We start from the raw sequence: 72089 nt of genomic DNA, 5'->3' as shown, positions 1-72089 counted from the left end.
AAAACCTCATTCTGAAACGTATAACTGTACGGGAGAAGAACATGGAGATCCCTGAGCTGCATGATGGGTGACATGATGCCGACGGTGTCAACAACTATGGACCTAAAGTTTAATATTACCAAAGTACATGTTCATTGTAGAGCTTGTTTATAAACAACATGTTTAGTTTTTTCCTTTTGGAGCAAAGATATACAACTAGTTCGGGGGAACCCACTCTAGAGGACCTTATCAACATAGACACACAGTGGAGAACTCTGAAGTCTAGAGGACCTTCTCGCCATACGTACACAATGGAGAATTCTGAGGTCTGGAGGAACATCTCACCACATAGACGCAGTGGAGAACTATGATGACTAGAGGACCTTCTCAGCATACACTGGTAGTGAAAAACTCTGAGATCTAGAAACCTTCTAAATATATATGCACAGTAGAGAACTTGGGGGTCTAGAGGACCATTGCACCATATACAGACAGTAGAGAACTCTGAAGTCTAGAGGAACATCTCACCATACGTACACAATGGAGAATTCTGAGGTCTGGAGGAACATCTCACCACATAGACGCAGTGGAGAACTATGATGACTAGAGGACCTTCTCAGCATACACTGGTAGTGAAAAACTCTGAGATCTTGAAACCTTCTAAATATATATGCACAGTAGAGAACTTGGGGGTCTAGAGGACCATTGCACCATATACAGACAGTAGAGAACTCTGAGGTCTAGAGGACCTTCTCACCAAAAACACACAATTGAGAACTCTGATGTCTAGAGGTCTGTATTACTATATGGCAACAGTGAGGAACTTTTAGGTTTGCTGTACCTTATCACCATATGCACACAATGGAGACTTCTGAGGTCTAGATGACCATCTCACCATATGCACACCATGGCAAACTCTGAGGTCTAGTGGAGCATCATACCATATACTCAAATTGAAGAACTCTGAGGTATAGAAGAGCATCTCAATATATACACACAGTGGAGAACTCTGGGGCATAGATGTCCATCTGTTACGCTCATCTGGTATCCACGGGGACGCCACCAGCCCTGGTTGGATGATTTGCACTCTCGAACCCTCTCCTGGTCCCTTAATAAGGCCTCTGGTTAAAGATGGGTCTGCAATATAGGAGAGCTGGATTCAATAACAGATTGTCTTTATGTTTTCCCACCTCCCTTGACTTCAACCCCTTCCTCCCTCTTGGGCCTTCTCCTCACCTTAATATTGTAAAAGGTGGATTCTCCGCCCTGCTGCTCGTGGCAGGGGCGCATATATGTGGGGGGCGAGCAGCGACCAAGTTAATTCACTGGTGCAAGCCCCCCTGTGGGAATCCAGGCCTGCTGCGACTCCGTAGGTTTGCTGCTTTACAGTCTTTATATGCAGTTCTTATGTTCCTCTCAGTTCGAATAATAATGTCTTGCTTCTTTCCTTTTAGGTATGGAAAGGTATTTTGGTGTTGTCATGCAGTTTGAAGAGGAGCATGGGCCGGTAGGCGAAAGCGCAGTGTGCACGCTGCTGTCCGGTGAGTAATGTGTGATGCACAGCGCTGTTTCGCCTTTTATATTGCCAACCTGTGTCTTTTCTCTCCTTGCAGGTTGCGATGTTCCTCGCCGAGCGCCATAATGTTCCAGCAATGATACTGACCAGGAGATGACTACCCAGGTAAGAATTGTGTGGCTTTCTTTATACGGGAGGAAACGTGAGTAAACGCTTACTAATGTGTCTTTCTTTCTCCTCTTTCCAGGTTATGGTATTCCAGGATGCATGCGGTGCCGGATGATGGAGTTCGTACCTTCAGGTGAGTGGAACTGAAGTCAGCGATAGATTGAAGACAGGATACTGTTCCAGGTAAGTTTTGTAGTATTATTTCTCTCTCTGCAGGTCCTTGGTTTCAGGTAAGCTGGCATCAAAGAACTGGACACAGTGAGCATTACGCTGCCCACAGCAGAATAACACAAAGCATGTTCTGCTGTTTGGGTGCAGTTTAAATAGTCTCAGGTAAAGTAGTCCAGGTAAAATAGTCTCAGGTGTGCCAAACCCAAAGTAGTCCAGGTAAAGTAGTCCCAGGCCTGCCACACCCAAAGGACTAGACCGCATAGCTCAGTTCCTTGTAACTGAGCTATGTGTGTGCCTCCATGATGGCTGAACCACCCCAAGTTAAATAGTCCCAAGTTAGTAGTCCCATTCTAATGTTGGTCTTCATGATGGTTATGAGCCTGGCACCAAAGGCACCAGGACTAACTTCAAGAGAGTCTTGGATGAGGTTTTAAGGCCTTTGACCTTGCCCTAACTGGAAGGCTGACTTGCCAGTGAGGGCCAGGGGCAAGGGTCATGACAGCACTCCCCCCCCAAGGCCCCTCTCACGGTGGCACTTCTGCCTGGTCCTAGTTCGGCTGGGTAATTCTGATGGAACTTTTTAATTAAGGTGCATGGATGTATTCTCTAGGTTCCCATGATCTGTCTTGAGGGCCGTATCCCTTCCAATCAACTAAGTAGTATAGTTTGGATCTGGTGTATTTTGAGTCTAAGATATCCTTTACTTCAAACTCTGGTTCTCTGTCAACTAATACTGGTTTTGGTAGAGTTGGAACCCAAGTACCGGGTTGTACCGGTTTCAGGAGTGATACGTGAAACACAGGATGAATCTGCATAGTGGGTGGTAGGACTAATTTAACTGCCACTGAATTTATTATGGATTCAATAGAATAAGGTCCCAGATATCGGGGACAAAAGGTCCGAGTCCCTTTTATGGGTACATATTTTGATGCTAACCAGACCTTGTCTCCACTTTGATAGTCGGGGGCTTTACTATGATGTTAGTCAGCAAATTTCTTTTGTCTGTTCTTGGCTTGGAGTAAATGTTTGGCTGCTTCTTTGAAGGCCTGGAAAATAGTCGTATATAGGGTTTTAACTGCTGGCATTTCCAAAGGGGTTGGAGATCCAATTCTGAAGTACATGGATGTCTAACAGATATAGTGTAGAAAGGGGTTTGTCCAGTGCTGGTGTGCAAATGAATTATTATAGGCATATTCAGCTATCCATAACAAGTCCTTCCAATTTCTTTCCACTTGATGTAACATGCAACGTAAGTATTGCTCGAGGGTTTGGTTTGTTCTTTCTGTTTGGCCATCTGTTTGAGGATGGTGACTTGTGGATAGTTGAATGTCAATTTGGGCCATTGAGCAGCATTTCCTCCAGAAGTTGGATACAAACTGACTACCTCGATCTGAGATCAAGACCGATGGAAAGCCATGTAGCCATACGATTTCCACCAGGAATACTTTTGCTAAATTGGATGCATTTTGAAGACCCTTAAAAGGAATAAAGTGTGCCATTTTAGAGAACAAGTCTAGAACTACTAAGATGGTGTTGAATTCTTGAATGGGAGGAAGATCTGTAATAAAATCAAGGGACAGTGTGTGCCATGGTGCGGGAGGAATTTCCAATAGTTGGAGAAGACCAGCTGGTTTCTGCTTTTGGGACTTGTTTTATGCACACACACACCGCAAGATTGGATAAATTGTATGATGTCTTTAGGCCATGTGGACCACCAATAGTTTTGTTTTACTTTAGCTAGAGTTTTGGCAATTTCAGGATGACCTTCAATCAGGTCGTGATAACCCAAAATAACCTTCTCTTGTAAATCTGTACTTGGCAAGTATAGACGGTTCCTAAAAAATGGAAACTGGTCTTTAATAGTGTAATGTTCTCCTTGAGTACACCACTCTTGTGAGAAAGTGGGATCCATTAAGAGTTGGATCTTGTTTTGGAGTTCACCCTGTGTCAATGTTGTCATAAGACGCAGGAGTTTGTCTTCTGGAATGATGGCTACTGGATCTGGAGTTATGTATACCTTTTCATCAAAACCCATGCGGGACAAGGCGTCAGCCTTTCCGTTTCGGACTCCTGGTCGGTAGTTGATCACATAGTTATATTCAGAGAAGAAAAGAGCCCACCGTAGTTGACGGGATGATTGAGTCTTTGCTGTTTTTAGGTATTGCAGTTTCGATGATCAGTTATGACTGTGACAGTATGTCTAGCACCAAGGAGATAGCGTCGCCATGCCTTGAAAGCTGATTTTATAGCCAAGAGTTCTTTGTCTGTGATAGCATAGTGGAGTTCGGGAGGTGAGAATTTTCCCTCTGTGAGAGAACAGCTCCCATAGCCATGCTAGAGGCATCTGTTTCAACTATATAAGGGAGGTCTGGGTGAGGATGCCGTAGAACTGGAGCAGAAGTGAATTTTTTCTTAGGTTCTTGAAAGGCCTCTCTGCTTCTTCGGTCCAATGGAACTTTTTATTGTTTTTTCTCAATAGTGATGTAATTGGATGCACTATTTGGGAAAAATCTTGGATGAATCGGCGGTAAAAGTTTGCAAAGCCCAACATACTCTAGATTCCTTTTAATGAAGCTGGTGATGGCCAGTTAAGTTAAGAATAGCATCTACCTTGTGCTTATCCATTCTGATACCTTTTGGTGTGAGGATAAAACCGAGGAACTCCACTTCGTTGACATGAAAAGAGAGTTTTTCGAGTTTAGCATACAGTTTATGTTGGAGTTTAGTAAGGACGGAGCATACATGCCTGACATGGTCTTCTTTTGTTGCAGAATACATTAATATTTCATCAATGTAAAACAGGGCGCAAGCGTCGATTAACTCCCGCAAAACATCATTCATAAAGTACTGGAATGCAGCAGGAGCGTTGCAATGTCCAAAAGGCATTACCTGGTAATCATACAAGCCATATTTGGTACGAAAGGATGTTTTACATTCATCTCCTTTCTTCACTCAAACAAGATGGTACGCCCACCTAAGGTCCAGTTTGGTATAGATTTGGCCGTCTCTGACTTGATCCAATAATTCGGGAATAAGGGGCAGTGGATAATGTTTTTTACTGTGATCTGGTTTAATGCGCAATAGTCGATGCAAGTCCTCAAATCTCCTTCCTTCATTGGTACGAAGAATAAGGGACTGGCTGCCAGTGATTTAGATGGGCGGATATATCCATTTGCCAGGTACTGATCAAGATAAGATTTCAAATGGAGGTTTTCTGCTTCAGTAAGTGCATAGATTCGACCACAAGGAATTTGCCCACCAGGTATGAGGTCGATCTGACAATCGTAGGGCCTGTGCGGTGGTAGAGTATTGGCTTGTTCTTTCTGGAACACGTCTTGAAAATCTTGGTATTCATTTGGTAGAGCACTAGTCAAACCTAGTACAATTGCCGCTGTACTGGGAGTAGCAGATGTACATATGTCTGTTTTCCCCTTTTCTTGGTAATAATAGGTGCAAGCACAATCATCGGAAAAGGCCAACTTCCTGGCACGCCAATCTATTAGAGGGTTGTGAGCTACCAACCATGGCATCCCTAAGATTAGTTGAAACTGAGGAGCTTTGATGAGATTGAATGCAATAGATTCTCGGTGTCCACTCTGGCACAGTAGGGTTAGTGCTGCTGTACATTAGGTTACTGGTCCAGAAGCTATTTCTGTCCCATCAACAGTAGTAACTTTTTCAGTAGTCGACTTAGAGCATAAGGGAAGCCCCATCTCTGCTGCCAGATCTTGGTCTACATAATTCCCAACTGCTCCGCTGTCTATGTATGCTTCGACAGCATGCATCCGAGATGGTTGTTGGTGATTGATCAAAATTACTGGTAATGCAAAGTGTGAGGTCTGTGGCTCATCCTTCTCGCTCGACAAACGGACCTCTACGCTTGCCGGGCTTGGTCTTTTTCCGACTCCTTGTTATTATCTTCCTTCTCTGTGGCTCCAACAGTTATCCTTGGTGGTTTCACTGGACATTCTTTGAGGAAGTGGCCGGATTTTCCACAACATAAGCATAATTGGTGTTGCCTTCTCTTGTCTCTTTCAGTTTCAGTTAAAGGGGGCCGTACACCTCCGATTTGCATGGGTTCTACCATGTTTTCCAATGTACATGGAACATTATGCTTTGACCGGACATACACAGCTCGAGTGTCTAACCTTATCCGGTCTGCTTTCCGGTCTTGTAATCTGTGATCTAATTGCACCACAAAGTTGAGGAATTCTCCACAGTCTTTAGGTGGGTTAACCACTTGAGCAAGGACATCCTTTAGTTCCCCTCGTAGACCCCGATGAAATAGTGTGGTCCTTTTTTCCTCAGGCCACCCAGCTTCAACGACTAGTCTGTTAAATGTTGCTATATACGTAAGCAAGTCTTGACTTCCTTGACGGAGTGACAAAAGTTCTTTGTCTAATGCTTGGCCTTGGGTATGACGAGCAAAGAGTTTTTCCATTTCCATCTGGAAATCCCCAAAAGTCATGTAACAACGGGTTATCCTGACTTACCAATGGTACCGACGAATCTGCAGCACTGCCACTCAGATATGACAAGACAAAAGCAACCCGCGCTTGGTCGTTAGGAAAAGCCCCAGGTCTGCAAAGGAAATGAAGATGACACTGGTTCATGAACGTTGCGTACTTCTTGGGGTCCCCTGTAAATCGTTCAGGTGGAGCTAAAGGAACTGCCCCAGGAAGGGTTATTTGTACTGGATAGGTGGAAGAAGTTGGTATAGGTGCTGGCGGAATGTTACCAGGCAATGGGGTCTGTCCTGCCTGTGATTGGAGCAATTGTCTACTTATTTTGTCAGTACGATCCTTAGTAACAATCAAATCCCTCCTACGAGTGTTGATTTCTTGCCTGGCTGAATGTACTTCAGCGCGTAATTGTCCCAAAAACTGAACTAACTGGTCAGTCTCCGAAGTCTCCATGACGCCCAGGTGTATAATATTATTGAGGCTTTGAGTTGTGTTACGCTCGCCTGGTATCCACGGGGACGCCACCCAGCCCTGGTTGGATGATTTGCACTCTCGAACCCTCTCCCGGTCCCTTGGTAAGGCCTCTGGTTAAAGATGGGTCTGCAATATAGGAGAGCTGGATTCAATACCAGATTGTCTTTATGTTTTCCCACCTCCGTTGGCCTCAACCCCTTCCTCTCCCTTGAGCCTTCTCCTCACCTTAATATTGTAAAAGGTGGATTCTCCGCCCTGCTCCTCGTGGCAGGGGCACGTAGATGTGGGGGGCGAGCAGCGACCAAGTTACTTCACTGGTGCAAGCCCCCCTGTGTGAATCCAGGCCTGCTGCGACTCTGTAGGTTTGCTGCTTTACAGTCTTTATATGCAGTTCTTATATTCCTCTTAGTTCGAATAATAATGTCTTGCTTCTTTCCTTTTAGGTATGGAAAGGTATTTTGGTGTTGTCGTGCAGTTTGAAGATGAGCATGGGCCGGTAGGCGAAAGCGCGGTGTGCACGATGCTGTCCGGTGAGTAATTCGCGATGCATGGCGCTGTTTCGCCTTTTATATTTCTAACCTGTATCTTTTCTCTCCTTGCAGGTTGCGATGTTCCTCGCCGAGCGCCGTAATGTTCCAGCAATGATACTGAGCAGGAGATGACTACCCAGGTAAGAATTGTGTGGCTTTCTTCATTCGGGAGGAAACATGAGTAAACCCTTACTAATGCTGTCTTTCTTTCTCCTCTTTCCAGGTTATGGTATTCCAGGATGCATGCGGTGCCGGATGATGGAGTTGGTACCTTCAGGTGAGTGGAACTGAAGTCAGCGATGGATTGAAGACAGGATAGTGTTCCAGGTAAGTTTTGTAGTATTGTTTCTCTCTCTGCAGGTCCTTGGTTTCAGGTAAACTGGCATCAAAGAACTGGACATGGTGAGCGTTACGCTGCCCACAGCAGAATAAGGCAAAGCATGTTCTGCTGTTTGGGTGCGGTTTAAATAGTCTCAGGTAAAATAGTCCCAGGCCTGCCACTCCAAAGTAGTCCAGGTAAAGTAGTCCCAGGCCTGCCACACCCAAAGGACTAGACTGCATAGCTCAGTTCCTTGTAACTGAGCTATGTGTGTGCCTCCATGTTGGCTGAACCCCCCCAAGTTAAATAGTCCTAAGTAAATAGTCCCATTCTAATGTTAGTCTTCATGATGGTTGTGAGCCTGGTGCCAAAGGCGCCAGGACTGACTCCAAGAGAGTCTTGGATGAGGTTTTAAGGCCTATGACCTGGCCCTAACTGGAAGGCTGACTTGCCAGTGAGGGCCAGAGGCAAGGGTCATGACACATCTCACCATATACACACAGTGCAGAACTCTGATGTCTACAGGACATTATCATCATATTTAGACAGTGAGGAACTCTGAGGTGTATAAGACCTTCTCATCATATGTACACAAAGGAGAACTCTGATGTCTACAGGACCATCTTACCATATAAAGATAGTGGGGAACTCTTATGTCTAGAGGAACTTCTTACCATATATGTAGAGTTGAAAACTCTGAGGTTTAGAAGACCGTCTCAACTTATACACACAATGGAGTACCCTGAGGTTTAGAGGAACTTCTCACCATATGAACACAATGGGGGAGTCTGAGGTCAAGAGGAACGTCTGACCATGTACATACCATGGAGAACTCTGAGGCCCAGGGGACCATCTTACCCTTTACACACAGTAGAGAACTGAGGGGTCTAGAGTACAATCTCCACATCCACACATTATGCTCTGGAATGGTCACTTAAGGAATCCTGGGCATCAAGATCTAAGACTGGGACCCACCCATCTGAAGATTAGGAAAGCCTTAAGCTCCCCTCCTCGCTTCTGAAATGATTTCCCTAGAAGTGTTTAGCGGCCTGACACTCTGTGTACTCAGAGGTGTTCTGCAGCTTGATCTTGAGCTGTGTATACTGGTCTGCATTGTGTGTGTAATGCCTGGCACTGTTCCCTTCATTAGCTGCATGCTTCCTAGGGTGAGTTAGCACACCATTCACACTCCTGCTTCCCCTGCACCCTGCTGCTTTCTCTTTGCCTTTACACTGCTGTGCATGCAAGTGGCACTTTAAAAACAATGTTGCATCCAGTCTCAACAGGGAAAAGCTGCAGTGCCTGCTATTCAGCATATTCTGCAATTGTTCTAAGAAGGAAGAGGCCACACTTAGCAAAGTCAGGAAGAAGATACAAGGTCGGTGGATAACAGCCTGTGCTAAATGCAGTCAGGAACTCACTGACAGCAGACAGGGAGAAGCGGCATAAAGACGTGATGACGTCAGAGGGTGCGCAGGAGCTTCCACAGACCTTTCTGGCGGAGAGCAGGTGAGGGGCCTGTTGAAGGAATGAGCAACATAAGGTGGTGCTCAGTTTTAGACACTTGAGAGAATCTTGAGGTTCAAGGATGTGATTGGTCAATCTTTCAGAAGAGGTTGACCCGTTATTGTATGATGAATATTTATAACTGACAGAAGTAGAACTCTTCCTGAGCACTTCTCGTCGGGTTGAGCTGATGTTGTCTGATTGGGTCTACGTCTGTAAGACTTGACCCTTATGGACACCACAGACGTAACGTTGCCGCGGCTTCCAAGACATCATTCACTCCTCCCAGCTTAGCTTTCCATGAAGCAGCAGACATGACTTGAAAGTCCTCATGTCAAGCCCTGGATGAGGGCTATGGCAGCTTGACTGTTCCTGAGATCATCCGAAGACTGGGGGCGTGAAAGTCTGGTCATGAATTTCGCAGCATGAGGGTGACTGTCTTAGTCTCACGTACCTCACTTTCAGGGAGATGAAAAATCTGGGTTACAGACTGGGACGTAGTGGGGCTGAACAAATCCGGTCTCTGGAAGCTGCTATCATTGTACCAAAATAAATCCATTTTGGGGAGCAAATATACAGCGTCATGAAGTTAACTCATTAAAGTGGGTAAAGGGCACCCATGCCCTACCTTGCCCATGTTCCCACTACCAGCGCCCATATGACCTCTGATGCTGCCCACAATACCAGTAATAGCATTACGAATGCAAAAGGCTGCAAGTCCCACACAATTACCTGTCCCCCTTCTACTAATGCCTGCTTGCCCAACACCAGTGCTTTGACCTATGTAACTGCCCACACGCCTACTGCCTGTATGCCTTAGGTCAATGCCTACCTGCCCAATTGTGATGGACCCAATGCCAATGCCATGACCAATGCTAATGCCCAATTGTCTACTGCATGTATGCCCATTGGCAATTCCTGTTTGCCTACTGCGATTACCTGTCCTCTCACAACCTATGCTTCTTCGCCTAACGCCAATGTTATCACCTGTACACATACTGCCTGTCTGCCCAATGCGTTTACCTGTCCTCCCAGTACCAACGCCTATGTGCCCTCCACTATCACGGATAGCTTGCCCTCGGTTTATGGTCATTGCATTGAAAAAGATGCATCGAAAATAAAAGCATCAAACTTCTATGTTTTACATTAAAAGTACGTAAAGATTAAATAAAGGGCGTCTGGCGGAGTCCTGATGTGCCCAGGAGGGTACATGTATGCAAAATGCTAGAAATCAGGATGAGAGATCCATAGACAGCTGTCCAGTTTTGAAGCTATTTTATGTTGCCTTCAAAACGATTTTGCCCAGATAAATAGAATTAAACATTTACAAGACTTTCGATAAGCATGAAAGTATGGACAGACGTTTGTTTTTTCAAGGGAAATACAGGCGAGTATCGTCCTCTTCAATTATCGAGAGACAATTTCCACAGTGGTGCATAAGTATACAATACAGGTAAGTAGTGACATAGAACTTGTGCAGGGTGCGACCCAGGACTGTGGTAGGTCTGGGGGTATACAACAAAATAGTGCACACAACACTATGGATCAACACATATATACAAGGGTTGTGCCACAAAACATCGACACGGAAGTGTTTCGGCCAAACTGGGCTGGGTAAGAGACCGTGGTGGTGGTGGCCTTCATCAGGATGATCACTGGTAGTGGTGCTGTCCGTACAGGTAATCTGTGGGGGAAGGGAAAGCTGTCAGGATCTTGGGGGATTGATGATTGATTTAAATATTAATGAATAATGGCCGATTAGTGCCTCAAATACACTGGTGGTGTATCTAGATAAAACAGCTTACTGTCTGCAGTGGTGCAGCGGGGACGCTGTGCTTGGAGTCCTGTTATGGGTACCGGACTCTGGAAACCATGTCTGCAGTTAGCATGGGAAGACTTGTATGATTCGGGTCTACTAGGCCAATATGTACAGCATTTGGCCTCTCGGAGCTGTAAAAAGAAGCGGATAACATAAAATTATCTATGCGCTCGAGGATGACCGTGTCAGTAACCAGCAAGGTCCAGGCACATACAGCGTGGGATTGTGCGGTACGTGACTGGAGACACCAGTGGTGTGGGTGTCCGCACAGTGGGTTAGTAAGGTATTGGTCGGAACAAATAAAAAGGAGTGCCTATTACAGCCCTGCCGACTGTTGTGTGAGCGGTGGGCTGGGAGGCGCTGGCTGTGGTCTTAAAGTGTGTTTATTTTATTTAAAATGTGTTAAACAAATGCTCACAAAACAAGCGTGTGGGGATTGCAGATGCATATACTGGTATAACTGGGGTTTCAAAAATCGCCTTGGTGTGTCAACTAGTGACAATAACTGTCGGACCTCAGGGCGAGGTTCGTATGGCAGCTGCCCATGAAGTGGTTTACATAAATGGCAGTGACCCTCGAGATAATAAAGAAAACTAGCAGCGACGATGCATGCTCCTAACTGTGGCGGGAGTGCATCATAATGTCTACAGTGCACGGAGAGCAAATGGAGAGTGGGGAGCCATTTGGTGCGTGAAAAACAGCGAAGTTAGTTGGGAGCGCTGGAGGTACCCGGACAAGGTACTGCATCATGCAGAAAGATAAAAATTAAAGTCGAAATCAAACAAAATGGCAGCGTGTCTTACCGAATGCGAACAATGGCGACTGCACTCCTTTCGGCTCTGGATTCTGCAGAGGAGTGTTGCTGTTCCTGTTAAATGCACTATCCCTGCCAGACACAGCCAATGGGGTGTCGGCTGGGTGCAAGAGTTAGCCAATGGCTACAGAGTGAGCTAACAACAGAGGCAATAGTTTGGAATTGTTTGAGCAATGGCATGCAAATGCATCATCAATACCAAAAACATATGAGTGTGGCCCGTGGAAGTGACAGAAGGACCCCTAATGATGGATGGCAAAGTAATGTGTAAGGACACAGATGGTGGTGGACACATGTTGGTGCTAAGAGGGGTAGCCTTCTACCTGATAGCTGGAGGAACGGCTGTTGCTAAGGCCTTACGAGTCTTAGGGTAGTAGCCCAAACAGAATGTTGATGATTTAAACACACCGTTTTCTAAAGAAGTTAAGGGGAAAACATGGAGTCACTGGGTGTATTGTGACTATTATAAGTAAACAAAAGAAAGGCAAATGGGAAACCAACATCATGCAAAGGCTGGGTGGCTCACAAATAAATGTTGCAATTTCTCTTTACAGGGTTCATGTATATCAGCAATCCGAATGAACAAACCACTGTAAATAAACATATGTGGTGCATTTTCATAGTTGGTTTTTTAGAGTACATGATGAACAAAGCAAGAGCACTGCTAAATGTGTCACGTGTTCCTAGTAGAGGGCATCTGATGTCGAAATGGGGAAACTAAAAACAACAGTATAGCTCTTAGTGGGAGTCAATCAGTCCCAGAAATGTTTCCACTCTACGGTGATATTAAGGCCAGTTCTAACTGTGTCCAGTCTGTGGACCCATTTTTGCTCGAGCATAGTGAGGGCTAGATTGATATTGCCTCTTCCTTTTTGTTGTTGAAGTTGTTGCAGAATAGTCCACGTGAGTTGCTCATGGGTGTGGCCTTTTTTGCTGAAATGTTACACCGCTGTTGCTATCATCGCAAAGACTAGTCTAGGTATGAGAATCTCACCTACTACAGTATCCGACTCATGTGAATCGCTTACCATTAAACACCCACTAGCTAGTTCCCAGACATTGGGCCTCATTACACGTTGTGTGGTATAAATTCCAAAATACCGGCATGGCGCTATCAACGTGTCCGCCCTTGCAAGAGTGCGCTAATAACGCACTATTACGAGTACGCGGACACGAGCATAGTGCCATGCCGGTAAACCCCCTACCGCCATGGCGGTAAAGACCCAAAAAAGTCACCTACCGCCCTCGACGAAAGTGCAGATTGCACCTCTGCCCTCCTGCTGCATGCAAATAGCGGTCACCGCAAATAGCGGTGACCGTTAAATTGCGGAACCGGAAATAGCATCATCGCACAGGAACGGGAAAGAGCACGGCGGCCATCTTTAAAAACACAATCCATTGCCATCCTCTGGCCCCTGGACCTGTTTTGAGTCTTCAGCAGTTCTAAATCATCCGGGACACCTGCATCATGCCCAAGGCAGCGCAAGGAGAAATTCACAGCAGAGGAATTGAATATGCTGACACAGATCCTGGATGAGAATGCAGAGGTAGTTTTTGCCAATGACATGCGGCGGCCAACACTACTAAAAAAAAAAAGCCATCTGGGAGGAAGTTGCAGTCAAAGTGAGTGCAGTGGGCACCAGCACCCGCACGGTGCGTGAGTGCAGGAAGAGGTGGGACGACCTCAGACTGCGGGTGAGGGGCATCATTACAGAAAACCACCGCATTGCCAGTGCAGGTGGAGCTGGTTCACCAATCAGACTTAAAGAATGGGAGGAGACCTGTGGAAACCTGATTGCTGTGGAATCCATTGAGGGAGTAGGCACCATGGAGCTCGGCGTGGGTACCACTTCGGATGGAGGTGAGTGTACACATGACAGGATGCGATGTGAATGTACTGTTCCCCCCATATGTGAGCACTCCTCTCATGCATGGACACACCCACACACATGCATCCATCCCTCACCATGTCAGTGTCAGACCCAAACACACACACATGCGCACATCACCAGAGACAATTTCCAAACACAACCATGCATGGATGAGGCACTGAACTGGCACATCACCTGCATCCACAACTACTAAGTCCCAATGGCCACAACTGCATCATTTATGTAATCTGCATTAAGTATATTGAAACACAACCAATTCCATCCCCCTGCTTGTCCCTGACAGGCTCACATACAGATGGTGAGGATGCTGCAAATGCATCCCAGGCACCAGCTACGAGTAAGAGGCCAAGGGCACAGGACTCGTAGGACACCCCCACAACATCCAGGGGCAAGGGGGAAGGTCACACCTGATGAGCAGGAAACATCGTAGGAGTGCCACTGCCAGGGCAGAAGTAGCTGCACCACAAACTGCAGCCCCACCACTGGAGGTGAACCCACAGCCACCAATACCAGCCACCGAGGGCCCACCATCAGCTGTGGCAAGCTCCGCTGGTGAGGCAGCCGCCACTGCCCCCCTATCTGATCCTGAGGACGCCCTAGTTGGGCCAATGGAGATGCACACCCCAAGCCCCCCTAGAAACCCAGAGCCAGCACCATTCGAGACACCTGGGTCTGATGTTACTGTTGAGGACAACATTCCAGCCATAATGTCCCCCATGGTGGCTTCACCTGCTGCAATGGATGCATCTGAGGGCACAGCATCCAGTACACCATCACCCAGCACTGCCCTCCATCTGCCCACCATCCTGGCGCGTCAACAGGAACTGACTGTGCTGGTTGGCCAGCATGTTGAGGAGGCTGCCCATCTCAGGGAGGATATTGTGGAGACGGCAAGGCACTCCACTGAGAGGATGGACGCCTATACTGACAGGCTGTGTGACGAGATATCCAGGCTCAGGGAAGTCCTTACTCGCATAGCCGACACAATGGACCACCACTTCTCACAACCAGGACAGTCTACCCCATCGTCATCTGCCGGCTCAACACAGACAAGCCCCCTCCGCTGCTCAACACGCACCACCAGGCGCACGTCTGGCCATCCTCCAAATGCTGCTACAGACAATGGCCTTTCGGTGGTTAATGATGATTCCTCTGTGTGCATGGGCCAACGCAAACATGGCAGACACATGAGGAACTGTTGTGGTGGTTGGGGGGAAGGGTGTTATGGGTCTGTTGTGGGGGGTGGGGGAAGGGTGTTATGGGTCTGTTGTGGGGGTGGGGGGAAGCATGTAATGGGTCTGTTGTGGGGGGTGGTGAAAGGGTGTTATGGGTCTGTTCTGGGGGGTGGGGGGAAGGGTGTTATGGGTCTGTTGTGGGGGGTGGGGGGAAGGGTGTTATGGGTCTGTTGTGGGGGCTGGGGGGAAGGGTGGTGGGATGTTTGGGGACTTGCACTTTTTCACCTTTCCATTACTCAATACACTGGTTTCTGATCAAAACACAGACGTGGACATCTTCATTGTGTTTGTGTACTTTATTGGCGACAGGGTCCATTTCGTGCTTCCAAACATACACCAGTGCATTACTACCCATATCCATCTGACAGTACGAAAACATGTTCCTCAGAATATTTGGTTGATCAGATGCTGTCTCACAGCACGTCCCTCCTGCCCATCCCCTCTTGCAAGACCTGCATCCCCTTCACCTCCGTCCTCATCACCATCATCATCCTCATCAGGTGCCTCTATTTCAACGTCAGAGGGCAGTGGCACATTCCGTCTGATACACATATTGTGCAGCATGACACATGCCATGGTGATCTTGGCCACCTTCTCATGTCCATACAGGAGAGCGCCATCAGACCTGCTAATGCACCTAAACCGTGACTTCAAAAGGCCAAAAGTCTGCTCGATCACGATGCGGGTACGGGTATGTGCACGATTGTATTCCTCCTCGTGCCTGTTCTGTGGGTTCCGTACAGGTGTGAGGAGCCAGGTCTTCAAGAGATAGCCCGCATCACCTGTATGGGGGAACGAATGGGGTCCTGTTACTGTTCACCTCAAGAGCGGCCTGATCATATCACACAAATTGACATTGCATTGTGATTCAAGTACACAATTAACAGCATACATGCAGATGGTCTGTGTGACAGCAATGTGCAAGGGTGAGCTCGACCCTGTAAGTAGACATGCCCCATTAATGCCTCCAACAGTAATTGACATGTCCTGGGTGAGGCGAGGTTTTAGGTGTCCCTGGGCCCAGGCAGATTTGGTTCCACACTGCTGGTGTACTGCCATTCCAACATTGATGTTGCCATGCAGGGAGGCATGGTGCTATAGGTGCAAGGTGAAAGGCTATGGCTAGGGGTGATCCCTTTGCATGCATTATAGGGCACATTGCATTATTGATGTTGTGCTGGACTAATTCAGGATGACTATCTTGATGGCATGTGTGAAATGTTTGTATTTTGTGGCCTGGAATGTTGTGCAATGTGTATGTGGATGGATGTTTAATGTTACTAGACCTGGAATGTCATCTGTGTTGTGTAGCTTATACTTGCATGTCGGTTCATCTCAAGTACGTTGCCGCCTTCCCAGATGGACATTGGCGTACATCTGTATGTGCATTTTGCCGAAAGCGACAAGCTACACCCATTTCGGGTATGTATCTCCCCCCCATCACACCCAGTTGAAGTATGTATCTCTCCCCCCCCAATCACACCCAGTTTGAGTATGTATCTCTCCCCCCCCAATCACACCCAGTTGGAGTATTTATCTCTCCCGCCCCCAATCACACTGCCATGTGCTTGCCCTGCTACTCACCAAATAGCCACAAACGTTGTGCGGTTTGTCGCTCCATGTAGCATGGGATAGTTGAGTTCCGCAGGACCATGGAATCATGGGTTGATCCGGGAAATCGGGCACAGCAATGTGTGTTTATCTTGTTGGCGTCACATACCATTTGGACATTAATGGAGTGGAATTGCTTCCTGTTTCGGTAGACTACTTCATTGTGATATGGGACCACCAATTCCACATGGGTACAGTCGATGGCCCCGATACAACTTGGGATGCCTGCCAGTGAATAGAAGCCAACTTTGGTGTTTGCAATCTCCTGGGTAGTCCGTGGCATGTATATGTGTTTAGGTGCGTGCTTCAGGAGGGCATTCAGTACCTGGTTCAGCGTGCGGGAGAATACTGGTTGTGAGATGCCATGCATCTGTCCCACTGTATGCTGGTAGGTGCCTGTGGCCAGTAAGTGGAGCACACTCACCAACTTCAGTAGCGGGGGGGTGGCAGTTCTGATGTCTATGAGGCTCACAATGTCGTCGTGTATCAGGTCCACGATGCTGGTGATGGTAACCGGGTCCAGTCGGTACAGGGTGTGTATCTGGTCAGGGGTTAGGTTAAATGGACTGGCTCTGATCCTGGGGATTGGTGGGTGCCTCTGTGGTATGATTAGGTGCCGTGGTGGTGCTTGCTGTGCCTGTCTTGCCCTCCTCCTCCTGCGTCTCCTTTGTGCTGCCTGTTGTTGTTGCAGCTGCACTGCAATGAGGTCCTCCAGGCCATGTAATGCTGCCAGTATTGGAACCATCTTGGTGTGGGAAGGGGTGTGGGAAGGGATGTGGTGTGCTCCTTTTGAGCTGCCACAGTCTCCATTGCCTCCACCTGTGCTGATTGTGTCCACTTGTGGCAGGTGGGAACACTGCTCTGTTCTCTTAACGGGTGGTTTGCGATGCCGGTATTAGCACCATGGCGGTAAGGGATTTGGGGGGCTTTACCATGCCGCTATTGGCATGTCCACTAGCCTTGTGATGCTGTGCTAATAGCGGCATGGCGTAATTTACGGGATGGAGGGTTGCGCACACGCGGCCTGCCCGCTATTAGTGGCACATTACTTAGTGGTGCCGCTAATAGCGGTGAGCCGCCTCGTAATACGTAAATCCATAATGCCTACCGTGTAATGAGGCCCATTGACTATCCACCTAATCTACAGACCACCTGGTCCCCTAGGGACCTTCGAGGAGGATATCCACAACTTACTTTCCAATAACCTTAAAACCTATAACCTCCTCCCAACTACTTGTCCTAGGGGACTTCAATTTGAGCTTCAATGACCCTTCAGACAAAAATGCCACCATCATTGCCAATTCCCTCTCCAATCTGGGTATGACACAAAAAACTCTAGAACCCACTCACAATAAAGGAAGAATCCTCGATTGGCTAGTAGACTACAACTGTACTGCCAACATCAAAGCCATCATCCCTCAACCTTGGACAGACAATTTCTTCCTGTCATTTGAATTATCTACCTCCAGACCACCTCCACCCACCTCTATCATGGCCCCGCTTTGCCTAACAAGAAACAAAAATAGCATCACCAGAGATAAAGTATTCCCGGCCATTCTACCTACCCTCAACGGATTAGAGGATCATTTAGACCCAGAAACATTAGTCAATGAGTATAACAAAATTATGTTAACCACCCTCGACAACAACGCACCTCTGAAACTCAGACAAAGTAAACCCAAATCTCTTCTAAACAAATTGTTTACCCCTGAACTAAAGGATCTGCGACTACTTAAGAGGAGCTGCGTAACAGCATGGAGGCTCACCCCCTCAGTAGATCATAAAATGAAACTAACAGAAAATCTCCGCCCTATATAAAAAAGAAATCCATTTGGCCAAACAGAACTCTTTCAATAAGCGCATCTCCAACGCCAACTCAAGCATGAGGGAACTGTTCAGCATCCTCAAGGAACTAGAGTCACCCATCCCCATCCCGGATATATGCACCAAAGATAAAACCTGGTGTTCTGACATTTAGCAAGCCTTATCAAATAAAATGTCCTCACTCCAAACGAAAATAGCCAAAAAGAAAGCCTCCCTTATACAACCATCTAAGACCAACAACTCCACTATAGACCTTGCCCCAAAGGCGCAGGACCCAGCTATATGGTTCTCGTTCGCTAAAACCTCTATTCTTGAGGTGGAGAAAGTTATCCTCTCTCTTAAGCTGTCAAACTGCCAGGGCAATTCTTGCCCTGCCCAGCTTATAAAAGATGCTGCTAGGGACCTCTCCCCGTTTATTGCCGAACTTGTCAACTCATCATTCATGTCCGGCACGGTGCCCACCAATCTAAAACAATCATGGGTACTACCACTGCTCAAAAAGCAAATGCTAGACCCTCTTATACCCACGAACTACCGTCCTATTACGACAGGCCCCTTCCTGCTTAAAATCTTGAACAAGATTGCCTATAATCAAATCTAAAGTTTTCTGGAACAACATAAACTCTTAGGAGAGTGCCAATCAGTATTCCGTCCCCAACACGGCACAGAGACTGCCCTCATAGACCTAAAGGCACAAATAGATGAACTAAGAGATAAGGGAAAAATGGATCTCCTCTTGCTGCTGGACCTCTCGGCGGCATTCGACCTTGTGGACCATGGGGTACTTTGCAGCCATTTAGACTCTGCCACACATTTCTCCAGAGAGGCCATAACTTGGATTGAATCCTTTCTTAGTGACAGGACCATGAGGGTGTTCTCCCCATCGACAGCGGCTGACCCAATCCCCATCCGGTGCGTAGTTCCTCAGGGCTCGTGTGTCTCCCCGACTCTTTACAACATATTCACTAGACCCATTTTTGATGATCTGGACCATCTCGGTATCACCTACGCTAACTATGCAGATGATACCCAGATTCTCCTCCCACTTTCCGGGGATTACAACAAGGATTTGGCCTTGGTGAACACAGTGTATATCATCGTCCAGGCATGGATGGCTACCCACGGTCTATGCCTGAACGATGATAAAACAGAGTTGCTCATCCTAGGGACTTACTCCAACATCAAAAAACATAGCCAGGACTATACCTCATTTGAAATTGATGGGAATATCATCAAGGTATCTAAAGACATGAAGACACTTGGCTTCTATCTGGATGCTACCCTCTCCTTCGACAAGCAGGTGAAGTCATTGGCCTCAGCCACCGCCTACACATGCAAACTTATTAGAGCAGGCAAGCACTTTCTTTCTGACAACAACTGCCTTATCCTAGCGAGAGCACTAATCCTCTCGAGGTTCGACTATTGTAATGCCCTCTACATTGGAGCAAATAAATCCATCACCCACCGAATTCAAATTCTCCAACTCAATGCCCTATGAGCCGCCCTCGGTGTGCCTAAAAGATCGCATATTTCAAAGATCAGGCGTCAAAACAACTGGCTGTCCACCCAAAACAAAATCCACTTAAAAGTTGCATCCTTGGTTCACAAATCCCTGAACAATGCCGCACCGAGCTATCTCTGTAATAAACTGACAAAAAGAAACCACACGCGCCCTGCCAGAACCTCAACTGCCAATAGCCTCATCATTCCAAGATTCAGACTATCTAGGGCGGGGGGCAGCAGCTTCCAGGTTCATGTGGCACAATTATGGAACTCACTGCCTAACCCTCTACGTGAGGAGCAGCCCTTTCCGAAATTCAGAACTAACTACATTAATCTGCTGAGGTCTGCCAATGACTAGCCCATTGGCGTCCACTTATCCTCTCACATCCCTAGCATATACCCATCACTATCCTGTACTCCTCTGATCCTATGGACCCCCTCACTCTGCCCACCAGGCCGATGAGCTAACGTCCATCTAATTCTGTACTGCTGGACCGGCTACCTTCGGATCTGGTGCGCATTATAAGTGAATAAAACAAACAAACAAACAAACACTAGAGGTTTGTCAAGTATTGAGTTTCTGATGCAAGAGCGATATTCACTTATCCTTTGTTTTATGGGTCTAACGGTTTCCCCAATGTAAATGAGGTCGCAGGAACATCTGATAACGTATATGACGTTCTTGCTTTCGCAATTGGTGTGATTTTGAATCGTCCAAATGACATTTTTGTGAGTAAAGGTCTTGCTGGTCTGGGTGTAGCGACATGCGATGCATTTTCCGCATGATTAGTGTCCTACTACGGGCGGTGAGCCCCATAGTGTAGGTTGCTGTTTCTCTGGTTCCAGAAATGTATGTACCAGGGTGTCTCTGAGGTTCCTATTCTTCTTAAAGGCAAACAGTGTTTTTTTTATCCAAAGTCCCTTTGTTTTTTATTAGGTTGCAATGTTTGTTTATCGTGGTTTTAACCAGGTTACTGATGGGGTTGAACGTCTTGACACAGACCATCCGATCTATGGAGTCCTTAGTGCTGGCCATCAAACAAATGGTGCGATCGGTATTGGCGGCCCTTTTCCGAGCCATTTTGATCAATTTTTTGGGGTAACCTCTTTCACTTAGGCGTGTCTGGAGTTGTGTGGCATGATGTTCAAACTTTTCTTTCTTAGTGCAGTTTCTGTTTTCAATGAGTTTCCGGAACGGTAAATGTGAAGGTCTAGGAAATTTACAGCTTGGCAGTCCCATTCGATCGTGAACATGATATGAGAGTTTCTCTGGTTAAGCCATTCGTGGAATTAGAGCAAAAGCTCTTTGCTGCCTTCCCAAACTAAGAGAACATCATCGATGTATCGTCGCCATAGTAGGATGTGGTCTTTGTACAGGTTGTCATTGTTGTATACATGGTCATCCTCGTACTGAGCCATGTATAAGTTAGCTACGTCGGGGGCAAAAGTGGCCCCCATGCTGACGCCTTTGATCTGCTGGTAAATCTGGCGTTCAAAGAGAAAGAATTTCTCGGTCAGGGCTAGTCGAATGCACTGCAAGGTGAAATTAGTGGGAGTGGACGTGGTATCGGCTCTTCTGTTGAGACAGATGCTCAATGCTTCCAGTCCTTCCTGTTGAGGGATCAAGGTGTAGAGTGCCTCTACGTCCATGGTTGCCAGGATGGAGTTGGGGGACAGGTTTAAATTCTGTAGCACTTTGGTGGTGTCAATGCTGTCTTTGATATAAGACTACATCTTTCCAATGAATGGTTTCATAAAACAATATGCGTAATGTGACAAGGGCTACAAAAGTGAATCACAGGCTGAGACAATAGGATGACCCGGCGGTAGAGTAGCATGTTTGTGGATCTTAGGAAGGATATAAAACGCTGGTATCCTTGGGTGGGTTTTGTTGAGGAAATGGCGTTCATCCTCGCAAACCCAACTTTGGTCTTCTGCATGTTTAGTGAGGCTAAGGATCTCTTCTTGTAGTCTCTTCGTGGGATCTCTGTTTAATTTCTTGTATGATGAGGTATCAGCCAAAAGGTGCAAGCATTCTTTGTTGTAGTCTGTGGTGTTCATACAAACATACTTCCACCTTTGTCTGCCGGTTTGATGGTAATGGATCGATCTTGGTTGAGATCGCCCAGGGATTTTCTTTCTTCTTTGCTGAGATTTTCTTGGTAACAGATATTTTTTGTTATGCCAGCGTTAATGGTGGTGGTGACCAACTTTTCAAATGTGTCGAATTCGCTAGGGATAGTGTGTGGAGGTGGTACAAAATTGGATCTTGGTAAGAGTCCTGTCGTATTCTCTTGGTTCCTTTCGATGTTGACGGCACTAGTATCTTCTGAGTTGCGTTTGTTTGGGAGGTATACTTCGAAGAAATATTTTAATCGCATTGTGCGGAAAAATCTTCCTAGTTCTGCTTCGGTTTTGAAGGGATCTGCTTTTGTAGCCGGGACAAATGATAGTCCTCTTTGTAGTAGTGTCTGTTCTGAGTTAGTCAATGATCTAGATGAGTGGTTGAAGATAGGTATCGTTGTCATGGTTGGTTGGAGTACCATTGCCTTGTCCTCATGTACTGGCCTGATTGTTGTGGGCGCCTCTTCGGTTGGCCACGTTGGCCTCCACTCTGAAAAAAAGTATATTGTGAAGGGCCGGTGGTCCTGCTACTCCCAGGTGGGCTCGGGATGCTTCCACTGGATGATCCAGAACTACCCGAAAAGTTGACAATGCGATTGCGTCTATTGAAATTGTGCTGTTGTTGTTGCTGTAGGTCGCTGTAAAAGGTATCCTTGAGGTATGGATATGTTTTTTCCTCTGCATAGTTTGCCAAGTCTTTTCTGATTTTTTGTACTTTTCTGTCTGCAGTTATTTATTTGAATTTGGCGACTTCCTCTTCTAGTTTTTCCAATTTCTTTTTGGCTTCTGTGAGGGTTTTGTCATTGATGAATTTGTCTTAAAGGGTAGCAAGTTCTTCTCCTTGTTTTTTACATTCCTTTTGGGCCTTGTCAATGATAAGAATAATCCAATCACGGCTATACTTGTTGCCAACCCCACTGAAGTTGATTTTGAATTTGGGGTTGTCCGTGAATACCCGGGGAATGTTCTTAACTTATGGTCCTCTGGTATAATGCCTGCTTTTAAATACTCGAGCATGAAGGTGCCGTGCATCTTTGTGCGGATTAGTTTTTTCTTCTTCTGTTGGATGATGTCAAGATCATCTTTGTTAGCACCTTGTGCGATAGCACCACCTTCGGCTCCTAAGGCTGATGTGGTGCCCAGTAGTTTTCTGAAGTATTTGTCTGTGTAGGACACAACGTTTACTTTTTCCATATTATACGATGTAGCCCTACAACCACGGGTTGTGCTAAATCAAGATTAAATAGAGGGTGCCTGGCGGAGACCTGATGTGCCCAGGAGGGTACATGTATGCAAAATGCTAGAAATCAGGATGAGAGATCCGTAGTCAGCTGTCCAGTTTTGAAGCTATTTTATTTTCCCTTCAAAACGATTTTGCACAGATAAATAGAATTAAACATTTACAAGACTTTCGATAAGCACGAAAGTATGGACAGACGTTTGTTTTTTCAAGGGAAATATAAGTGAGTATCGTCCTCTTGAATTATCGGGAGACAATTTCCAAGTGGTGCATAAGTATACAATACAGGTAAGTAGTGACATAGAACTTGTGCAGGGTGCGACCCATGACTGTGGTAGGTCCGGGGGTATACAACAAAATAGTGTACACAGCACTATCGATCAACACATATATACAAGGGTTGTGCCACAAAACATCGACACGGAAGTGTTTCGGCCAAACTGGGCTGGGTAAGAGACCGTGGTGGTGGTGGCCTTCATCAGGATGATCACTGGTAGTGGTGCAGTCCGTACTGGTAATCTGTGGGGGAAGGGAAAGCTGTCAGGATCTCAGGGGATTGATGATTGATTTGAATATTAATGAATAATGGCCGATTAGTGCCATAAGACCTTCTTCAAATCCGAACCATAGAACAAAAAAACTTCCTCACAAATACTCCTCCTGCAGGACCTGAATTTAGGACTTAACAACCCTAATGACTTACTGGCCACTTCACTTGCAAATTCACTATCCACCATTTTCTTTAGTCATTGTGCCCATAGCCCCACACACAACGAAGGGTGCTCCTTAGACTGAATAGCCGACCTAAACTGCCACATCGTTATCACATCAAATACCCCATGCCCATGGTCGGACCAGTATATTACACTTTTCACCCTCCCCCTTGGTAACAAACCAAAGCACCCATCAACATGATGCCCACTCCCTAGCAAGCAGTGCCCGCAAGCTCACTAATAAAATTCTCCTGCCTTTTCTGGATGTCCTCAACCGAAACATCTCAGTCCGCCTGGACCCAAACAATCTTGTGGACCTCTACACTAGCAAATGCTATCGAATCAATTGCCCAACTAGCTCCCAAAAAGCCAATTCACTAGTGCACATGAATTCTTGGTACACCCAGGACCTCACAAAACAGCAGAAAAGAGACAATCGGAAATAACTGGAGAAACCTGCCTTCCAACACACTCACACAAGAGTTCATAAACATGTCCAAAGAATACAAAGCCAATACAGTCAACTCCAGAATTGCCAACATGACCTTAAATACAAGAGTATTTTTCTCCATCTTTAGGGAACTTGAAGCTCCAGTCACCCCTCCATCCCTGCTGACTAAAGACCGCGCCTGGTGCGACAGTATCCAGAGTGCCCTGCTAAAAAAGATTAGATTTCTCCCCAAAAAAATCATCGACCAACAAGCCACCATGAAAAATACCAAACAAACCACGGCCTCCGAGAACCTCCACTCTGCCCCGCTCAACACCACACCATTATTTAGATTCAACACAATCTCCGGCCAAGAAACCGGGCACATCCTAAAAAGCCTAAACCCCTCAAAATGCAAAGGAGACATATGCCCGGCCCCCCTAATCAAAGACTGCGCTGAAGCTCTGGCCCCGTTTATCACAGCAGTTGTAAACTCCTCCTTCGCCACAAGCATGGCACCTGCTAGCCTCAAAGAAGCATGGGTCTTACCGCTCCTAAAAAAACAGACCCGTGACCCAGCATCACCCAACAACTATCACCCCATCATGACCGTCCCCTTCCTGCTAAAAATACTTGACAGAGCAGCCTATGTCCAAATACAGAGGCACCTCGAAGCCAACCAGATACACAGATTCTGCCAATATGAATGCTGCCCAGGGCATGGAACCGTATCTGCTCTCCTAAAAAGTCAGATGGATGACATCAGGGACTAGGGTAAACTCATCCTCTTGCTGCTATTATATCTGGCCGCAGCTTTCGACTTTGTCAACCATGGCATACTCTGCCGACACCTCACCCACGCAGCATCCTCTTCACCAGAAGCAATGTCATGGATCGCCTACTTCTTAGAAGCTAGAATAATGAAAGTCTTCTCACAGAATGCAAGTGCAACACCATCACCAATCAACTGCGGCGTCCCCCAAGGCTCCTGTATCTCCCCAACCCTCTATAATATCTTCACAAAGCTCCTCTTCAACCTCCTAGACTCCCTCGATATCGCATACACAAACTATGCAGACGACACACAAATTCTCCTCCTGTTCTCTGGCACATATTCAGAAGAAGGCACCATGCCTTCACCATTATTCAAGCCTGGATGGCCGACCATGACCTTTACTGAATGATGACAAAAAGGAGCTGCTTATCATAGGGCATACAACAGCACTAAATAAACGGAACCCCAAACAGTCAACCTTAGTCATCAATGGCATCCCAATCCCAGTCTCGCCATCAGTAAAAATCCTTGTAGTCTATTTGGAAGCCGCACTAACACTAACCAGACAAGTTAACACCATCGCCTTCTCAGCAGCATACTCCACAAAACTCCTAAATCCCTCAAGACCCTTCCCTTCACCAGACAGCTGCCTGACGATATCCCGCGCCATGGTGGGTACAAAGTTAGACCAGTGCAATGCTCTATTTGCCGGCACCTCAGCCCATGATCTAAAGAAAATGCAAACCATCCAGAATAATGCCATACAAGCTTCCCTCAACCTACCCAGAACTGAACACATATGAGCGGCCCGCAAGGCGGTACACTGGCTCCCCATCTGGGAAAGAATACTTTTCAAAACCCTAACCATTATTCATAGCTGCATTTCCAAATCAGCACCACTCTACCTCTCCCAAAGATTCTCCAAATAGCACTCAACCAGGCCGGTTAGAACACCTTACACACAAAGACTAGTTCAACGGACATTCAAACATGCCAAAGCAGGCGGCTGAAGCTTCCCAGTTATTGCAGCTAAGCAATGGAACTCACTCCAACTCAAGCTCAGATCAGAAGGCTCACACTGAGCTTTCTGCAAAGCCCTGAAAACATAGCCCTTCAATTACCCCTCCTAGATTAATGCATCTGACCGCATCCTGACTCTGTAGCCTTATGCATGTATTCCTATGACTGTAACATATTTACTTCTATGACTGCATGTAACACTGTAACTATCTTTACTATCTATTGTGCCTAAGGGCCTCTTGTACCCGGTTCACCCCAGCGCCCTAAAGCCTGAGAGCTTGTGCACACTATACAAATAAAGAAAATAATAATAAATAAATAAGAAGGCTGACTAGGTGGTCTTTGTCTGGCAACCATGCACTCATCTCCTTGTAAGACTTTCATCGAGGCATCAGAAGAACCCAACTCATCGATGCACTCAAACCACACAGCAGTCGCCTTCAAAAGGGGCTCTGAGATCCTGGCAATGACACTGTGGGGGGAAAGGAAACATGGCTGGAGGTCTGTAGAGGCTGCTGGCTATGCTTCTAAACACACTGTGCAATATGAAGGGAAACGAGCCAATGAGACGGCTGGGGTATCGAAAGCATTGTGTACCTCCATTACTGCGTTTCAAAAGACCTGAACAAAGCATTGCCCTGGTCCTAGTTCTAGTTCCTTTTTCAAGATAACTGGTTAAATGTGCCCTTAACCTCTGAGAGATACCCCGGAATGTTCAGGGGTAGAGTTACAAGGTTAGAACTAAATCCTGCTTCCAATGAAACCTAGTACAGTTGAGAGATAAATGGACGTATATTTAATATCATGAAACGGCAGGTCAAGCAAGGTCTCAGCCCCAAAAATCCTTCAAAGTGAAGTGATGGCAACGAGGGCACAATTTGTCAATAGCAGGAAAATGTATTGTCATGGAGGCTTACAAGGAGGGGTTTTGGAAACCAGCAAATCACTCAAAGACCTCAGGATGGAACCCAGAGATTTAAGGACTGGTCTGTGACACAAACAGAGCGGAGAAGAATAGCAGCTCATGACACATTATATTGTATTGGAGGACCCAACCCACAGTTATGCAAACCCTACAATCTGCCCACTGTCCTATCAGAGCTCATCGTTTCATCAAGAAATCTGAAGGAATCCAGAGTTGTGACTGGATCCCACTCTCCAGAAGATCTTTAGTCAGCAGTTAAGATGAATGGAGCTGTCTGCAGGAAACACATTATATGCAGGAATCAATGACTCTTTTCACAGGCAATACATACATTTATTTATTTATTTGTTTGCATTTATAAAGCGCAGAGAGCTGCCCTGAGGCATCGTGGCGCTGTTACAGCGGGCTTGAGCTTAACACAGGTGTGCTGCAACAGTCGGTTGCTATAGTAAAACAAGATTAAATGCTTTGAGTGCAGTGATGACAATGACAGGTGGTAAGAGACTGAGTGGGTCAAAATGTTATGCTTCGCTATGGTTACAGTGCAAGCATAACTATGCCAAAACATTAACGGAAAAGAAAGATTTTTAGGTTTTACATGATACTATTTCGAACATGTGACAATTCCCTAGTAGAATTTATGATGTGGTTCGGTCATTACAGTGAGAACACATTTTATTTAACGTGTAGCAGACTCCTTGTAGTTCCCTGCTCTGTCTGCTTGGGTTCCAGGAGCTGCTCTCACCTCTGTTGGTCTCTTGTGTGTGCTGCAGCGGATCTCCTCTACTGCTCCCATTGCTTCTAGTTTACCTTTTCATAGACCCGCCCCCAATGATTCTGGTCCACTCTGGCCTCATCATAGACCTGGAAGACTTGACTGAGCCCCTCCGATATTCTTTTAGTCACTGCTGAAGACGTATTTGTTCTCGGTCATGAACTTGCAGTTAACATTTCACTTCCCTCTGCAGTCTTTCCATAGACTTGAACCCAATGCCAGAGTTTCCGTGACCTTAAAAAAACATGAGTTCTTCAGCGTCCAAATGCACTCTCTGTTCATTACAAGTTGGTAGTGAGGTTGTGTTCCACCGTTACATCAAAATAAAAAAAATAAAAATGTCTGGACCTTGGGTGAGCTGGGATTGGGTGAACAGTATAGTCCTATTTACATCCTATAGGTGACAGATGATCTGATTGGCCTGGCCATATTGGGTAGCACCGTCTGGCACCACCCACAGGAGGCCAGTGCGAGCCTTCTCAAATTGGAAAAATTACCAGCATGTGAGCACAATAATGGGTGGAGAGAATGGCTTCAGGGTCCCACCTGTTTCCCACCAATGTTACCACCTCTCTGACTCCTCTGGCATTGAGCAAGGACATTCCAGCCTCTAGCTTCATGTAGTGTTACGTTTTTGCATCTTCTGTCTTCAGTTTGATGGGAACAACAGTTTCTGCCTGCCTCAGACGAATAGGCCTTGTTCCCCAGGTTCAGATCACGTGGGTAGGGGCCGCAGAACTGAGCTCTCTGCTTGCATTTATGAAGAATTTCCACTTCCAGCCCTTGCAGTTGTTATGCCATTTCTGTTCACTCAGAAACACTCTCTCCCAGTGCCCTTTACAAGGATGGGCACAGCGACTGCACTGCCAGCTCTGCATTTCCCAGGGGAATCAGTGTGTGAGGCCTCTCCCTGTGTTTTGAGCCTTTCCAATGTCTTCCATTCATTTCAATGCAGCTGACGCTTCCATCTTTATTTTCATAGATGTTCATGTTAGTTGCATTTAGGTTTCTGCAAGTAGTTCATGTGTGTTCTTTTGCACCTGGATAATGCTAATGTGTGTGTTCAGCCATGTCGCCTCTTCATGATTACTTTGGTGATGTCAAACAGTTATGGTCTGTGGGGCTGCTTCAGTGGGGGGCATCTGTCATTTTAGGGTATGCTGGGGGGGGGGTTGGGGTCCCCTCAACAATCCCCCCTCTGATCCAGACAGTGTTGACCACACATACTCAAAGCCCCTCCCCACCGATGGTTGACTTGCGGTTCAACACCTTCGCCACCCCCCTCAGGTCGCTTAAGCTCCTACTGGGTTGGTTAATGTTTCGGGTCACCTCCCCCTCTTAACCCTGCTCAGATTCATCAACCTCTTCTCCCTCTGACAACTTCTTCCTCCGCTGTTAATCCAGTTTGGGGAATCCATCCACGTATGTGTCTTTCTGTGGCACCATCAAGGCTGGTATGCCCAATGGCAACAGGGGACATTGCTCTCCTCCATTTGGGTGGCACCTGCATGTGAGCTTCAGGCCCAATTTTGGTCTGTGAATATCGTTGCCTCCTCTCAGGCCATGTACCCTTGATATGTGTCTGCGGCCTTCTCTCTCTCTCTCTCCAATACTTACTGAACCTTCATCCTGGCAATGCAGTGGCATTGTTCTTGAGGGCAGTCTGGACAAGTACCTGCCTTGTTTTCTACCCATGGGAGCAGCTTGCACATCTTGCCACTCCTTGCTGTATTCATCCTTCTCTCTCTGCACCATCTCCACTGGAACTGCCAGGAACAATTGTGCTGTGCATCCCTGTCGCCATCCACCCATTCTACTCTTGCCAACTCCTGTTCATGTACTGGTAGCTGGTGTTTCTTGCAGTATTCAGGTATTCCCCAACCTCTCTTCTTCCGCTCTAGAGGCACTGCGATTCCCCTTGTGTTACAATTCCTTTTTCTGGGCCTCTCCTTATGTATTGTGTCAGGTCATCTGCATACGAGCAATCTTCTGTCATTCTCCGTGTTTTCATGTAACTGTCCTTCTGGGGCATTATGTTCTGTGTCATTCATTGTAGTGTATCCTGCTTCCTCTGGCGCCGCAACAGAAGGCTTGTAGTTTCCTATGGCCTGGGAAGTGGGAGAGTTCACATGGCAGCCCTCTCCTGAAGCCTCCCTCCCCACATAAATCGCATGCTAGTACTATGTATATTGTTAGTGGTGTGGGCCAAATTGGTCATTCTAGCACTCATGTTTTTTAAAATTGATAATGATGCTCAATTGGGGCAGCTTCATCTCTCAATGACACTAATAAGGGGTCTGATCATTGCTGCAGAAATGTAGGGTGCATAATTGGTCAGGTGTATAATGCAGGAAAATAGGTTGTCCTTGTTCACACTCCTAGGAGGGGATAGAAGTAGAGACAGCAGAGTACAAAATAATCATAAACATAATGTGTTCCAGCGGTCCAATTCCACGGGTTTCAAGTGCGTGATTTCCTAGCTACCCATTATTGTATTTATCTGATGCACACCGGGTGACCCTTGCCACCACAAGCAGAGGAGGCCCCTTGAGTGACACCCCAGTAATTATAGTGAGATCAATTAGTCCATTGGTAATGTTTTTGTTTCATTTTAATAATTGCCACCCAAAATGAATTTTATTATCCACCCCAAAGTTCTTTCTCTTGTCCCTGTCCCCTTTACCATTCACTTGCACAACATGTATATTGCAAGTTTCTCCACATCCAGGAATGTTGAGTCCAATTGCTAGATAGTAGGACGGTCGATGTATGAAAACAGTATTAATATGTGGGGACACAGGGGTTGGCTATCACACAATCAGTGGCTTTTCTTATTTCCGAGCTTCTGACATTTGAACTGGGCATTAGGCTGGGTTTGATCGGCCCGCCTAATTATAGGCCTTCTTTCTTTGCTCATGGGCTCGGGGTGTGGGTCACTCTCTGAGCATTTTGTCTGTTATTTGGTTAAACGTACCCCTGTTCCTGAAACAGAGAAAAATGTGGGAGTTTCTCGAAATGTATATACATTTCCTTTATCACACCCTATCATTGCCTAAATAATTGCTACTAATGCTTCTTTCTTGTACTTATCAAGTCCCTAAATCTTATTCACATCTCCCATGCCCACTACCCAATCCACTTCTGTCCTTAATGTCATGCATGATATGTTTGCTCTCCGAATTCCTCTGGACCATGGACTGTCCCACTTTCCTTTACCCGCATTAGAGAGACAAAGAACACAACAAAAATGACAACAACACAGTTTCTTTCAAGCCATTACCACTTCTGTTTTTCATCTGGGTACATCATTAAGCTGAATTAATTTATTTTGTAGAGACCAGGTGTGGACAAAAAGTCATAATGAAGTAATGGGAAGAACATTACTCCCCTTTTCATGAGCTCTCTTTAATCCTGCGCATGGTGCCTTGGCCTTGCGGCTGTGTGACTCAGCGATTTTTTCCTTCGCTTTCTACTCTTGATTGGCTCTCTTTGCATTCATGTCTAAAATGTAACTTTCTCTGTCTTGTTTTTGAATCTCTTCATGGTATTCCTCCAATCTATCTTTCTTCTCTGATATCCTTCTAAACTCAGAGTCGGTCTCTCTGCTCCCTGCCTCAATTTCTTCTTGCCATTCTGCATCCTTCCTGTGCTAAGCCCCGTTTTCATTCCTTTTCATTACTAACACCATCCCACTGGAATTCTAGCAAATGCTACTTCTCTACACTCTTTATTTCGCTCCTCACTAAAAGCCTATCTTTTTTATATTGATTCACAAGGCTGAGTGCTTTTATTGTTACATGAATTTTCATTTTATTGTACTGTTTTATTAACTATGTACAGCACTTTGGCTTAAAGTGCTTTATAAATCCCAAATAATGTACAAAATGAAATAAACAATAACACTGTTGAACCAGGGCCTCATGATTTTCTTTGGGCACTGCTAGCATGGAAATGTGTTTTACAGTGGCATAGCTGAAATATATCGGTGAGACAGGGCCTCATGATTTTCTTAAGAGACAGCTAGCATGGAAATGTGTTTTACATTGGCATTGTCATGAATCGCCGCTTTCACCCCCTATGGACTTCATGGTCCATAAGGCACTGCATCATGGGGACAATCATCCTTTCAACATGGCCGCCTGCACGGGAGCGCTGCTCTCTAGCGTTTACGTCGGACGCGCTGCCTTCTAGACAATAGGCACACCCCCGCGGTGTCCTGGACTCAGGCAAATGTTATATTGGGGGGGTCATAAAATGGCTTCCTCTTGGGAGAAACTGGGAGGGGCAGTGCCTCTGGGAGCCACCTGAGCTGGAGGCGGGGACAGACAGAAGCTTCCCCCAGGTGCTTTGCAACCTAAACCATGCCCATCTGGGCCAGAGCATAATTTTAAAAAGATGGATAATTCATAGTACGATTCTGTCAAAATTATATGATTAATACCATTATTCTTGTGATTTTTCAGTGCACATTTTAAGAGGTGTTGGGACCCTGTGGTATGTTCTAGGGAGTAGTAGCAGAAATAAGGTTGTTACTCCAAATGTCTGCATGTTAAAAATCTGACACTTCATCAATTAATGTCCATACTCCTTGCGCACATTTGTGTAATTTTTGGTAAATGTCCGATATTGGTAAACCCACCAAAAAGCGCAAAATGTTGTCATTTCTGAATCCCAGCTCGCAGGAACATGGGGCTTGAACAGAGACCTGTCTTAATTCATCTGTAATATGGACATGTAATGTCAACCACTTGTGTATCTGGGAAATATGTATTTGAATCAAATATAGATTTGTGGGCAAATTGACCAGGGGAGGATCCTCTGACCCATAAACGGACATCATAATGATGACAATCCATTTCCTTCCCCCAATCATGGGAGAGGGGAGAATTGGGCCAATGACAAGTAGAGAGGGGCAGGCTCAGTTATGCCACGCACACACCCACTTTCTAAATACATAAAAGCAGACAGTGCAGGACAGGTAGGGAGATTCACTTTCCACTTTCTTGCGGGACGCTTTGCCGGGAGACTTCAGACTTCACATCCAGAGATCCAGACTTCAAATCCATCAATCTCCAGAACCTGTAGCAGAAATTAACTCCAGAATTTGTAGCAGAGAGGCCAGAATCCACAAGCTGAATCCTCTTCAGCAGGCCTCAAAACCAACCAAACTATTCAACAGCCGGGCGAGCTGTTTGAATTTTTTTCCAAGAAATTTTGCAAGAACCTGTAGCAGTATCCAGAAAGCAGTGCTGTATCCGGAACCAGAGAGAACCACAAACCAGAGCATTGTGAGCAGAACCGGTGCTTGACAGACCCAGAGAGCAGAGCTGACCCAGATAGCCGGGACTTCAGAACCACCCGCCGGAAGTCCCGTCCAACCTGACCAGACCGTGACGGCTTATTTCAAAAATGTAGTGTGAGTACTCACTGTGCCAAAACCAATCTCTTAGTTAAAATAATCTAATCCAAACTATTTTAGCCTATTAGAAATGCCTCCTACAATCGTGTCATTCTGTCATCTTTAAAACTGAAAACTGTCATCTGTCATTCTGAGCTTTAAAATTTCAAATCCGAAAAACTACCTTGACTAAATCGGCTGTATCTCCAGAACCATTTGTGCTAGGAGCAAAATCTTAAAGCTAAGATTCTAGGCTTTCCAACGAACCTAGAACCGACCTGCTACTCCTTATAGGGCCTCTGTAATTATGCTTGAAGCACGCAATTAAATTTGCCGCAAATTGACATTTTGCACAATTTCAGCCACGTGGAAAAATCAGCAGCTCCTTGCTTTCCTTTGCTAAAATTCGTTTTAACCTGCTGGTTACTCATAGAGCATTGCTAAAGTGAGCCTGAACTAATATAAACTAGATATCACCCACCCTGAACCTCTAGAGGGAATTAAAAGCATTTTTAGCACATTTCTCACTTCATTTTCATCACATTCAAAGCATTTTGGGCCTGTGTTTCAAACTTCTACCTGTTTTCCTCTAAGCTTGCTGGGGGGAACTGAATTTTGTATTGTATTTGATTGCATTCCTGAGAACTGTGTGCTCTCCTTTCCAACTCCTTATATTGCATAAAGGGGGGAGTGAATTGTCAAGGAAAAGTGATTACATTGTCTTTTGTTGAAGCCATATCCAGTTATTTTCTGTACTGCATTTCATTCATCATTGCATTGTCCTTGAAGCCATAAGGGCATTCTCTGCCCCCTTATTTTTCTTTTCTATTCATAAGTAACCAAGAACTGTGCTACTGTAGGGTTACCTATTGCTGATTACTGCTCATATTCACAAGTGTGCTATCCATTATCAATTTATTTATAGAAGTGTGATATATATATATATATATATATATATATATATATATATATATATATATATATATATATATATATAGTTAAATTTTTCAAATAAACCTTTTAAATTTGCAAAACAAGCCTACTTCTTGGCTCAGTGGGGTCAAGGGGGATTCTAAGAGAGGGGTGTTATACAAGGGTTCATCATCCAGATTATAACTTGCCATAAAAATACATAAATAAGGGCTTCCCTTGGGCATCCCAGACAAGGCACTGACTTAGTGGGATTGATTGGAGTCACTTACATCTCTAGGCTGGACTATTTCAACAGTCTCTTTCTAAATCTTCCTGCCTCTACTCTTTGACCTTTACAACGTATCCAATACAGGACTGCAAGATTTGTCCTTGGCCTCAAGCCCAGGCATTGTATCTCTCCAGCTCTGAAATCTCTTCACTTGCTCCCGTGGCTGCAAGGATCAACTTCAAGACCCTCTGCATCATCCACAAGGCTTTCTGGGCCCTGGGACCACTCTATCTCCAACTTTCTCTTCCAAAACGTCTTACTTCTCGAACTCTCCGGTCATCCACCTCCAACTCTCTGAGGGTCAGACGCTTCCCCAAGCAGAGAGTTGGGGGCAGATCTATCTCCTTGGCTGGGGCCTCCCTGTGGAACAGACTCCCTGCCTCTCGTAGACTTGAGCAGAACCACCTCCAGTTCCAGAAGCAACTCAAGACCTTCCTTTTCGCTTCTGCTTTCTCTCTTCCAGTCACCTGCGGATGCACCTCAGTTCTCTGTGCACTGGTCAGCCTCTGAATTTCGGGCCCAGGCTTCTGCATGTCCAGTTTCTCTCACACTGCCTCTGGGCTCCCCAGCACTTAAAGGCCTGTATCTGCAACCCTACAGTCCATTCTCTCTACACTTATGAGCTACCCAATGGCTGCACTTGTGAGCTAACTGCACATTCCTCTTCCCCTCGGCTTGGTACTTCTCCCCTTCCCTCTTTCCTGCACTTGCGCAATCTGAATGATGCAAAGCCTAGTAAGATCGTTATTTTGCCCTCCCTTTGTTTCCCCCTCCTTGTCTTGTCGCTCCTAGAAACAACTGTGTACAGGTGCGTTACAAATGCCACATCATATCATATATTATACAGTCGGTAACATTAAGGGCCTGATTCACAGAGCATTTTTCAATGGGATTGTGGCATTATAAAACACTTCTGTGAATCAGGCCATACAACTGGGCCAGTTAAGACTGAACTAGGATGAACCAACAGCGATAAGTTTAATCTTATCTTTCGAGATACAGAAGAAGGTGGTAACCCTGAGAGCTGGTGGCTCGTGAATTGACTGGAGTAGTGTAAATATTTCATACCAAAGAGAGCAAACTACTGAGGGACGCAAGGGACCCTTGACCAGCCCAGGGTGGATTCCGGGGGATACTCTTCTTCACTCCTCGGAACGGATTCTATTTCGTCCATCTTGGTCTGCCAGCATTTGCCCCTGTGTGGCGCGCCTAAACTAGCTCCCAATGAAGCAATGTCTATAGTTTCATTGTTTGTGTTTAGTATTTGAACGTATCCATGCTTTAGCCCTCCCGCCCCCTCTTCCGCTCTTTGGTTTCTTTATACCACCCCTCTAGAGATTACCCTTTGGCCTCTCAGGTTCGTCTCTTTGTTGTTCGGCCCCTTGCACCTCCTCTCGAATCCGCTGCTATCATCTGCTTCCTCCTTCTCTCTGGAATTCTATTCCACTTTGAATGAATTCTTCCTCTGTTCAATCTAGATTTAATCTGTGTCTAAAGCGCCATCTTCTTCAATCTGTTTCCTATGATCTTGGTTCCATCATTGCCTTATGTGTACCACCATTCTCTCTAGAAATGTTCAGCGCTTTGGATAAAAGCATCATGTACATTTGTGTAAATAAAATTGGGACATACAATGCCTTTGCCCACAATAAAAGTCAGTGTTGGCAATGTACAGAACACTCTTGACGCCTTTGCCCACAATATATGCCAGCATTCTGCCAGAATTCTGAAAGAACACATTTCCATGCTCGCTTTGCCCAACAACGCTAGTATTGCCACTGCTAGAGGTCGTTTCCTTGCCGGTTGTACCAAAAAATGCCAACATTGCCATATAACACTTTGTCTTACAACCAGTGTACAAAATATTCCAGAATTGCCATTCAAACTCTGCTGGCACCTCTCTGGCACCTACTCACCTCCCTCTTAATCCCTTTGAGGAACTGTCCCATCTCCCCCTGGCACTTCCCTGGCAGCTACTCACCTAAATCCCCTTTGAGGAACTGCCCCATCTCTCCCTGGCACCTACTCACCTCCCTCTTAATTCCTTTGAGGAACTGCCCCATCTCCCTCCCACACACACACGCTGCATTCACATGCATTCACACACACACATGCAGACATATTTATTTTCAAACACACACTGCACGGCATACAAAGACAATTCCTTCTTTGCCACATTTACACAATGGCAGAGCCTGGACATTTGGAATTATGCAATACGCTAAGACCAAAATTGCCAAGTGTACAGCTTGTATTAGGGTTAAGTATTGGGGTGGGCTAAAATACATCTATGACTGGGACGTGTATGTTGTTTTGTGACCAAAAGAACATTGTTCCTCCTGTATAAAATGCATAAATAGGCTTGGAGCCGCTGTGACTGGTAAGGCTTCCTGCATGGCCCGTGGCGCCGTCACTATCACCGCCACTTCCAGACTCTGTTATGGAGCGCAAATGAAATATATTGCGCATGAAGACTCACTGCGGCTGTCGCTCGAGCGGGTCCACGATCCGAGGCCGATTTGTCATGTTTCGGCTTGTTTCTCCTCTCAGGACCCACTTGATTCCAAGATGGTGGCAGCAAGACGGATCAGAGAGGTACCTCCATGAGGGGGAGGGGCAGGCGTGCTAAAAACAACCGAAGCCGCCTAGCACTCCCAGCTCGCCATCCGGCACTGTCTAAGCCCAACCTGCACCTCTGCTTTGAGGCCAGCACCAACAGCGACCGACGTCTTGAGCAGCTCCTGCCACACAACAACTGCAGTGTGGCATCAGTGACGAGCCCTGCCGCCGGCACATACTGCTGCAGATCCGGAATAATATCCTTGACTCCACCTGAGCCTCACGCGCCTTCCTGCCTTCGACCCACGCGGGGAGCTGATCATCTGCGTCCCCCGCCCATAAGGACGACAGGTGCGCGGCCGCGCTCCCGGAGGAGGCTGCGAGTTCAATGAAACAAGCTCCATAGGCTCCCGCTTGAGGCTTCGCTCTACCGGCGACCAGGCACCGCACGACCTCTCTAAAGCCTGCCTTGCTATAATTAGGTGTGGCCTCATACCCTGCATCATTCGGAAGATGATGCCGGAGCTCAGCCAAGCCTACAACTCGGCGGGCTGACCGGAGTGGGGAATGTCCACTTGACTGCTCGCTTCTTGGTCCCTGCGCTCCAAGCAACCAGTACATCGGACCGGATCATCAGAATTCTTCTGGGACAGCCTGAAGTCCCAAAGCCCTTTGAAAAACACAGCACCCCAGGCCCCACGAGGTAAGGAGTGGGGAGGGGCAGTGAGTCCCGTGTGAGCCCACCTTGACTTGAAGCCCCATACCAATCAGGCTCCTCGATCCTCACTCTCACTGGGTACTTTTGGGTCACTCCATTCGGACTCAGTCACACCCTCAAGATCCATCCACCATGCTCTCCACTTTCCCCCCTCAACCCTATGGACCCACCAATGCCCACCATAATCAACAGAGGGCAGTAAATGTTCACTTATTATCTCCCTCCTGCAGCCAATCTCCCGAGGCTGAGGCTGGCAGGGCAGGAACTCAACGAGGGCTCCTGAGCTCTGCTCCTGCGAAGTGACACCAAAGACTCCACGCAGAAAGCTCTGCCACAGAGACCCAGCAGCATTGAAATGTCAAAAAGCAGCAAAACATTTAAACAAACGGACATTGTCAGTGGCTAACTCGGCTACTGAAAGATCCAGAAAGGGGGACCCTTCGGAAGGCTCCATCAATAACTCCTTGCCTACGGCACCCGCAACAGCCCAGTGCCCCTCCCAAATGGTCACCAAAGCTGACTTACAAGATCTCCTGGCAGCTTTAACCAAGGAAATCCAAAAAAGCACAGATGAGGTCACAAAGAAAATCAATGTCCTGGATAAGTGGGTGGGAGAAGTGGAACGCCGAATGGCCGAACTGGAATCCGAGGTCTGTGAGCAAAGATTTGAAGGAGAACAGGATAGGGACCGGATATCAGCCTTAGAGGCGAGATGCACCCTCCTAGAAGGAAGATGCAGAAAATCGCTCTCAGAGGAATAACATCCGCCTACGAGGTATCCCAACATCCATCACAGACACAGAACTAAAACACTATGGGCCTCATCACGAGTTGGGCGGTAACGCCGGCGCTAATAGCGCTGGCGCTATCTGCCCTACCGCCAAACCCCCCGGCGCTATTAGCACCGGATCATGGGTTTGGCGGTAATGGAACTCACCATTCCCCACTGAGCCTATTCGGGAATGCCCCTTTCCCATTGGGCTCAATGGGGAATTTTCGTGCTCATACCGCCAGCGGATTTCCCGCCGGTGGTATGAGCGCAAATTTTTGGCGGATTTCCCCCCAGCTCAGAGCTGGGGAGAAATCCGCCAAAGCCCTGATTTGGCGGACACTTAAATCCGGCGGTAATAGAACTACCGCCGGATTTAAGGGTTACCGCCAAACTCGTGATGAGGCCCTATGTCTCGGAACTCTTCAGGTTCATAATCACACTCCCGGACAGCTCGCCCCTGGAGTTGGACCGGGTACACAGAACCTCCCCGAGATGGGAGTCCACCTTCCCCCCGGATGTCCTAGTAAGAGTCCACTTTTTCCGCCTAAAAGAGGAAATCATGCGCGAAGCGAGGCAAATGCGACAGATCACATTTCAGGGGGCCACAATCTCGCTCTATCAAGACTTAGCCAACTCCACTCTACAAAAAACGAAAAACCATGCGACCATTAACGGAATGGCTATGCGAAAAGCAAACCCAATACCAATGGGGATTCCTGGCTTCGGTCAGATTCAAATGGGAAGGGACACAGAAGCAAATTAACTCACCACAAGATGCAGCAAAATTCATGGGCCTCAGAGGCTCGGATGGTGAGTCGGGATCTGAAGAACCAAACCGCCCCCCGGGACAAGCCCTCAATAGGAGAATGGTCAAAAGCTGGCAGGAGACGCAGACCCCGGGGTCCTCCGAAGAAAGCCAACAATCCGGGATGACCAGTTAACAATAATTCTGGAGAGCTCTGGCTCTCAGGCCCCGGACCTACATCCCTAGCAGGTTGATAAGCTTGAGATGAGGAGCACCACCTAGCCCGCAAGGACCCGATGCAAATTCTCCACAGGGATGATGTCCACAAAGAATCCTACGTGCAAACATTTGGACAGTGCGGGAGCAATGTTCGAGCTCCAACATACGCCATATCAGCGGCCCAGTTGTCCATCATCAAGCGCTTTGGTGCCACCAGTTCCCCAGTGGCAGTAGGATGACAGTTAGTTCTCCTACCAGTTCAAGTTGGGGGGGGTGCCAGTGGACTCAGGCCGTGGACGGGAACACCGGTTCCACCAGAACTTGGCCTCACATTCAATACATCAGCATGACGCGACAGCAACTAGGTTTTTACGAGACCAACGCAGCAATCTCTCTTTTCTAGCAGACACTCGGCCCCGGGTGGGGGGCCGGGATAGATGTATATCTAACGCAAAAACAAATGGACAATGTCAGCCTCCAGTGAGATAGTAATCCTCACATGGAATGTCCAAGGCCTGAACTCGCCACGAAAGCGCAAATCTGTGGAACACAGACTGGGTCAATTGTCAGGAGACATCATACTTCTCCAAGAAACCCACCTGCTGCAAGAAGATGAACGCCGGGTGAGATTCAGCAGGTATAAAAGAATCTACTTCGCCTCCTCCGAGAAAAAGAAAAGAGGAGTGGCAATTCTACTAAGTGATAGAGTCCTGCTGTCAAAGATCACCATAAGGAGAGACCCCGAAGGGCGCTTTCTTCTCTTAAAGGGCTTTTTCGAGGAACTCCCTATCACCATTGTCTCAATTTATGGCCCCAACACGTCACAATCCAACTTTATCTCAAACCTAATACCAACTATCCTAGCGTTCCGCGAGGGTCACCTCATCATGAGCAGGGATTTCAATTGCATGCCAAACCCACAAATGGATAAAACTCTGCCCCCCACAAGCACAGACTTCGCGCAAGCACTATCCATTGCAAAACTGCTCAGAGAAACCGAAACCGTCGACGCATGGAGATTATTCAATGGCACCTCGAGAGACTACACTCACTACTCCTGTGCGCACAAAGGATTCTCAAGAATAGACCTCATACTTATTCCCGGAGTTTTGTTCCCCTGTCTTTATATCGCAGAAATCCACACCGGCATGATATCTGATCACGCCCCAGTATCGGCTACTTTAGCCATCTCAGGCCAAAAGCACCCTGCTCAGAGACACTGGAAGATTAATGACGCATTATTATTAGATCGGAAACCGAAGAAATTATCTCCAATTATTTCAAGGAAAACACGACGGAGCAGTCCCCCATCAACATCATCTGGGATGCCATGAAAGCAGTCATCAGAGGCAAGCTAATCAGTGCCGGAGCAGAACAGAGAAGAGTCTCGAATATCATGTCAGCCAAGCTGGAGGAAAAAGTAAAGCAGTTAGGGAACGAATTGAAATTGCACAGCTCCAGAAAAACAGAGAGAGCCCTGAGGAAAGCGAAAACAGCGCTCGAAATGCACTGTGCCGATCACACAGCCAAATCCTTAGCGTTCACAAGGCAGTTCTACTACAGTAAAGGGAATAAGGCAAATAAAGTGCTAGCGCAAAAACTGAAAAAGATCTGCAACCGGAACAACATTCTCACACTAAAAGGGGAAGACGGAAAATTGCACTACTCTGAGGCAGAGAAAATCGAAGAACTACTGAAACACCATAAATCTATATTATCGGGGAACGCCACCGCATTAGACAATCTGCCAGACTATCTGCACGCCATGCCCTCCAGCAGCACAGCCCAGTTGGAAGCCCTAGAATCTCCCATCTCTATCGAAGAAATCATGGAAGCTATAAAATCTCTCAAACCTGCCGCCCCGCCCCCTGACGGACTGTCTGCAAACTTTTACAAAAAATACGCCAGAACCCTAACTCCCCAAATGTCAGCCCTGTTCAGTTCCTTCCTATCCTCGAGGTCAGTCACCGGATCAATGGCTGAATAGCTTACAGTACTGCTGCACAAACCCGGGAAAGACCCCGAACTAGCCACCTCTTACCATCCAATTTCACTCCTTAACGATGGCAAAATCTTCGCCAAAATTCTAGCCAGAAGACTGGGCCCGATCCTACCATCCCTGAATGACCGAGACCAGACGGGATTTATCCCAGGGAGAGCGACCCACGATAATATCGGGAGAACGATAAACATCATCGAAAGCGCACACAAACTGAAGGTAGGAATGGCTGTTATATCTTTAGATGCACACAAAGCCTTTGACCTGGTCGACTGGGGGTATATCCGGGCTGTCCTCGAGCACTTTGGCTTCGGCCCAAACTTCATCACATGGGTAATGGCTAACTATCAAGCTCCCACCACACGGCTGCGGGACAATGGCACCAGGTCTGGGACAATCCACATTTCCAGGGGCACGAGACAGGGATGTCCACTTTCACCTCTAATCTTTGCTCTATCCATGGAGACTTTCGCAGCAAAAATCAGACAAAACCCTAGAATAAATGGGGTATCCGTAGGTGGCCAAGAATATAAAATAACACTATATGCAGATGATGTCCTAATAATAGCATCAAGTCTGGCAATGTCCCTGGGCGCCTTGTGGGAGGAGATCGCAGAGTTTTGGGCCCTATCAGGGTTCAAGGTAAATCTAACCAAATACACTGCATTAGCAGTAAATCTCTCTAAACAAGAAAACGACTCCCTCAGCCCACTAATGTCAATCCCATGGTCGACAGGCGCAATCGATTATCTCGGGATTCGGATCCCCAACGACCCATTACGCTTGTATTCAAATAACTTCCCGCAATTAATTAAAGAGCTCCAAAATGATCTTAAACGGTGGAAGCCCCAGGAGATTTCTTGGTTTGGTCGGATTACCGCCATCAAGATGAATCTAATCCCCAGATGGCTGTCCCATTGCACAGCAATACCAATTCATATCCCGGGTCTGGCCCTGGCAGCCCTACAAAAGAAAATTCAAGAATTCGTATGGGGGGGGGGGCTCGCATCAGCAAACGAATAATGATGAGGGGGATAGCACAGGGCGGATTGGGAGTCTCCGATCTGGCAAGATACACCCTAGCACCGCAATTGTCCAACGCATTCTCATGGGTTCAAGAGTCAGACACACCGAAATTGACACATCTAGAAGAAGCATGGTGCCCGGTAGCGTCCTCCGCACTCCCACACCTACCCAATATGCATCCACAAACAACTACCGGCCCCCTACTAGCAACGAGAACAACAGTCCGCTGCTGGAGTGCAACGGTCCGAATATGGGGCATCCACGGTTCTCTGGGCCCCTTAACCCCTATCTGTAACAACCCTGAATTCTCTCCAGGCATGTCTCCACACAGCTTCCAATCCTGGATAGAGGGAGGCTTGCAAATAACCAGCAATTTCTTAGAAGCAGGAGCTCCCATCTCATTCGAATGGTGCAAAGCAAAATTCGGGGTTCATGAACGAGAAAGATTCCACTACGCCCAAATTCGACACTGGCTGTCCCACAGGGTAACCAGAGAGAAATGCTCCAGAGAATTAACGGCATTGGAACTATCTCTAACGACCCCTACTAGCAAGGGCATAACTTCGACCCTCTCCCGACTCCTAGACAGAGCAGACCCATCTATAAAAGAAAGATACATGCTCGAATGGGAAAAGGACTTGGGTAAGGAAATTGAAGTTGAAGACTGGGGGAAAATCTGGGCCAGACTGCATAAAAGTTCACAATGCATTACAAATAGGGAAGGGGGCTATAAACTCTGCTATAGGTACTATGTAACCCCCGCTCAAATCAACAGGGCCAACCCGAACATTCCCAGAACTTGCTGGCGTGGGTGCCCGACACCCAGCACATTATTCCACATGGTATGGACATGCCCGAAGGCTGGAGAGAAGTAATTAAGCACATCAAGGGAATCTCTGGCCTCTACATCCCTTGGGACCCCAGAATCATCCTGTTAGGCGACACATGTGACGGCACTTTCCCACTCACAGGCCAAATCCCCCGGCTATGCACACACCTACTCCTAGCAGCGAAAATCGCAATGGTCCGGGTGTGGAAAGACAAAGAAGGACCCTCAGTGGCACTTTGGTGGGCTAAATGCTGGGACATAGCAGTCGCCCAAAAAATCACTGCAATCCGAACTGGCTCTCTGAATAGAGCCTTAAATATATGGGACCCATTTATGGACTATGCTGCCTAATTTCCGGCCCTCACCAGAAGGCCCCCACTAACCAGATGGCTCCAAATCAGCCCGCTCTATTGATACACAGCCCCAGGCCACAACAACCCAGCACACCAAAAGCCGCTCGGCCACCACGGACAGTGCGGGCCACGGACAAGAATGCTCAGTCTATCAGTATGATTCCCCACCCATTGTTTTCACCAAGAGACATTATCACATTATCATACCTAAAGATTGCTGATCTGCTACTGTCGTTATGCTCAAGGTAATGCAAATTTGTAAAAACCCAATAAAATGTGGTTATGAAGAAAAAAATCATACATAAATAAAAAAATCTTCATAATGGAAAAAACCTGAAAGAGGATTTACTTGTCCCCTTCCCCCAGCACTATCTGCAATGTCGTCAGTATCTGAAATGTAGTCATGCTGAGTACGATAGTCGCTTGTTTTATTCCTTTCCCTCCTTTTTCCTTCCCCCTCCCTCACCTCTTGTTAATCTCCGGCTCTACCAGAAATGTCATCAGGCCTAGTACAGTAATCGCCTGTTTCCCATTTCCTTCCTATCAGTGTTTTAGCTCTTGCCCTATCTGAAATGTCGTCAGGCCGAGTACAATAGTTCATTTCACATTCTTGTTGTTCATGGCCTGTAAGAATGTCATTGTATTTTCCCTTGTTCCCTTCCTTGCCGTGAATCGTTTTGAAACTCATTGTCTATTGGCGCTATATAAATAAACTATCATATCATATTGATATTGATATTTTATTTCTATCACGTTCACACACAAGTGTTTCAGAGTGCGACAAGGCAAGGTAGGTTGAACACGGGAGAACAAAACAGCGATCCTACTAGGCCCAGTGACATTGAGAATGCACAAGTGCATGGGAGAGGGGGAGGGGAAAAGTGCATGGAAGGGGGGAGAAGTGGAAAGTGTGTAGCAGAGGAGAGACAGATAAATAATAATGCATAAATAAATAATAAAGGCAACAAAGAGTGGAAGTGCAGCCAGCAAGTGGCAAGTGCCGGGTTTAAGGCAGCAGACAGGGTAGGTCTGAAAAGAGCAGGAAGAAAAAGGGAGAGGGCTGTGTTTTGTTTGTTTGTTTGTTTGTTTATTTATAGGGCACCGGAAAACCCTTGGGTAGCTGGGCACACAGAATAACAAGAATGCTTAGAACTTGGTTACAGGTTGCATATTACAGGTTGTTGGTAACATAAATTGTATACAGTAATTACATTATGTACATTCTATACATGTAACGGTGGAAAGGTAACAAATTATATGCAGTAAATACATTATGTACATTTTACATGTAAGAGTGGAGGGGTACATGTGTCATCAGATCACAATGCTCAGGGTCACCGGTTTCAGAGATCGTTGCATCGAAACCAGGTGCGGGTATGGTGCCTGAAGCTGTTGTAGGGCTGGTCCCTTCTCAGTTCAACTGGTAGGGCGTTCCAGTAGTGGGCTACTTGCACAGTAAAGCTATTACCTCCTGTTTATTTTAGTCGGAATCTAGGGGTTTGGAGGCAGAAAGAGTTGGCTGTTCTGGTTGGTCGTGCAGTGGTTTTTCTTATTATTCTATCCCTAAGGTATGGGGGGGGCTGCATTGTTCAGACATTTGAATGTTAGTGTGAAAATTTTGAAGGTGACCCAGTTGTATTTTCTCCGCACATTCGAGATATGCTCTCTAACTGGGAACTTCAGGGCCGTTCTGAGCGCGTTATTTTGTAGGTTTGAAGTTTATTGATGATGTATTTATTTGTGCCTGCATAAAGTGCATTGCAGTAATCCAGTTTTGAGAGGATTAGTGCGTTGGCTAGGATAATGCAGCTAGCTGGTGAGAGGAAGGGTCTGCATGTTTAACAAGTTTACCGGCATAGGCTGTGGATGAGGCCAGGGAGTTCCCTTGTTTCCTTAGGGACAAAGTGGAGTCCAAATAGAAACCGAGGGTTTTCACTACTTTGGCGACAGGGATTATATTACCATTGATATTGAAGGAGCTGTAGTTGGAATCAAGTTTTTTTAGGTTGTTGGGTGAGCCTAGAATGAGGATCTCTGTTTTTTCGTCATTCAGGCAGAGGCCATGGGTTGCCATCCATGCCTGAATGAGGGTGTACATTTTGTTTACTAAAGCAGTATCCGTAGTGAAATTGCCCAAAAGGGGGATGAGGATCTGGGTGTCTGCATAATTTGTGTAGGTGACACCCAGTCTGTCCAATTTGTCGAATAGAGGTTTAGTAAAGATAGTATACATCGTTGGTGAGACACAAGAGCCCTGTGGGACTCCACATGTTGTCTGGATAGGGTCTGCAGAGTCTAAGGTGGAGAAGACTTGCATGCTTCTGTTGTCGAGAAAGGATTGGATCCAGGCTATGGCTTCACTTGAGAAGTGGGCAGCTGATGCTAGGTGTTTGCAGAGTACTGCGTGGTCCACTAGGTCAAAAGCCGCTGACAGATCAAGGAGGAGTAGCATAGCTGTGTTTCCTTTATTGTTGAGCTCGTCAATTTGGGCTTTGAGATCTATAGGGGCGGTCTCAGTGGCGTGTTGCAGTCTGAAGCCCGATTGACGAGTGCCGAGGAGTTGGTTGGTCTCCAGGTATTTTTGGATTTGGAGTTAGGCCACTCTGTCAATTATCTTCAGGAGGAGTATGGTACAGAAACAGACCCCAGTGCAAGAGGTGGCCCGGAGACAGTGCGGGAAGGTGGCAGGGTGAGCAGGTACCTGGGCCAGGAGGACAGAGGGTGGCCAGGTGCACAATGCCAAGAGAGAGCAGATCAGCAGGGGAGTGAGGGAGCAAAGGCAGATGCAAAGAGGAAGGTCTTGAGGTGCTTCCGGAACCGGAGATGGTTCTCCTCAAGTTTTAGAGTGGCAGGGAGGCTGATCCAGAGGGAGGCCCCATCCGAAGACAGAGATCTACCCCCAGCTTGTTTCTTTGAAAAACGACTGACCCTGTGGGAGTTAGAGGTGGAGGAGCGAAGAGTTTGTGAGGGGTTCATGGTGTAGCATGGTTGTATTCTATTGTTTCTTTCCTACTCAGACTTCCACTTGCAGCCACAGTCTGAGGGGTTAGGACATTGAGCCTTCATTATGAATTGTTTAGACTCTAGGATTCCCCATTGCGGTGGAAAGATTACCACTCACGATTCCGGTGGATTGCTCAACACGTTATTAGTAAAGCACATAGCAGACACACAACCAACAGCAACACGAGACTTTGGTGCAAGTGAAACCCCCTCCCTCATGTGTCCTGGTCTCTTTTACCCACATGACCACATGGGTTTCAATAGCAGGGGGTGGTCCCAACTTCAAGGTCAACCTTACAACATTATTGCTGAAAGAGAACAGAAACCCTCATTATACAGCCTGTGATGCCAGCTGCACTCTGTCCTGCTCGTTGGTGTTATCAGTGATGACAGCATAGCATAATACATTTCTTCAAGGTGAATATACTCCCTAAAGCTTTGCACCCGCTCTGAGGGAGGTCAGAGTGCTTGTAATAGGATGGCTTCCGCCAGCTAAACCCTCCTTTCAGAAGGAAAGTAATGGCATGGAACACATGTACCTGTGCCAAATGGTATGTATGTCAGAAGCGAGAACAGGTACATGTGAGCATCCTTTTGGGACAGGCAGAGCGTTTTCTAACTGTGACATGTGCGGTACAGTGTACAATCTCGCCTTGTGCAAGCTACTGACAGTGGTTTAAACATGGCAAGTAGCAAACAGAATATAATGGTGCGCAGTGACATTATGACAGGGTGGAACATACATGTGTATGCCTTGCTACTTGTATTTCCTCTACACCATGTTTGTGGGTCCAATGTTCCAAGAGAGTTATGTCTCTCCCTTTCCCCAAAGCGTGGTAGGAAGGTTTGTGGTTCAAATCCTGTCTTCTAAAGAGCTTAGAGGTGTGTGTTTGTAAGTTAAACCAGTAGCTGATGTTCTGGAGGATGTGCCAGGGCTGTTGCCAGGGGACATCGGGGTGAGCCGACAGAAGAAAGGCAGATTGATAATTTCCCTACTAACCTTCCTTCTTGACTCTGTCTTTCTCACTGCATCTCTATAGCACCAATAGTCTCCCTGAACCACATACGAAACCTCCCCCAAATTCTAGGCTTCCTAGGGCCTGGCCTGGCCCACTGTGACTGCCTCACAACTGAGCCCACCTTGACTTGAAGCCCCATACCAATCAGTCTCCTCGATCCTCAATCTCACTGGGTACTTCTGGGTCACTCCATTCGGACTCAGTCACACCCTCAAGATCCATCCACCATGCTCTCCACTTTCCCCCCTCAACCCTATGGACCCACCAATCAGGGACGTCATTTGGGGGTCGCCAGAGGTCGCAACTGCGACCTCTGAGGTCTCCCTTGCGACCTCTGTTAAAAAAAAAGAATTAAAAAAAAACATTTCGGTTTTTTTTTTTTTTTTTTTTTTTTTTTCGTTTTTTGTAATGCAAGGTCCTGGAGTGGCTGGCTCTCATGTTCAGGCCCTTTAAAAAAAATAATAAGACAAATAAGAACAGGAGTGCCACAAGTCTAACACTTTCAGCACTGACCCTAAATAAGAAAGAATAGGAAACCAAATAATGTGTCTTTCTGGAATTCTGTACAATAATTGCTAAACTCATTAAAGGTTTATTTCAGGCACACTTCAGGGGGTGAGTCACTGATTTAGTCTGTTCTTAAACGCCTAAACTCAGCCTTTAATCCTTCTGAGGTCGATAAATGAGTACCAAGACAGGTTGGGTGATATTGGGTGTATATTTTTTCTATATAAAGCGCTTAAGTGTAAGTGCTATATAGTAACACATCATTATCATTTGGTCATGGACGTCTGCTTGCATTCACAGTAATTTGGTAATATGGGCCTATACACACTGACCTTAACGCTACATATGGCAATCCATTCTTGCATGAAATGTACATCACATTATAGTGATATCGTAACCATATTTTTCGTACTGTACAATGCTGTGATGTCACTTCCTGTTTTGGCAACGGGTGAAAGGTTCGTGTTCCATCGCTTCCCGCGATATCACTTCGGGGTGGGGTCAAATGATATCAGTTCCTGTGATGTCATCAGGGGTCAAGGGTCGTGTGATGTCACTTCTGCTACCCCTGGCATTTTGGTGAAATGACGTCCCTGCCACCAATGCCCACCATAATCAACAGAGGGCAGTAAACGTTCACTTATAATCTCCCTCCTGTAGCCAATCTCCTGAGGCTGAGGCTGCAGGGCAGGAACTCAACGAGGGCTCCTGAGCTCTGCTCCTGCGAAGTGACACCAAAGACTCCACGCAGAAAGCTCTGCCACAGAGACCCAGCAGCATCGAAATGTCAAAAAGCAGCAAAACATGTAAACAAACAGACATTGTCTCCTTAATGGCTAACTCGGCTACTGAAAGATCCAGAAAGGGGGACCCTTCGGAAGGCTCCATCAAAAACTCCTTGCCTACGGCACCCGCAACAGCCCAGTGCCCCTCCCAAATGGTCACCAAAGCTGACTTACAAGATCTCCTGGCAGCTTTAACCAAGGAAATCCAAAAAAGCACAGATGAGGTCACAAAGAAAATCAATGTCCTGGATAAGTGGGTGGGAGAAGTGGAACGCTGAATGGCCGAACTGGAATCCGAGGTCTGTGAGCAAAGATTTGAAGGAGAACAGGATAGGGACCGGATATCAGCCTTAGAGGCGAGATGCACCCTCCTGGAAGGAAGATGCAGAAAATCGCTCTCAGAGGAATAACATCCGCCTATGAGGTATCCCAACATCCATCACAGACACAGAACTAAAACACTATGGGCCTCATCACGAGTTGGGCGGTAACGCCGGCGCTAATAGCGCTGGCGCTATCTGCCCTACCGCCAAACCCCCCGGCGCTATTAGCACCGGATCATGGGTTTGGCGGTAATGGAACTCCCCATTCCCCACTGAGCCTATTCGGGAATGCCCCTTTCCCATTGGGCTCAATGGGAAATTTTCATGCTCATACCGCCAGCGGATTTCCCGCCGGTGGTATGAGCGCACATTTTTGGCGGATTTCCCCCCAGCTCAGAGCTGGGGAGAAATCTGCCAAAGCCCTGATTTGGCGGATACTTAAATCCGGCTGTAATAGAACTACCGCCGGATTTAAGGGTCACCGCCAAACTCGTGATGAGGCCCTATGTCTCAGAACTCTTCAGGTTCATAATCACACTCCCGGACAGCTCGCCCCTGGAGTTGGACCGGGTACACAGAACCTCCCCGTGACGGGAGTCCACCTTCCCCCCGGATGTCCTAGTAAGAGTCCACTTTTTCCGCCTAAAAGAGGAAATCATGCGTGAAGCGAGGCAAATGCGACAGATCACCTTTCAGGGGGCCACAATCCCACTCTATCAAGACTTAGCCAACTCCACTCTACAAAAAACGAAAAACCATGCGACCATTAACGGAATGGCTACGCGAAAAGCAAACCCCATACCAATGGGGATTCATGGCCTCGGTCGGATTCAAATGGGAAGGGACACAGAAGCAAATTAACTCACCACAAGATGCAGCAAAATTCATGGGCCTCAGAGGCTCGGATGGTGAGTCGGGATCTGAAGAACCGAACCGCCCCCCGGGACAAGCCCTCAATAGGAGAATGGTCAAAAGCTGGCAGGAGACGCAGACCCCGGGGTCCTCTGAAGAAAGCCAACAATCCGGGATGACCAGTCAACAATAATTCTGGAGAGCTCTGGCTCTCAGGCCCCGGACCTACATCCCTAGCAGGTTGATAAGCTTGAGATGAGTAGCACCACCTAGCCCGCAAGGACCCGATCCGAATTCTCCACAGGGATGATGTCCACAAAGAATCCTACGTGCAAACATTTGGACAGTGCGGGAGCAATGTTCGAGCTCCAACATACGCCATATCAGCGGCCCAGTTGGCCATCATCAAGCGCTTTGGTGCCACCAGTTCCCCAGTGGCAGTAGGATGACAGTTAGTTCTCCTACCAGTTCAAGTTGGGGGGGGGGTGCCAGTGGACTCAGGCCGTGGACGGGAACACCGGTTCCACCAGAACCTGGCCTCACATTCAATACATCAGCATGACGCGACAGCAACTAGGTTTTTACGAGACCAACGCAGCAATCTCTCTTTTCTAGCAGACACTCGGCCCCGGGTGGGGGGCCGGGATAGATGTATATCTAACGCAAAAACAAATGGACAATGTCAGCCTCCAGTGAGATATTAATCCTGAAAATGGAATGTACAAGGCCTGAACTCGCCACAAAAGCGCAAATCTGTGGAACACAGACTGGGTCAATTGTCAGGAGACATCATACTTCTCCAAGAAACCCACCTGCTGCAAGAAGTTGAACGCTGGGTGAGATTTAGCAGGTATAAAAGAATGTACTTCGCCTCCTCCGAGAAAAAGAAAAGAGGAGTGGCAATTCTACTAAGTGATAGAGTCCTGCTGTCAAAGATCACCATAAGGAGAGACCCCGAAGGGCGCTTTCTTCTCTTAAAGGGCTTTTTCGAGGAACTCCCTATCACCATTGTCTCAATTTATGGCCCCAACACGTCACAATCCAACTTTATCTCAAACCTAATACCAACTATCCTAGCGTTCCGCGAGGGTCACCTCATCATGAGCAGGGATTTCAATTGCATGCCAAACCCACAAATGGATAAAACTCTGCCCCCCACAAGCACAGACTTTGCGCAAGCACTATCCATTGCCAAACTGCTCAGAGAAACCGAAACCATCGACGCATGGAGATTATTCAATGGCACCTCGAGAGACTACACTCACTACTCCTGTGCGCACAAAGGATTCTCAAGAATAGACCTCATACTTATTTCCGGAGTTTTGTTCCCTTGTCTTAATAACGCAGAAATCCACACCGGCATGATATCTGATCACGCCCCAGTATTGGCTACTTTAGCCATCTTAGGCCAAAAGCACCCTGCTCAGAGACACTGGAAGATTAATGACGCATTATTATTAGATCGGAAACCGAAGAAATGATCTCCAATTATTTCAAGGAAAACACGACGGAGCAGTCCCCCATCAACATCATCTGGGATGCCATGAAAGCAGTCATCAGAGGCAAGCTAATCAGTGCCGGAGCAGAACAGAGAAGAGTCTCGAATATCATGTCAGCCAAGCTGGAGGAAAAAGTAAAGCAGTTAGGGAACAAATTGAAATTGCACAGCTCCAGAAAAACGGAGAGAGCCCTGAGGAAAGCGAAAACAGCGCTCGAAATGCACTGTGCCGATCACACGGCCAAATCCTTAGCGTTCACAAGGCAGTTCTACTACAGTAAAGGGAATAAGGCAAATAAAGTGCTAGCGCAAAAACTGAAAAAGATCCGCAACCGGAACAACATTCTCAAACTAAAAGGGGAAGACGGAAAATTGCACTACTCTGAGGCAGAGAAAATCGAAGAACTACTGAAACACCATAAATCTATATTATCGGGGAACGCCACCGCATTAGACAATCTGCCAGACTATCTGCATGCCACGCCCTCCAGCAGCACAGCCCAGTTAGAAGCCCTAGAATCTCCCATCTCTATCGAAGAAATCATGGAAGCTATAAAATCTCTCAAACCCGCCGCCCCGCCCCCCTGACGGACTGTCTGCAAACCTTTACAAAAAATACGCCAGAACCCTAGCTCCCCAAATGTCAGCCCTGTTCAATTCCTTCCTATCCTCGAGGTCAGTCACCGGATCAGTGGCTGAATAGCTTACAGTACTGCTGCACAAACCCGGGAAAGACCCCAAACTAGCCACCTCTTACCATCCAATCTCACTCCTTAACGATGGCAAAATCTTCGCCAAAATTCTAGCCAGAAGACTGGGCCCGATCCTACCATCCCTGATTGACCGAGACCAGACGGGATTTATCCCAGGGAGAGCGACCCACGATAATATCGGGAGAACGATAAACATCATCGAAAGCGCACACAAACTGAAGGTAGGAATGGCTGTTATATCTTTAAATGCACACAAAGCCTTTGACCTGGTCCACTGGGGGTATATCCGGGCTGTCCTCGAGCACTTTGGCTTCGGCCCAAACTTCATCACATGGGTAATGGCTAACTATCAAGCTCCCACCACACAGCTGCGGGTCAATGGCACCACGTCTGGGACAATCCACATTTCCAGGGGCACGAGACAGGGATGTCCACTTTCACCTCTAATCTTTGCTCTATCCATGGAGGCTTTCGCAGCAAAAATCAGACAAAACCCTAGAATAAATGGGGTATCCGTAGGTGGCCAAGAATATAAAATAACACTATATGCAGATGATGTCCTAATAATAGCATCAAGTCTGGCAATGTCCCTGGGCGCCCTGTGGGAGGAGATTGCAGAGTTTTGGGCCCTATCAGGGTTCAAGGTAAATCTAACCAAATACACTGCATTAGCAGTAAATCTCTCTAAACAAGAAAACGACTCCCTCAGCCCACTAATGCCAATCCCATGGTCGACAGGCGCAATCGATTATCTTGGGATTCGGATCCCCAACGACCCATTACGCTTGTATTCAAATAACTTCCCGCAATTAATTAAAGAGCTCCAAAATGATCTTAAACGGTGGAAGCCCCAGGAGATTTCTTGGTTTGGTCGGATTACCGCCATCAAGATTAATCTAATCACCAGATGGCTGTCCCATTGCACAGCAATACCAATTCATATCCCGGGTCTGGCCCTGGCAGCCCTACAAAAGAAAATCCAAGAATTCGTATGGGGGGGGGAGCCTCGCATCAGCAAACAAATAATGATGAGGGGGATAGCACAGGGCGGATTGGGAGTCCCCGATCTGGCAAGATACACCCTAGCAGCGCAATTGTCCAACGCATTCTCATGGGTTCAAGAGTCAGACACACCGAAATTGCGGTAGCACCCTCCGCACTCCCACACCTACCCAATATGCATCCACAAACAACTACCGGCCCCCTACTAGCAACGAGAACAACAGTGCGCTGCTGGAGTGCAACGGTCCGAATATGGGGCATCCGCGGTTCTCTGGGCCCCTTAACCCCTATCTGGAACAACCCTGAATTCTCTCCAGGCATGTCTCCACACAGCTTCCAATCCTGGATAGAGGGAGGCTTGCAAATAACCAGCGATTTCTTAGAAGCAGGAGCTCCCATCTCATTCGAATGGTGCAAAGCAAAATTTGGGGTTCATGAACGAGAAAGATTCCACTACGCCCAAATTCGACATTGGCTGTCCCACAGGGTAACCAGAGAGAAATGCTCCAGAGAATTAACGGCATTGGAACTATCTCTAACGACCCCTACTAGCAAGGGCATAACTTCAACCCTCTCCCGACTCCTAGACAGAGCAGACCCATCTATAAAAGAAAGATACATGCTCGAATGGGAAAAGGACTTGGGTAAGGAAATTGAAGTTGAAGACTGGGGGAAAATCTGGGCCAGACTGCATAAAAGTTCACAATGCATTACAAATAGGGAAGGGGGCTATAAACTCTGCTATAGGTACTATGTAACCCCCGCTCAAATCAACAGGGCCAACCCGAACATTCCCAGAACTTGCTGGCGTGGGTGCCCGCCACCCAGCACATTATTCCACATGGTATGGACATGCCCGAAGGCTGAAAGATACTGGAGAGAAGTAATTAAGCACATCAAGGGAATCTCTGGCCTCTACATCCCTTGGGACCCCGGAATCATCCTGTTAGGCGACACAGGTGACGGCACTTTCCCACTCACAGTCCAAATCCCACGGCTATGCACACACCTACTCCTAGCAGTGAAAATCGCAATGGTCCGGGTGTGGAAAGACAAAGAAGGACCCTCAGTGGCACTTTGGTGGGCTAAATGCTGGGACATAGCAGTCGCCGAAAAAATCACTGCAATCCGAACTGGGTCTCTGAATAGAGCCTTAAATATATGGGACCCATTTATGGACTATGCTGCCTAATTTCCGGCCCTCACCAGAAGGCCCCCACTAACCAGATGGCTCCAAATCAGCCCGCTCTATTGATACACAGCCCCAGGCCACAACAACCCAGCACACCAAAAGCCGCTCGGCCACCACGGACAGTGCGGGCCACGGACAAGAATGCTCAGTCTATCGGTATGATTCCCCACCCATTGTTTTCACCAAGAGACATTATCACATTATCATACCTAAAGATTGCTGATCTGCTACTGTCGTTATGCTCAATGTAATGCAAATTTGTAAAAACCCAATAAAATGTGGTTATGAAGAAAAAAATCATACATAAATAAAAAAATCTTCATAATGGAAAAAACCTGAAAGAGGATTTACTTGTCCCCTTCCCCCAGCACTATCTGCAATGTCGTCAGTATCTGAAATGTAGTCATGCTGAGTACGATAGTCGCTTGTTTTATTCCTTTCCCTCCTTTTTCCTTCCCCCTCCCTCACCTCTTGTTAATCTCCGGCTCTACCAGAAATGTCATCAGGCCTAGTACAGTAATCGCCTGTTTCCCATTTCCTTCCTATCAGTGTTTTAGCTCTTGCACTATCTGAAATGTCGTCAGGCCGAGTACAATAGTTCATTTCACATTCTTGTTGTTCATGGCCTGTAAGAATGTCATTGTATTTTCCCTTGTTCCCTCCCTTGCCGTGAATCGTTTTGAAACTCATTGTCTATTGGCGCTATATAAATAAACTATCATATCATATTGATATTGATATTTTATTTCTATCACGTTCACACACAAGTGTTTCAGAGTGCGACAAGGCAAGGTAGGTTGAACACGGGAGAACAAAACAGCGATCCTACTAGGCCCAGTGACATTGAGAATGCACAAGTGCATGCGAGAGGGGGAAGGGAAAAGTGCATGGAAGGGGGGAGAAGTGGAAAGTGTGTAGCAGAGGAGAGACAGATAAATGATAATACATAAATAAATAATAAAGGCAATAAACAGTGGTAGTGCAGCCAGCAATTTGCAAGTGCCAGGTTTAAGGCAGCAGACAGGGTAGGTCTGATAAGAGCAGGAAGAAAAAGGGAGAGGGCTGTATTTTGTTTGTTTGTTTGTTTGTTTATTTATAGGGCACTAGAAAACCCTTGGGTAGCTGGGCGCACAGAATAACAAGAATGCTTAGAACTTGGTTACAGGTTGCATATTACAGGTTGTTGGTAACATAAATTGTATACAGTAATTACATTATGTACATTCTATACATGTAAGGGTGGAAAGGTAACAAATTATATGCAGTAAATACATTATGTACATTTTACATGTAAGAGTGGAGGGGTACTTGTGTCATCAGATCACAATGCTCAGGGTCACCGGTTTCAGAGATCGTTGCATCGAAGCCAGGTGCGGGTATGGTGCCTGAAGCTGTTGTAGGGCTGGTCCCTTCTCAGTTCAACTGGTAGGGCGTTCCAGTAGTGGGCTGCTTGCACAGTAAAGCTATTACCTCCTGTTTATTTTAGTCGGAATCTAGGGGTTTGGAGGCAGAAAGAGTTGGCTGTTCTGGTTGGTCGTGCAGTGGTTTTTCTTATTATTCTATCCCTAAGGTATGGGGGGGGCTGCATTGTTCAGACATTTGAATGTTAGTGTGACAATTTTGAAGGTGACCCAGTTGTATTTTCTCCGCACATTCGAGATATGCTCTCTAACTGGGAACTTCAGGGCCGTTCTGAGCGCGTTATTTTGTAGGTTTGAAGTTTATTTATGATGTATTTATTTGTGCCTGCATAAAGTGCATTGCAGTAATCCAGTTTTGAGAGGATTAGTGCGTTGGCTAGGATAATGCAGCTAGCTGGTGAGAGGAAGGGTCTGCATGTTTAACAAGTTTACCGGCATAGGCTGTGGATGAGGCCAGGGAGTTCCCTTGTTTCCTTAGGGACAAAGTGGAGTCCAAATAGAAACCGAGGGTTTTCACTACTTTGGCGACAGGGATTATATAACCATTGGTATTGAAGGAGCTGTAGTTGGAATCAAGTTTTTTTAGGTTGTTGGGTGAGCCTAGAATGAGGATCTCTGTTTTTTCGTCATTCAGGCAGAGGCCATGGGTTGCCATCCATGCCTGAATGAGGGTGTACATTTTGTTTACTAAAGCAGTATCCGTAGTGAAATTGCCCAAAAGGGGGATGAGGATCTGGGTGTCTGCATAATTTGTGTAGGTGACACCCAGTCTGTCCAATTTGTCAAATAGAGGTTTAGTAAAGATAGTATACATTGTTGGTGAGACACAAGAGCCTTGTGGGACTCCACATGTTGTCTGGATAGGGTCTGCAGAGTCTAAGGTGGAGAAGACTTGCATGCTTCTGTTGTCGAGAAAGGATTGGATCCAGGCTATGGCTTCACTTGAGAAGTGGGCAGCTGATGCTAGGTGTTTGCAGAGTACTGCGTGGTCCACTAGGTCAAAAGCCGCTGACAGATCAAGGAGGAGTAGCATAGCTGTGTTTCCTTTATTGTTGAGCTCGTCAATTTGGGCTTTGAGATCTATAAGGGCGGTCTCAGTGGCGTGTTGCAGTCTGAAGCCCGATTGACGAGTGCCGAGGAGTTGGTTGGTGTCCAGGTATTTTTGGATTTGGAGATAGGCCACTCTGTCAATTATCTTCAGGAGGAGTATGGTACAGAAACAGACCCCAGTTGAAGAGGTGGCCCGGAGACAGTGCGGGAAGGTGGCAGGGTGAGCAGGTACCAGGGCCGGGAGGACAGAGGGTGGCCAGATGCACAGTGCCAAGAGAGAGCAGATCAGCAGGGGAGTGAGGGAGCAAAGGCAGATGCAAAGAGGAAGGTCTTGAGGTGCTTCCTGAACCGGAGATGGTTCTCCTCAAGTTTTAGAGTGGCAGGGAGGCTGATCCAGAGGGAGGCCCCGTCCGAAGACAGAGATCTACCCCCAGCTTGTTTCTTTGAAAAACGACTGACCCTGTGGGAGTTAGAGGTGGAGGAGCGAAGAGTTTGTGAGGGGTTCATGGTGTAGCATGGTTGTATTCTATTGTTTCTTTCCTACTCAGACTTCCACTTGCAGCCACAGTCTGAGGGGTTAGGACATTGAGCCTTCATTATGAATTGTTTAGACTCTAGGATTCCCCATTGCGGTGGAAAGATTACCACTCACGATTCCGGTGGATTGCTCAACACGTTATTAGTAAAGCACATAGCAGACACACAACCAACAGCAACACGAGACTTTGGTGCAAGTGAAACCCCCTCCCTCATGTGTCCTGGTCTCTTTTACCCACATGACCACATGGGTTTCAATAGCAGGGGGTGGTCCCAACTTCAAGGTCAACCTTACAACATTATTGCTGAAAGAGAACAGAAACCCTCATTATACAGCCTGTGATGCCAGCTGCACTCTGTCCTGCTCGTTGGTGTTATCAGTGATGACAGCATAGCATAATACATTTCTTCAAGGTGAATATACTCCCTAAAGCTTTGCACCCGCTCTGAGGGAGGTCAGAGTGCTTGTAATAGGATGGCTTCCGCCAGCTAAACCCTCCTTTCAGAAGGAAAGTAATGGCATGGAACACATGTACCTGTGCCAAATGGTATGAATGTCAGAAGCGAGAACAGGTACATGTGAGCATCCTTTTGGGACAGGCAGAGCGTTTTCTAACTGTGACATGTGCGGTACAGTGTACAATCTCGCCTTGTGCAAGCTACTGACAGTGGTTTAAACATGGCAAGTAGCAAACAGAATATAATGGTGCGCAGTGACATTATGACAGGGTGGAACATACATGTGTATGCCTTGCTACTTGTATTTCCTCTACACCATGTTTGTGGGTCCAATGTTCCAAGAGAGTTATGTCTCTCCCTTTCCCCAAAGCGTGGTAGGAAGGTTTGTGGTTCAAATCCTGTCTTCTAAAGAGCTTAGAGGTGTGTGTTTGTAAGTTAAACCAGTAGCTGATGTTCTGGAGGATGTGCCAGGGCTGTTGCCAGGGGACATCGGGGTGAGCCGACAGAAGAAAGGCAGATTGATAATTCCCCTACTAACCTTCCTTCTTGAGTCTGTCTTTCTCACTGCATCTCTATAGCACCAATAGTCTCCCTGAACCACATACGAAATCTCCCCCAAATTCTAGGCTTCCTAGGGCCTGGCCTGGCCCACTGTGACCGCCTCACAACTTTAGGCCTACAGAGGGCCTGAACTGGCCCTCTAGAAACCTCTACTTCTGGCTGACTGGACTTATTCCAGCTGCCAATCTCTTACAGCAATTGCTTGACCAATGCATAAGCTCTTTTCTTCAATTCCTTCCCTTTCGCCCTCTGCCTTATATCAACATATGGAACCACTTCTCACTCTCCTCTTCGTTACCCGATTTCTGCCATCTGAAGAAACCTCTTAGTCACTCTCCTCTGCATCACCACCTTCTCCTCTTGCCTCGTCACCATCTTCTTACCGGCAATTGTCCTCTTCTTGCCACCTCTACCTTCTCTCTTGCTCCAACCGCCTTCTTCCCTTCTGGTCTTGCACCTCCTCAACTATATTCTTATATCATACCATCTACGGTAATTACCACCAGGCTCCACTCCACTCTCAGTTTAATTCCTCCCACTTTTCCTATGTGTTTATTCCCTCCTTCCTTTCCATTCTGGGCTTGACTTCACCCATCCTTTCCACTGTTTGCATTTCCTCCTTTCACTCTACTCCAGGGTTTAATACCTCCCACATTGCCTCTGTTCTTATTCTCTGCTCGTTACTTTAGGTTTTACTTCCTCCCTCCATCCCTCTGTTTCCTCCTCCTTCCAGTGTCCTCCCTTAACTCTCATCACCTCTTCTCCCCTGCAGTTGTCAAGTCCCTCTTCTGACACCTTTCCAGTTCTCCACCTTCAGCATTCTCCAATTGCCAATCTTCTCCATAGTCTGTCTAGCCTTTCCCCTCTCTGGAAGCCACCAGTCTCCAGCCTCGCTCGAACAATACCCTCCTAATCCTGTTACCCACAAAACAATGGATTGCGATGCCTGACATATAAAATATAATCCCGCCTCCACCTAGGCGGGTCTATGGCTGATGGTATGCAGCTGTGAATTTATGGTATTTAGGTGTGCAATTGGGTATGCCTTTTCACTTCCTGATGGCAAGAATGTGCCTGAGGCGGCCGGTATAAATCTATAGGAACCCTGGTGACCATTTTGGAATTTGTTTGTGTAAATGCTGTGCCAGGAAGAAAGCCCTGTGCCTGGGACATGTCTACATGGAAGATATGACAAGGTCAGCACACTTTAAGATGGCTAGGGTGTTCCCAAGGCTATTCTTGGACTCCTTGTGAAGATCACGCTTCATTTGAATATACATGGTTTTGCTGACTTTTCTAGTGGGCCTGCAAATCCAATTGGGTCTGTGAATCTTGAGGAATGCTTGGAAACAACATTTGACATGCTCTGGGTGCCTGGGTGTCCATTGCAAGCATGGTGGAGATATTTAGGGTCATGGGGTGCTGTCTGGAGTCCCTATTCTGGGGAGATGATCTAGAAGGGGTTTGCATTTCTGGGAGATGTGACTGATCCTTCCTGATCAATGCAGACCCGGAAAGAGTGACTCACGAATCCTCCCCATTAGAGCCCCGGTATTAACAGGAGTGTGAATCAGGATAGGCCGGGATAGTGCCTTCACAATCAGCTAGGAAAACAGGAGGGTAAGCAGGGAATAATCCTTTGACCACCCCAATGTCCATCGTCTGCTGCGCTGGCGAGGTCCTTTGCCCCATGAATCCCATCCTAATCCCCCAGACCACCTCAATGTCCATCCTCTGCCCGGTTGGCGAGGTCCTTTGCCACATGAATCCCATCCTAATCCCAGACCACCCCAATGTCCATCGTCTGCTGTGCTGGCAAAGTCCTTTGCCACATGAATCCCATCCTAATCTCCAGACCACCCCAATGTCCATCGTCTGCTGGGTTAGCGAGGTCCTTTGCCACATGAATCCCATCCTAATCCCCAGACCACGCCAATGTCCATCGTCTGCTGAGTTGGTGAGGTCCATTGCCACATGAATCCCATCCTAATCCCCAGACCACGCCAATGTCCATCGTCTGCTGGGTTGGTGAGGTCCTTTGCCACATGAATCCCATCCTAATCCCCAGACCACCCCAATGTCCATCGTCTGCTGGGTTTGCGAGGTCCTTTGCCACATGAATCCCATCCTAATCCCCAGACCACCTCAATGTCCATCGTCTGCTGAGTTGGCGAGGTCCTTTGCCACATGAATCCCATCCTAATCCCCAGACCACCCCAATGTCCATCGTCTGCTGGGTTGGCGAGGTCCTTTGCCACATGAATCCCATCCTAATCCCCAGACCACCCCAATGTCCATCGTCTGCTGGGTTGGCGAGGTCCTTTGCCACATGAATCCCATCCTAATCCCCAGACCACGCCAATGTCCATCGTCTGCTGAGTTGGCGAGGTCCTTTGCCACATGAATCCCATCCTAATCCCCAGACCACCCCAATGTCCATCGTCTGCTGGGTTGGCGAGGTCCTTTGCCACATGAATTCCATCCTAATCCCCAGACCACTCCAATGTCCATCGTCTGCTGAGTTGGCGAAGTCCTTTGCCACATGAATCCCATCCTAATCCCCAGACCACCCCAATGTCCATCGTCTGCTGGACGGTCCTTTGCCACATAAATCCCATCCTAATCCCCAGACCACCCCAATGTCCATCCTCTGCTGGGTTGGTGAGGTCCTTTGCCCCATGAATCACATGCTATGGTCACCAGAGCTAGTCATGGAACTTTCTCTCATGCTTTACCAGCCCGCTTTTGCCTCAGGACTCCAAACTGCCACCATCAGCTCTCCTGAATGCACTCCACATACGGTCAAACAAAGGGTTGTCCCCACAGAAAAACATTAGCTGGAAAAAATCACACATATGTCAAACATCAGGCGATCAACATCCAATCTTGGACTTGTAGAAGCTAATTGCACATGGTGGTAGTTGATACTAAAAATCAAATATTCTATTTAAAGTGCATTCTTTTTCATATTCTTGAAGTGCTTAGCTGATACTATAATCGATCGAAACAGATCACAAACATCAATACAAAATCTGACGAACAATCATCAAAAGAATAAGTAACTGGACAGAGACGTCTTTATGAGAGGGCAAAAAGGCCACTTGCGCCAGGCCCCCACCTTGGAGGGGGCCCCAAAAAGCTGCCTGGTCTAAAGAAGTCAGAGCCCACTGTTTATTTCACTGAAACAGCACATGTCATGAAGTTATAGCGCGCTGCTGAGGACCTCATCCGATTGCCTGTCTGGTGTTGGCAAGAACCCTCTACTCACCTCAGTTCATAGCGTACTGCTTTCTGTGTTCACTGAGGTGTGCATACTGTGTGTGTTCACTGCAGCAACTCCTGCAGCATTCTCACCTTTCTGTGGCAATGATATTGATCATGTGCAAAAACAAAGTTGAAATGCATGTTGATACATTTGATTGCTAGTGCTGTGATGGTGTAGAAGATAGCTCAATGTGTTGTGCACTCATTGCAGAAATCTGTGTTCATATGCAACATTACAAAACCACACTCTTGGAAGGCCGACTCAGCATTTCCTGTGTCTGTAGTTGATAAACATGTGTGTATATGTACTTTTATTTAAAGCACAACAGGTGCTTTTATGAGCAATGTAGCTCCACCAAATAGTGGTTGCTATAGAAAGCACCATAGCATCAGCATGCTGAAGGTCTAGACATTGGTTTGTTCAGATGGTGAGTTCTAAAACCTTGGCAGTCACTCCCAATAATGACCATAAAGTGTTAGTCTAAGAGGTGATTATGTATCAAAATTCAAGACTGTGGAATGAATGCGTTCATGCTGGTATCCTGGCTTTGCCAGTAGACGATACAGTGATCCTGGGCAAATCATCTCATAACACTGAGATGGAAGTGCGGTCTGAACAGGATGGCATGCTCATATGCTGGTGGCATTGTTTAGCCCATTACCCAATAGTTCTTAGACACAGGTGAGTGGGCCCAGATAGGGTAGTCCTCTGGAAAGCAAATTTTAAGGGCTGCTCATTTGACACAAAAAATATGGTTTGATTTTTTACAAGTGAAAGGTTTTTTTGCACGTTTAAAAATAACAGTTTCACAAGCCTGTGTTTTGGCTTTAAAATACACAAGAGAGACCAAGGGGAAATATGTTATGATCACATAATTTAGTATGCTGGCACTTATATACTTGCCTTGACGATGGAGACAATGAGGCTACACGCATTACTATGTTGCACATTAAACTTCCATAATATGTTGTTTTAAATGAATTGTCATGTTGGGTTGTGTGATATGCCTACTTTCCACGTTAATTCTATAAAATGGGAAATGTTAGTTTATTCTCAGTGCCAGACAATAAAGCGGAAAAGTGCAGAAATTGCAGAGTGGGGGCGCATCCCAGCTTCACCTCTTAACCAATGTGTGTTCATGAGCACCTCATTTCATCTTCTGCTGCCTGACCTGTCCAAATTGCCAACTTTTAAAATTGTCACCATTCCGAGTTCCCAGGATATAATCATCAAAAAACCTCACTCGTGGGTTCACTGTTGCTCCCTCTATAATGATAGTGAGCATTGATATATTGCACACCACAGCCACTTGTTTCTTTGCACGCTAATGGCAACACGGCTTGGAAATCATGTCACTGTTCTAATCTCAGTCTTTCTGGAAACAGACATCTTCCTGGTAGCTTCTAATCATCATCCACTCTCTGTGCTATGGTAGCTGTAGCTTTCTCATTGCTTCCAATTGGTTTCCTGTACCCATTCATGAGCATGCTTGCATGCCGTGAGGATCTGTTCTGGGTTATATGCACCTTTTTTATCCAATCTGTGTCCTGCATTTATGCTACAGCCGGTAATACCACCGGTATACCGCCAGTGCAAATAGCATTACCCCTACTTGGTCCGGTGCTAATAGCTCCAGATCACGAGTAGTGGTTGGTTAGTTATTGCCCATTCCCCATTGGGGATGGGGGTGCTATTACAACCGGCGGTAAGTGGACATTTTTACCTTCAGCTTTTTTCGGGAGGTAAAACTCCAATTTACCGCCCAACCCATAATAGGGCCAGCCCTTAAATGCGGCGGCAATAGCGTTACCACTGCAGTTAAGGGCTACCGCCTAACTCATGGTGAGGCACTTTGTAGGGTGTGAAGAGTGTTCTTTTTTTGGAAGTTGTCTTCAGCAATCATTTTCTTTCCTGTAATTGTAAAAGAAAGTTAGTGGGCATATGTGGTCATGGTGAAGTACTTTTAATAAAGGAGGTTGTTGTTTACGAAGGTAGGAAGAGTTGTTGGGGAAAAGAGTTAATAGAGTTGTTTTATGGGTGGTGTACTAAAGTGTGTTAACTATGTTGTTAGAACAATTGGAATATGAGTATTGCTGTGTAGCACATTAGAAGTAACAGGACAAAAATGGATGTGAGAAAAAGGTGCATATCTAGGTTATTGTTGTGCTGCTGATTTTAATAAAAAGAAGTGCTGTGTCTGTGGGGCAATGTATTTATAGTGTGTAGCAGTGTTTTTAAAAAATAGGGAAAACTGTAGGCTTGTGGTAATGCGATGGCAGATTGGTGTTGCAACAGTGTGTAGTATCTTATAGTAGCAATTGTGAATGAAGAGTACTTTATGTCAGGTGAAGTGCTGTATATAGATACGTTGGCGGTATACAGATATGTGTGAGCAGGTGGAGTGTAAGGGATGTAATGAGTGAGGTTGGAAAGTGTGACATTTATATGGAATGAAAAATGGAAAATGCTGACCGTTTAAAAATATTTCTTTTTATTGAAATTGATTTGTAGAACATGTTTAAGTGGCACTTGGTGTGTGGACGTTTAATACGTTGGCAGTACATGCATACTTGCCAACATGATCCATTCTAATATTTAGGTGCATTTCAGGTCTTGTTTGTTTCATTTTTGATATAAATGTCACACTTTCGAATCTTCCAGCCCAGTCTTGTTTTTTTGTTTTTTTGCATTGTGGGCCTTGTAGTCTCAGTTGTATTACAAGTCACAGAATCCAAAGAAAATAACAAGACTTGATAAGCACCTATAGAATGGAATGGGTCATATTGGCCAGTATCTATGTACTGCCAACATATTACACTTCCACCCACCAAGTGCCATTTGAAAATGTTGTACACATCTTTTGAATGTTATTCCTTTCCTTTAGAAACAAGTTACATACAGTGCTGCTATCATTGCACATATGCATTGTTTTAACTTTCATGAAACTGCTCCTAAAAAGAAAACATTTTAAATGCACAGCATTGTAAGTAACTGGCACTTGATGTAAGGAGGTGCTGAATGTTGCAATACATGGGATTTGCTAGAGTGGTTAAAAAAGAGAGCAAGCTTATCGAAAAGCCTATTACAGGGTAAGTGGCATCAACCCTATATATACATTTGTAAAAGAGTTTAAAAAATACTTAATACATTATAAACCTACCTGTACTATGTCTTGTTAGATGCAGATGTTGCTGAATATGCAAATAGAAATCTTGGAGAGTTTCACAGTAGTGTTTGATGCAGGTGGCTGTAAGTAACAGGAGACATGTACTCTAAGAGTTCAAGAGTACATCTAAAGTGTTGAACAGAGATTGCAGGCTTAAATGTAGAGTATTTGGATGTGATTGGTGGATGGAAGCATGACTGTTTGAAAGCTGCCAATGTGGGAGTGTTACAAACATGATGAAAGCAGAAATGGTCGAATGGCTGCCCTCTGCTACGCTATCCGTGGACACAGCGGTAGTCCATGGACACCGCATGCGCCATCTGGGTCTCTTAAAGGGGGCCTGCCATGTGAGGGGGCGCTGTTGCGCACATTGGAAATGGCCGCCTGATCTAGGAGCTCCCGCTCCACCGAGAAATCCTGAGCTAGTTTGTCCGTCCAGCACTGCCTGTTTCAGCTCAGACGATCTGGGGGGCTGGCCCGGCCGCCCGTGGGCGACCAGACGAAATCCTAAAGCTTGTGGGCCAGGGACGCCAGAGATACGGCGCAATTCAGATTGACCGGTGCACGGAGGGACAGAAATCCGGAGGCGAGCTCCAGGGCAGTCTACTACAGAGCCGCGGCGTGGCTGAAACGGCTGGGCCCAAGGTGGGAGGAGCTTGGTGCCGGCTCGGCCCTGAAACTCTTCTGGAGACACGTTACGGCCTCTGGGCTACCGCGGCGTGGACGACTCTCTGGTCTGTACCTACCCGCGGCCCAACCCATCCCCCGTAGTGGTTGCCGCAGTTGCTGAGCCCCAGAGAACTCCTTACGAACCCTACAGTGTGGTGCTGGGCGAGGCATCCAGTGGAGGTCACAGTACACATCCTGAGGAACTCTGTGGTGGTAATACCCGCGCTGTCGACCGGTAAGGAGGCGAGGCTGGGCGTGGGGGAGCCCCCGCCGAGTGCCACATGGTCGGCTGGGGTGGCGACTAAATTGGACCCGCAATCACCCTTGTTGAGGCGGTAGGCTCCAGTCCCCGACGGACGGGTGACTGGGCTGGGTGTGAGCCCCGGAGCTAGCGGTGGCTCGGGACCCCTCCTGGGAAACTGTAAAAGATTCGGGATACAGTATACCGCACCACCTGGAACGCCATTCATCATGGGGGAACCACAGAGGCCGGCAAAAGGCTCCAAGACACCGGGAAAGCTGAGGAAGGGCCCCATGGACGCCTACACGGGTGGCCAGGGTCAGGCCGCATCGGCAGATGCCCACGCGGCCGACACCGAGAACCCTGCTGCTGAATCCAGTGAGAATTTGGACAACCTAACAGCTATAGTCCAAAATGGGTTTCGCTCAATAAACACAAAATTGGATGACATAGTCTCTACCATCGGCTCCTTGAAGGCTAGAGTGGAGAAGGAAAGCCTACGCATAACGGAAACTGAAACCCGCATCAGCACTAATGAACATACTATCTCACACCACAGCCGTGATATCATCCAAATTAAGGAAAGCATGACGAAGCTACAGAACAAGTGCGAGGACCTAGAATCGCGCTCCAGGCACAATAACATTCGTGTCGTGGGCGTAGCGGAATCATTTGGAAAGGGCCAAATGGAGAAACATCTTGAGACACTGCTTAAAACCCTATTCGGACCGGAGGCTTTCTCTGAACAATTTCTGGTGGAACGAGCACATCGTACGCTGGCTCCTGCACCTAAACCAGGCGCGCCACCACGCACTATAATTGCTCGGCTCCTCAACTATAGAAACAGAGACACAATCCTACGAAAAGCGAGAGAGGCGGGCACCCTTTACTATGAGGAAAGTCGTATACATTTCTATCCTGATTTCTCCTCTGGAGTTCAAGCGAGCAGAAGGTCCTATGAACCAGTTAAGAAACTCCTAAGAGAGCACCAGATTCCATATGCTTTAATGTTCCCAGCAAAACTGAGGCTTCAACATGCGGGAAGGGCCCATTTCTTCGAGTCCCCAGCGGAGGCCATGCATTATATTGAAACTTCCATACCCCTTCCTCCCAGAGGGGGCAGACCAGCACAAAACAACAGGCCCAGACCTGTGGAATGAGAAACACTTGTGTGTCGACCCTGGTTGGGCCTGGGGCCCAGATGGGTAACTGATTAAGGTACACCAGGTACTTTGGTTGGTGGAGTTGTTGGACCTGATCGGCGGCCATGTGAAGCAACAAGGCTACCCGTGGAATGTTCCATAAGTTTGATGGGATACATCGTCAAGTTGGGGGTGGTGATGAGGGGGGGGGCAGGTGGGACAGGGTGAAGGGAATGTTGCGTTCAGTTGTTGGATGGACTTATGGTGGCATTTTGTTGAGGATTTTGGCTACCTCCCGGAGCTACCTCTAAATGGAGGGTGGAATGGGACGATCTGTTGGTTGAAAAGTAAAGTTTTGGTCACATTTGGGCTGGCACTGATTGTATGGCATGAATACTGTGAATTCGTCAGATTTGACAATGGCTAATCCTCCATCGCAGTTCCCCGGTAATGGGCTAAAGGTTAAACTGCTGACGTGGAATGTGAGGGGGTTGAATAATCCAGTTAAGATTAGGAAGATCTCCAATTACGTCTCCAGGCATAATCCCCAAATACTTATGTTGCAGGAAACCCATGCACTGGGGACGGGTAATTCTCACATCCTGCCCGGGTGTGGTCCCCTGAGGTTCCACACGGACTACTCAACTTAGTCCAGAGGGGTTCTGACCCTTATTCACCCAGGCCCTGGGTTCCGTGTTGGAGGTCACAAGGTCGATCCCCAGGGGAGATTTGTCATGGTTTGGGGGGAGGTGGCTAACCAACAGCTTCTCCTGGTCAATACATACGGCCCCAGCATCGATGACCCGGCCTTCTACTTGGATATATATCAGATGGTTATATCACTGGATGTTTCGAGTGTCTTGTGCGGGGGGGATTTCAACTTGGCCATTGATCCGGTTCTTGATAGATCCTCTACTGTGGTGAGACCCCCAAGCAGGACAGCACTGAATCTTAGACATGTCATTGCACAGCTCTCACTGGTTGATGCATGGAGGGAGGTCCACCCGGGCAGTAGAAGATACACATTTTATTCCTCGGTACATGATTCCGAGTCCAGGATTGATTACTGGTTGGTCTCCGCGCCCATGACGTCTTGGGTTGAGCGATGTGAAATCCTGCCCCGCACTCTCTCAGACCATTCCCTAGTATTGTTGGAACTACTATTCCGGAACACCCAGCGACCCTTCGGGAGGTGGAGGATGTCTGGTGGAATGTTATGTGACGGGGTAGTGGAGTCACTCCATGCTGAAATTTCGGAGTTCCTGTCCAATAATATCGGATCGGTCGACAGACTCTCGACAGTGTGGGAATCATTCAAGGTTTGGATGAGGGGTTTGTTGATGTCTAGAACTGTGGGTATGTTGAAGGCTGTGAGGTCTGAACTGTCGTCTGTTGAAGGAAAGTTAGATGCACTTGAGAAAACATATTCAAATACGCAAGACAAAACAGTACTAGCTGATATACACACACATTTCCAGGAGTTCGACAAGCATGCACTGAGGGAGGTCCGATATGTGGCGGCCCCGATTCGGGCGCGCAGGTACGGGGAGGGCAACAAGGCTGGCAGGGCGCTCGCCAACCTAATTAAACACGATAAACAACCCACACAGATCACAAGTATACGCACGCAACAGGGGAGGGTTCTTCTTGGGAATGAGGACATTAACGGGGAATTTATGGAATTTTATAAGACGTTATATTCAAACCAAGATAAGAAAACAGCCGCAGAAATCAAGACCTATCTTGAAGCCCTCTCCCTCCCTAGGCTCCCTGACGAAGTGCGCCTGGCAATGGATCAGCCGGTAACGACGGAAGAGATTGGGGAAGCAATCAAGGATCTGTCAACAGGCAGGGCACCGGGGTCGGATGGGTTGGGCACTGAATTTTACAAGGAGTTCCGTGAGGAACACGTGCCGATACTATTAGAAGTGTGGGAGGAGGTGCTCGAATCCGGCAGGTTGCCCTCAACTATGAGAGAGGCCATAATAATGGTACTCCATAAGCCCAGGCGACCACCACGGGACGTTTCGTCCTACAGGCCCTTGTCACTCATCAACACGGATGCTAAAATCTTTGCAAAGGTCCTGGCGAATCGCCTTCTGCCAGCAATCCCAACCCTAGTTCATCCCGACCAGAATGGGTTTGTCCCTACTCGATCTACAGCCCTAAACCTTAGACGACTCTTTGGTATTATGGCACAGATCGACCCCGCGAGGAGCGCAGTGGCCATATCCCTTGATGCTGAAAAAGCGTTTGATTCGGTATCGTGGGTCTATCTCCTTTCGGTGCTTGAGGCATTTGGGGTGTTCGGTGCTTGAGGCATTTGGGGTGGGTCCCACCTTTATACGATACGTAAAACTCCTATATACGGAACCCGGGGCTCGTGTCCTGACCAATAAAGCCATTTCCGAGATGTTCCTCCTGGAGAGGGGTACCAGACAGGGGTGCCCTTTCTCGCCCCTACTATTCGCACTGACCAATGAACCTATGGCGGCCACTGTCCGCCTTAGACACTTAGACAAAGGGATCACAATGAAGGGTTCAACCCAACTAATCTCGCTTTACGCGGATGACACATTGCTATATATCAGGGAGCCTGAGGTAAATATAACACCCATCATGGCAAAGATCCAGGGGTTTGCAGACTATTCTGGGTATACTATAAATATGTCCAAATCGGAAATATTCCCTCTAACACCTACCACCCAATGCCCTACAGACACAGGGGGACTCAAGTGGTCCGAAGACCACATTAGATATCTGGGAATACTGGTCTCCAGGAACAAGCTCACACTCTATGCAGATAACCATGAGGGCTCCCTGCAGGCCTTTGGTACCAAGCTTCAAATTTTGGGACGCTTCCCAATTTCCTTAGCCGGCCGTCTTGCCATTCTTAAAATGGTGGTCCTCCCTAAACTTTTATACTTATTTGTCAATATTCCTATATGGCCGGGCAAGGCCTTCTTCTCCAAGCTCAGAGCCATGCCAGTAACATTTCTCTGGAACGGTAAGACAGCTAGGATTAGCTGGGAGAAAATGACAGAACCCATTCCTCTGGAGGGATAGCGGCTCCCGATTTCGAGCTTTATTATTATGTCTCCCAAGCCCAATTTGCAAAATATTGGTATAATGACGAGAACTGTACACCCCATGCATGGATAGAGGAACATACCACACATCCCACTAATATACAATCAGTTATTTTTGATCCAAAGTATAAAGACACATGTGTATATAATCCGGTTAGCTGTACAGTCAGGGCATGGATGGCTATATTCAGGAGGCTGGGGTTGGAGGTCCCCTACAATCCAGAGGTACCACTTTGGGACTTCCCGGGTTTACCCCCACGCATGACGCTAACATACAGGAGTCCTGGGACCCTAACGGGGAAATGAAGCTGGGTGACATGTTTGTTAATGGTGTTTTTGTGGACCGGGGTCTCTTTCTGAGGGCACTGGGGGTGGACCCCTGAAAACGTTGCAATATTACCGTATGAGGTCTGCATTCCAGAAGAGGTGGCCTCTCTTCCCGGATGAACCCCCACCTCATCCATGTGTGCAGTTAGTAACATCTAAAAATGGCCTGGGGATTTCTAGGTTATACACAGCTGTTCAAGCTCATACCCCACATTGAATGAGATAAAGGAGCAGTGGGAAGCGGATTTACAGGGGCACATTGAAGAAAAGAAATGGGCCAGATATTGTGCGTTATCCAAGAAGGTCTCGCTTAATGCTGGCCTAAGGGTGATCCAATTTAAAATCCTGAACAGGCTACATTATACACCGGCCAAAATTGCAAGGTTTGCACCAGACACCTCTGACGCCTGTCCTAAATGTAAGACTCCTCAAGCTGGATCCTTTCACATCTACTGGGACTGCCCGGGACTGAGGGGATTCTGGAGAGCAGTGGCTGAGCTGCTGGAAGAAATCACTGAGGTGCCCCCGATTTGACTCCTCAGAACTACTTGTTTGGGGACATTGGCAAGCAGTCAGAAAAAATTAGAAGATTATTTAACATTTCATGCGCTATTGCCAAAAAATGTATTTTACAGAAATGGAAAAGTTCTCTTCTGCCCACCATGAACCAATTCCTACAAGAATTGACACATGTCAACGAGTCAGAGGAACAGTTTGTTTTAACCCGACCCTCGGCATGCAGACCTAAGGACATTTGGGGCCCGTTCAGAGTCTACCTTTGTAATATGATTACTGATGCTGACTTGTCGTCATAATATTGTTATGTGAAATGTAACGGATATTTTACTCTTGATGTAACAGTTAAACAGATGTGCTGTGGTGTGACAGCCTATGCGTGACCACTAATAATAATAAAAAAGAGTTTTTAAAGGGGGCCTGCCATGTAATGGGGACCGCGGACAGTCGTGGATGTCCCTGGACATCAGGGGTTCAGACAATCAGGTTTCCTGTGTGTGGTGTACAGGAAGAGAGGGTAACAGGAGTCTTCTTTGGTGAGTGCACTGCAGATGGTTATGGCTATGTCTTTCAGGAAGCAGAGTGTATGGATTCTGGGAGACTCTTGGATCCATTGGCTGAATGTGTATCCTGATAATCTGAGCAATGTGGATTGTCTGAGAATCTTAGATTAGATAAAGTTCAAGTTTCATGATATGCAGTGCAAGGAATGAAGTGGGTGGCATTCCTCCCGCTGTGTGAGAATATGGTTCACTTGAAGCATCCGGATATCTTTGTAGTTCACTGTGGAGGCAATAGTTTGGGCTACGTTACCAGATGTTTATTACAGTTTGCAATGAAGGATACATTTGGAAAGTTGATGGAACTGTTACCACATTAAAAATAAAGATTTCCTGGATATCTCAGAGACAAATGTGGATATGTTCGAATTTATTTTGTTCACAAATTGGGAAAGAAAGGCACAATGTGAACAACATTGTATATGTTTTTTTTGCGGGATGTTGGCATGACATTTTTTCATAATGAACATATCAAATTTGATATTGTCAAACTGTTTAGAAGAGATTGAGTGCATCTGACTGATGTGGGAAATCAGATCTTCTTAAA

Source organism: Ambystoma mexicanum, chromosome 10 (assembly GCF_040938575.1).
Source record: "Ambystoma mexicanum isolate Mex_15411 chromosome 10, UKY_AmexF1_1, whole genome shotgun sequence".
Taxonomy (NCBI): Eukaryota; Metazoa; Chordata; class Amphibia; order Caudata; family Ambystomatidae; genus Ambystoma; species Ambystoma mexicanum.
Note: the sequence above shows the minus strand (reverse complement) of the source record.